General features: G+C 34.2%; 2 protein-coding genes across 2 annotated transcripts; one reads left to right on the top strand and one right to left on the bottom strand.

The window, feature by feature from the left end:
• Window positions 1-17753: 17753 nt before the first annotated feature.
• On the bottom strand, window positions 17754-55281 carry LOC127102269 (uncharacterized). The gene is made up of 3 exons (XM_051039662.1): window positions 54938-55281; window positions 54192-54739; window positions 17754-17893 (listed from the first exon to the last, which is right to left on the bottom strand). Exons 1-3 carry the CDS (start codon window positions 55279-55281, stop codon window positions 17754-17756), a joined length of 1032 nt encoding a protein of 343 aa, XP_050895619.1.
• A 1464-nt stretch (window positions 55282-56745) lies between these two features.
• Window positions 56746-61641, top strand: LOC127101566 (GATA transcription factor 26). The gene is made up of 4 exons (XM_051039016.1): window positions 56746-56850; window positions 58040-58083; window positions 61138-61323; window positions 61406-61641. Exons 2-4 carry the CDS (start codon window positions 58044-58046, stop codon window positions 61639-61641), a joined length of 462 nt encoding a protein of 153 aa, XP_050894973.1. The 5' UTR covers window positions 56746-56850; window positions 58040-58043.
• Window positions 61642-72089: the final 10448 nt, after the last annotated feature.

The following is a 72089-nucleotide window of genomic DNA, read 5'->3' as shown; positions in this document are numbered from 1 at the left end:
CATGCAAAAAAGCGAAAAGGGAAAACAATTGGAAAAACAAACATTTAACATGAATTTATTGAATGAAAATATCATTGTATTTATGTTGCCAACAATGTCATCACTCCTCCTTTTGGCATGGGAGAAGGGTTTTTAAACAAAGTGATCATTACGTTGACTCGTGGATAACTGTAGGAATATCCACAGCGACCCAATTGTTGCAGACCCCTTCAGGGATAATGAAATTGCCAGAATCCTCTGCATCCTCTTCCAAGACAGCAACAACTTCTTCATCCGGATTGGTGTGGATGAAACCTCCACTCTTGAATAGCCCTTTCTCGTTGAAGACCCCAGAAGAAAAGCCAATGCCATCCCGGGACTTATTATCTTCTAGCTCGATCACTTTTCCTAAACCAGCAGTTGCACCACACTCGATGGCCAACTTTGCATCTTTGTAGGAAGCAAATGAAGGAGTTCTCTTCTCAACAGGCTCAGCTATAGATAAAGCTTGGAAAGGAGTTCCAACTTCATCCTCAGCATCTATGTATGAGAAGGAAGACAAGTGGCTAACCAGGAGAACCTTTTCTCCCCCTACCACTACCAGTTTCTTATTCTTCACAAATTTCAGCTTCTGGTGTAGGGTGGATGTCACGGCGCCAGCCTCGTGAATCCATGGTCTGCCTAAGAGACAGCTGTACGATGGGTGAATGTCCATAACCTGGAAGGTAATCTGGAAATCACTTGGTCCAATTTTGATTGGGAGATCAACTTCCCCAATCACAGTTTTACGCGACCCATCGAAAGCCTTCACAACTACTCCACTCTGCCTCATGGGAGGCCCTTGATAAGACAGTTTTGAAAGAGTGGATTTCGGCAATACATTTAGTGATGACCCAGTGTCCACCAGCACATTGGACATGGCGTCGTCTCTGCAGTTCATAGAAATATGTAAAGCCAAGTTGTGGTCCCTTCCCTCCTCGGGGAGATCAGAGTCACAGAAACTCAAATTGTTACAAGCAGTAATGTTTGCAACAATACTATCGAATTGTTCTATTGTGACATCATGATCTACATATGCCACATCCAAAACTTTCTACAGAGCCTCTCTATGTGGTTCTGAATTCAGAAGCAAAGATAACACTGATATCTTGGATGGCGTTTGTAGAAGCTGGTCTACAACATTGTACTCACTCTTCTTGATGAGCCTCAGCATCTCATCATAGTCTTCTTTCTCATTGCCACTAGGGCCAACAGAAGTAGGAGTTTTTAGTACAGAGGAGGGTTTAACAGCAAGTGTCGGATTCGGAGAATTCACCGCATTCCCAATCGGGCGTTCAACAAAATCAACATTAGCTTGAGGTTTCGGTGGTGCTGAAAATACACGACCACTGCGGTTCAAACCACTTACATCAGCGATGTTCACCACAGATGAGGAAGGCAAAGGCACTTCTTTCTCTCCTTCTACAGCAACAACGTTGTAACGAAAGGGAATTACTTTTTCGGAAGAGTATGGCACGGGACCGGCAGACTTAATGATAAGAACAGGAGAAGCCTTCTGCTTGCTACCATCGTATTTGATAATAGCAGGCTCGGGTATCCGGAATACTGGGGAAATCACGTTGACCTCAGGTTCATCTTCGTCAACATTCCTATTCTGAAGGATCTCAATAACTCCTTCATCCAGCATTTCCTAAAGATCTTTACGCACCTGGCGACAACCCAATCGGTTAACAGAGCAGACTCGGCATCTATCATGGTCGTGCTCATAGTGACTGTAATCACATAGCAAACGATGCATCTCGACCAGGGACTGTCGGATGTGACTGACATATTTGACCTTATATTTGCCAGGGCAGTCCTGGACCATGTTGACAGATTTCCCATGCTCGGACAATGGGTTCTTCTTCACATTAGGACCTACGTCCTTGAAACACAGAATGCCACACCTCACAAGGTCTTGAACCTTGGTCTTCAAAGGATAGCAATTCTCCATGTCGTGGCCGGGAGCACCAGAATGATAAACACAATGCAATTCGGGCTTATACCACCATTGGGGGTTAGCATGTATAGCCGGTGGGTCTCTCGGAGTAATCAGCTTCCTCTCTATTAGAGAAGGGTATAACTCTGCGTACGTCATCGGAATAGGATCAAAAGTGACCCTTTTCTTCTCGTAACTCGTGCTGGTTTGATTACTGTTTCGAGGCTGGCAGGCCTGCTGTTGCGGACGGTGCTGTTGTTGCTGATATTGCTGAGGTGGTTGCTGATGGTTGTTATGTTGCTGATATTGTTGATTGTCTCTGAAAACAGGTGCTATATGAGCCACCTGGTGCTGATTACTGGCGGGACGCACAGTCTTCCTCCTCACAGAGGGTCTTCTAGGTTTCACATGAGAAGTCACAGCATGTGCCTCTCCATCTTTCTTCTTTGCAAACGCCCCATAACGTTTGGCAGAAGAGCCTTCTTCTCTGGTTAGACGCCTTTCTCTAACCCCTTCTTCTAGACACATCCCCATATTCACCATCTCAGTGAAGTCAGAAGGAGCGCTAGCAATCATCCGCTCATAATAGAATGAACTCAAGGTCTTCAGAAAGATCTTGGTCATTTCCTTCTCTTCTAGCGGAGGCAAGATCTGTGCTGGCACCTTTCGCCACCTCTGGGCATATTCTTTAAATGTTTCTTTGTCCTTCTGGGACATGGCCCTTAGCTGATCCCTATCGGGAGCCATATCCACGTTATACTTGTATTGCTTGACGAAGGCCTCGCCAAGGTCGTTGAAGGATCGGATGCTCGTGCTGTCTAAACCCATATACCATCTCAAGGCGGCACCGGACAAACTGTTCTGAAAGTAGTGGATGAGCAGCTGGTCGTTATCAGTCTGAGTAGACATCTTCCTGGCATACATGACCAGGTGGCTGAGAGGACAAGTGTTTCCTTTGTACTTTTCAAAGTCAGGGACCTTGAACTTCACAGGAATCTTCACGTCGGGAACTAAGCAGAGATCGGAAGCAGACTTGCCAAAAAGATCCTTTCCTCTAAGAGTCTTCAATTCCTTGCGAAGCTCAAGAAATTGATCGTTCATAGCGTCCATCTTCTCATAGACATCTGGGCCCTCAGATGGCTCAAAATGATAGATGGTGTCGTCTACCCTGGAAAGAGTATGCACAACAGGAGGAGGAATAGCAAGGACCGGGCTAGATGCCGGCATAGAAGCAAAAGTCGGAGCAGGACCCTCGGGCATGAAGTTGGGAGGCATTCCCCACGGAAACCCAGTTGGCATGGCTGTAGGAGCAAAGTGTGCACTAGCTGCAGACACAGTTGAAGAGACGATCTCTGAGATAACTGTCCTCTGGGGAGGAGTTGAAGGCGTCGGAGAAGACTGGCTCTGGGCAGCCAAGAATGATTCCATCAAAGCGCTCAATCTAGCCACTTCCTCCTTGAGTTCACGATTTTCTTGCTCTAGATGATCCATCAGTCTTGCAGAGTTGGCTCTAGTGTAGTACCGGTGAGTCAGCTTGTCTTCAAAATAAATGAAGAGCACAGAATTAGACCATAGGACAAGAGGGTTTTATGCACATGATGCATGCAATGCTTGTGCACATGATGCATGCAATGCTTGTGCACATGATTTGTTTTTATATTTCAAAGGAACTCTAGGGTTTTACTTGCAAATTTTGAATCATTTAACATTTATCGCATATAGAAATATCTTATAAAATAATATCAGGGAAAAGAAGTACAACATTGTTAATCATGTACAAGAGGAAAGGAAAATAATCATCCTATGGATCCCTAGAAACAATCATCTAATGCTCGGGACACAGGAAGATAAGATGCACGAAGCCTCTTTACTTCCTCCTCATAAGCTGCCTCCATATCCGCCTTCTCTTTGGCGAGTCGATCGTACTTCCTCTTCCAAAACCAGGAAGACTGAGGAAGTAGAGAAGTCCATGCATCATTAGGATCATCAATAACCTGATGCTCAAGGAACTCTATCAAACCGTCCTTCTCCTTAATCTGCTGAAGCAACTCTTCACGTTCACGGATCCAAGCGCGTGAACGGTCTTCGTCTCTCAACTCCTCTACTCCTTGATTAGGGAGGGTTGAAGGCCCAGCCAAAATCATAGGTGTAGGTCTCGGATACTCGTAAGGCATGAGATACTCAGACGCTCTCTTCCTTACCCAAGCAGTGTAAGGCTCCAAAGCGATGCAATTCTTAGGACCCAACTCCTTCCTTCATTTCTTATGAATCTTGCGCCAAGCGCGGACCATCCTAGCTTTCAAGCCTTGGGGATCTTTACCCTCTTGAAAGAACACACCCTCTAACAAAATGTTATTAGGTTTATCCTTTAGGGGGAACCCAAGCTGACGACGTGCCAAAACAGGGTTGTAGTTAATCCCACCACATGTACCAAGAAGAGGCACATTGGAGAATTCACCACAAGAGTCGATAATCTGCACACCATCATACACACGGTTGTACTAAGAGATATCATCATTAGTGAGAGACATGAGTCTCGTAGACCACCATAGACACCACCCTTTGCATTCCTCATATGCAAAGAGAAATAAGCATCACCCAACAGAGTCGGAACGGGATTAAGAGTAGAAAAGATCCTAATAACATTCACATCCACAAACTTGTCGATGTTGGGGAACAATACCAACCCATAGATGAGAAGTACAAATATGGCTTCAAAGGCGTCCTCACTCATGGCCTTCCCATAGACAGTAGCTTGAGCAATGAGGAACTCAGAAGGGAGACCTTGAATTCCACCTTTGGTAGTCATATGAGCACCAACCAGGGATTCATCTATGTGTAACATGTCAGCTATCTCTTGAGAAGTAGGAATACTCTCCAAGCCACTGAACGGCAACTGATCCAGGTATGTATACCCACAAGATAAGCATACTCCTCAAGGGTAGGCAAAAGCTGAAAGTCCGGAAAAGTGAAGCAACGGTACAAGGGGTCATAAAACTGCACCAATACACTCATCAACCCTTCGTCCACCTGAGTAGTCAGAAGAGGAAGAAGCTTCCCAAAACGAGCTTTGAAACCCAAGGGATCTAGTACATAGGATGTCAGATTCCTTAACTCTTTCAGATCTGGTTGCCTGAAGCTGTACTTCTTTGTATTCCTTCTTTGTCTTTCCATGTCTGAAAATTTTGCAAATAAACCCCTTAAGTTCCTTGAAAATTTTCTTCATTATTTGATGATATGCATGCAAATGGGTGCATGAATGCATGAATGCACAATCACACTCAAGGATCAAGCAAAGCACACCAAACAAAGGTCATGGGATGGATCATATCATCCTTAATATCAATCATCCATTTTGGTGGATTATGGTTTACACCTTATCAACACCCAAGTTCCATTGATATTAAAGATATATGAACGAATCAACCATGAATCAAGGGTTTATTGCAAGTCACGAGCATGGAGTCTCGGTTAAGAACCACCCAAAGGGAGTGTACTAGGGTTTAAACCTGCCAAACATGTTCTACAAGAGGTTCCCATAGTCATCATCCCATCTTTCGGATATTATCGGAGATACGAATATTCGTATTCCAAAAATATTCTCAAGAGAGACTCTTATGAGTGTAGTATCGCGTAACAATCGTATCAAATCTTACACTTTAACGACTTTCGCACTACATCCTAAGAATAGGCCAAGATGGGCTTGGTAAACTAAGGTCCTTGGCTTCTAAGGTCTATATTGGAAAGAGTAATGTCTAACCACAACTTACTTGTGTGACATTATTGATCCCAACATGACCTCTACCAAGTGAATAGACTTGTAAGCCAACTTGCTAAGGAATAACTCCACACAAGTCAACAAGACTATGTCATTCTCCTATCCTAAGTGCACTCGAGTTCGGGTATAGAACTCATCTCACAAAGATCACCAAGCATACAAGGAATTAATATCAAGCAAATCAATCATTACATACAATACAGTAATCCTAAATTGCAAAAAAATATGTCACCAAACAATACAATACAACAAGCATGAAAAGTTGGCAAAACCCACTAGGCAAATTCATTCCCCAGCAGAGTCGCCACTTTTCTGTAGCGGGGTATTCGTTACCATTAGAGATATTGACTAAATCCAAGGTAAATCATACAAGTCGAGTCGCCACCGCACTTCTATTTATCCAAAGGAACGGTTAGAAAGCGAACAAAAACCTAAAAGTTTTAACAAAAACTAGTAAAAGAAACAGAGATCTGGGTAAGGGGGTTGGTTATGTAATGGGAAGGTGTTAGGCACCCAAAACATCCTAGGTACTCCTAGGGAGCCCTTTTTATACTTGTTGCAAAGGTTGTTGTCTTGTGAAAAATTTATTTGTGCAAACATGATTGAAGAGATGAGAGGAGAATATACAAGTTATTTACATTTTGTGTTTGGATGGATGAACCCATTGCCTACGTACCATCTTATAAAAAGATTAGGATCAAAACCTCGTAGTTCGGGGTAAAAATCTCAAAATGACTTGGTGAATTGATTGGTCCAAAAGCCTTAAGGTCTTTCGTTATCAAAGGGAGAAAACTCAACCAAACCACAAATCCACCATGTGAGGATAGCTTCAACATGCTAGTGAGGGGTTAACCCTATAATAAGCATGGAAGACTCATTGTCCATCACTAAGGATATAGGTGAGTATTACATCTACCACAAGGATAACTCAAACCTAATAGCTAAAGGTTATGAAAGATTTGATTAAGAAGGTGGCCATTGGAACCACAAAAGCATATTTGAATGGGTTATATTTAACAATTAGAAGTATGTACAAAATGGTCAAAGTTGACTTAAGGATTCAATTCAAAATAAGTGTTGTAAAAGAAAGTTTGAAAATCAAAAGCATAAGGCTTAGGTTTCTAATGTTTGAAAATAGTAGTTAAATGTTTGCACAAAAAGTTTTGGCTTGGGTTAGAGTGGAGAGAAGAAGAAGAATGGCTAAATCCTAAGCAAAACAAAAAGAGAAGGGATAAGGAATGAAACCACACTAGGAGTTCCTCTCTTGAGATCATATTGATGATCCAAGTAGCTCCCATCCTTTGGAACAAAGCAACCACAAAGTATAAGCAATCAAACAAGTCTCACAAGAGATCCTCAATGTATCTTGTTTCTTCCACTTAGATGAACATGACAATGGTCCTCCAATTAAGCTCAAATGGAAATTCCTAGCACAAAAGCACACACATCAAAAGTTCCAATGAAGTAAAACAAGAATGGACAAGAGTGAGTTTAGAGATTTGGTTCTCCTAGTCCATCTTCACCATTAAGATCCTTTTGCTCCAGTTTTTGCATAAGGAAGGTCCTAGAAACTAAGTCCAATTCTCCATTTCTTTGCATGGGGAAAGTCCTAGAAACTAAGTCCATTTCTTTGCACTTGGTTCACCACAATCAAAACAAAACACAAGCAAAATAATATATACAGAATTATGTGCTCAAGTGAGCAAAAGGCAAATGGCATTAACATAAACATGTGCTCAAGTGAGCAAAGAGAAAAGCAAAATGAATAATATGTGCAAGAATAGTAAATTGCATTAAAGTAAATTGCATAAAGTAAATGTTAATTGTCAATAGTTAGTGTTAGTAGTTAGTGTGCCATAAGGCAAATTTAGCGCTATGTTAAGCAATCGTAATTGGACTTATGTAGAAGTCACAACTATCTGAGGCCGGTCAATAATAATGTAGGCAACAAACACAAGTTAGGAGTCTTGATTAGTGAACCAAGTCCCAACAACTTGCCATGCCAAAAAGAAAATGAGAATTGATCTTGTATTGGTTTAAGCCTTTTGCATGATTTAGAAGACAACCTATCCTTAATGCAAAGCCATTCACTTGATCAGTTGATCAAGATGAATTAGATTTGAACCAAGGAAGGTTAAATGTCCCTAATCAATGCTAACTTATTAACCTTCAACTCATTGATCAAAAAAGAAAAAGAAGAAGAAGAAAAAGGAGATGAATAAAAGAAATGGAAATGACAAAATTAAAGTGTGAGAAAATTCTTTACTTTGAATAAATTTTGAATGATAGCAAATTGTGTGATCATCATCCAAATGTTGGCTGTGCATTACCTTACATGATACATTTGTGTTTTTATTGTGTTTTTATTCCATTCTATTGTTGCGTGACTGTACATAAAGACCTACATTGATACATCTCTTAAAAGAACTCATAAAATCCATTTTGTGTCAGTATGCATCAACACATAATCCTATGCATCGATCCATACAGTATGTTGTAAATCACAAAATTCTTTTGTTCAGTATGCATCGATGCATACGAGTCATGTATCGATACATGGACAGGCAAAATGCTCTATGGATCGATCCATACGAGCCTTGCATCGATCCATGATTAGTTGAAATGTCCTATGTATCAATGCATGCGAATTATGCATCGATTCATGTTAGTGGAAATGTCATATGCATCAATACATACGAATTATGCATCGATCCATGCTCACTTAAATTCACCAAAAACTCATTTATCTTACAGTATGCATCGATGCATACCCTCATGTATCAATGCATAAGTCTGTTTTATGTTCTAACAACTTCTGTTTTTGCATATATAAGAAATGTTGTGACAGCAGGGGCTGAAACGAATTCTGAGAAGAAAAACAGTTGAACACAAGATCAAAAGAGTGTAGCAGCAATTGTTTTTAGAGCAATCAGAAACCTGAAAGAGACTTCATCTTCTTCATCTTCTCAATCACTTTTCTTCAAGAACATCAACACATAATCATTCTTGTTCTTTGGATTAAAGGATCAACGAGATAACGTTCAGTGGTACGATCAAGGATCTAGCTGAGTTTTTCAGTGGAACGATCGAGGATCTAGCTGAGTTGAAGATTGAAGGGGGTTTCGAGGAAAAAACCAATTGGTTTGTCCTTCAAGAACTGGAGTGTTCTTGAGGGTTTGTTAGTCACGTTTGCAGAACAGATTCAGCCGCAGCGTTGCGTTTGGAGATCGGGGGATTTCGCAAACAGGTCGTGGAACCGGTGAATTGTTTGCAATTTCGTGCAGGAAATTCTTGATCGTGCTCAGATCAAGTGGAGGTTTCATACAAGAAGAAGTTCTTGGAATTTAGAATTTTGTCTTTGTATCGTAACCTTGTATCTACGAATTCGGCATAATTGATAATCAAAGTTCTCAATTTCATTTGAAATTGAGAGGGAGACGTACCCACACGCGAGGACGACGTGGGGAACTTCCTTACCAAATCTCTGCGTATCGTATTCTTTCCTCACTTTTCTTTACGTTTTCATCAGTTTTGCAATATCAGTTTGTGTGTTGTGGCTGAACCCTTTGCGATACAATAGTGGCAAGAAAACTTTCAAACTAAAGTCCACCATTGTTCATCATTAAGCACATACACACCAACTGTTTGACAAAATTGTTAGCCAGGTTTTATTCATTGGAAATAGACTTCAATGATAAGTGCATTCAACTAGCTAAGATTCTGGTGTTAATAATTTCTGTCATTCTTATCCAAATCCAGCATTAAACTCGCGTGTCCGGTTTTCTAGTAGCGGTTCAGAATAGACGGAAGTCGATTCGGGACTGAAATCTTCCCCCAAGTTTAAAAACTCTGATAAAATTTTAAATCCGTTCAATTTTAAAAAGGTGATCTATTCACCCCCCCCCCCCCCCCCTCTCGATCACTAGCCACACCGTCTAACATAAAGTGCATTAAATGAAATACCATGTACCAATCCTCATATGTTGACCAATAACATTGAAAGTCAAGGTCAAGCAATCAAAAACAGAAGTGAGATGAAGATTGGAAGTCAAGAAATGAATAAACTATTTTTGGCATTTTTTAATATTTAAAATAAACTTGAATTAAAATATTAAAGAAAGGCCAAACTTCAAAATCACTTCAAATCAACCTTGAAAGGTCCAAGTGATTTATCCTAAGTTCAACAAGGTCAAACAAAGTTTGACAAAAAATTTAAGCATTTTTAAAAGTCAGAAACTATTTTTAATCAATTAAAAAGGAATAAAAATAACCTAATTGAACTAAAATCTCAAATAAATCTCAAATCAATTCAAAAATTGATGAGCATATTTTTCATAGATCCATCATCATTCAAATAGGTTAGGAAAATATTTTTGCATTTTTTGAATATCAAAAACTATTTAAAATGAATTAAAAATAACCAGAAAAGAGAAAATTCACAAAAAATATCAAATGTTGAAATAAAAAATATTAAAAATCAGAAATAGAAACTAGAATTTATTTGGAGACTAATGCAATTGGTCCCATAATTTTTGGATTAAAAATGAGAGAGATATTGATTTTTGAAAATAATTGGAATTAAACAAAAATAAAAAGAAATCCAGAAAATGAGAAAAATCATGGCACGTTGGATCAACCTCATTAAATGAGGTGGCATATCCAAGGACTCTTAGCGCGCGCTTACCATGGATCCAAGTCAATGCGTCCACATGAAAAAGAAATAAAAGTCATAACAATGGACGCCTGGGATCGAATCTGGAAACACCATCACACGGTCCAGATTCAAACTGGAGGTGATGAAGCCACCGGAGCCACCGTCTTCTCCGGTGAGCTTGCAGTTTCCGACCAAATTGCAGAAATTAAAACCTTAACCAAAATGTGCGATCTATACATCAATAGAAAGCTGGGATGATGTACATCATCCCTGTACCATCCATTTTCATTCTAGATCTCTAGGATTTAAGAAATCAGAAGTTGAAAAATCTGGTGTTCATCATGAACTTAATGAATTGCAAAAATTAAAAGCATAAACATGTTGCCTCTATTGAGAGGACTTCAGCCAACACAAAATCTAAGCCAATAGGTCAAAGGATTAGGAGAATCGAAGAAAATACCAGTTGGAATGTAAGCTTGAGTTCTGGTGATTTGAGCTTGAAACTTTGCTTGCTTTGCTAAAACAGAAGTTCAATGAGATGTATGGTGAAGGTCTAGAAGCATTAGATCTAAGAATACAACCAGATGAAGCTGAATTCTAGATCTGAAAAATTTCGAGAAAAATGCAATTGCTTCTTTAGTGATGGTTGAGGAATGAATTCTGCAGCATTTCAGGTTGAATTGGGTGTGTGAAATGAGTGAAATGAAGTCTCTATTTATAGAGAAAATGGCAAGGAGAGTGTGAGCAATCCGTGTGCATGGCATGTGAAGCTTCATTGCATGGGCTTGCATGATCATGCACAAGGCCCAAAACAATGCCAAATGAGTTCTGCACACCAGCCAGATGGAATTGGACGTGTGAAATGCAAAGGCAATTGCTCATGTAGCAAGATTTCAAGTGAATTCTCCAATTGTACCTAAACAATCATATTTTCGAAAGTACCATTTAGAAAATCCAAGCATAGGCATATGGGTAATGGTTGGAAAGGTCTTTGTATGAGGAACAAATGTTATGTTGGACAAAAACTCATTTGGAGTGTGGAAATTTATGAAATTTGAGTTTAAAGTGTGATGTGCAAAACATGTCAAGGCAAGGTTTCTAAAATTGGCCAACTTTCAAGCCCTTCTGTTTGGATGATGCAAGCTTCAAATGAAAAAACCTCCAACATCAAAGTTGTAGATCTTTTCAAGAAAATCAAAATGGGCTTACATTTTGAATCATTTGTATTTTTGATGAAAGAGTTATGGGCACTTGAAGTTGGACTTTTTTTACTTTTAATGCCTTTGACCCAAAAAGACCTATAATGTCTTGCATTATCACATGTATTTCCTTTGAGATTTTGAAACTTTGTTCAACATAACAATTGAATTAGACATTTGACTCTTTCCAATTCATTTGATCCCATCTCAAAATCATAAAAGATGAGTGAGTTATGTTCTTGGGAAGTTGACCCAAAATTAGGGTTTCAGTCAAAATGACCTATAATGTATTAGAATGGCAGATGGTTTTCCAAGCTTCAAATCAAATTTTGATGAACATGAAAGTTGTTCATATTGTCCTTAAGAACATGTTTTATTTTGGAACCATCTCCATTTGACCAACACATAAAAAGTTAGGTCTTAGTGCATTTCAAAATAGTCAGATGAATTGACTGATCAACTTCTCAAGTCCATGACTCATATCTAGATGAATTGATGATTGAGGACACTCAAATAAGTTCAAATATGCATGAAATTATGAATTAAAGAACTTCCCTTGATTGTATTTGATCATGGGCTGAGGTTGCTTCATGAGTAAGGCATTGTGGTGCACAGATGAATTAGGGTTTCCTTGAGAATCAAACCTCCAACCCTTTGACTTGCTTTGATCAAAATGATGAATTAAGATGCTAGGGAGGCATATTTGATGGATGAGAGCTTTGGTAACAATTACCATGCTTGATTTCACCTCCTCTTGACCATGTCTTTGTACCAATGACCTCCTAGAAGCTTTTGACCTTGTGATTGCTCAAGCTACAAACAAAAGATGTTAGTGACATATTTTTGTGCTTTTGGTTAGTAAATAAAAATGGGAAATGCAATGATATACACTTCAAGCATGCTTGGTGATCTCAAACCACTCACAAGGAGTCCCACCCAAAGGCAAGGGACCAAGATGCTCAATGATCCTTGAGGTTGTGCAATGCAATGTTATGATGCTATGAGGGATTTTAGGGGAAAAATTGGGGTCTTACAGTACCGGTCATAATTGAAAACCCTCTTTTTTATTTATTTTAAATTACATTAGTGTCACCTTGTTTAAATTTGTAATCCCTATGGAGACAAATTATTTTATTACTTCGACTGTATTAATACACTTGCTAATAAAATCTACATTGATCTAGGAGGTCATCAATCCGAGGCAGAGGATATTTATCTTGATAGTGACTTTGTTCAGTTGATGATAATCAATGCACAGACACATACCACCATATTTATTCCTCACTAATAAGACAAGAGCATTCCAATGAGATACAACTGGGTGAATGAAATTCTTTTCCAATAATTCTTATAATTGGATCTTTAATTCCATTAGTTCAACTGGGGACATATGATACAGAGCAATGGAAACTAGAGTAGTTCCTAGAACTAGATGGATGGAGAATTCCACTTCTTTTTCAGGAGATAGATAAGTGACATCCTCTATGAGTACTTCAGGAAACTCACATACTACTGGAATCATCAAGGTATCCTTTTTCTCATTTTAATCCATCGTGAGAATCAAGAGAAAGGATTTTTCTTACTCAAACAAACAATTAACCAAATTAAGTGTACCTTCCAGTAGGGTGGTCATTACATCATCTAGAGTATCTTCCTCTATAGAAATGAAAATAGTCTTATCCATACAACCAATGTACAAAGAATTGGCAGAGAGTCAATCCATTCCCAAAGCTACATCAAACTTATTTAATGGTAAACATACTAAATCAATTAGTAAGACACGACCATTCACGGATATTATGCAATTCTCAAAGATCCATTGGGTTTCTACATAGCTATATGTTGCAGTGGTGACCACCATCGGAGATAGTAGAGGAATTTCTTCTAATATAAGTCGTTGCACACACTTAGTTGAAATAAAGGAGTGTGTTACTCCATAATCAAACAGAACAAACAAATACTGATTATTCAAGTAACACGTACCAACTATGAGGTCGCTGCTACCATTGGCTTTCTTAGCATCTGATGTATAAACTTGACATACTCCTCTTCTTGAAGCTTCCTGAAATTGTTATTTGAGAAGTCTCTTGCAATATGATCCATTTTATTACAGTGATAAAACTTCCATGACCCACTTCTACACTCACTAATATGAAATTTCTTGCAGACTCAACAATGTGAGGGTTGCACTGATCTTGCACCCTAAACATGATTTCCTTTGGATGGAGAGCATTTAGGTTTCAATTGGTGACTAGCCCTTCCATGCTACTTTTGACCTTATCTTGCTTGATGTATCTCTACCCGAATATTTTTCAAACTATTCTCCGCGACATAACATTTCCCAATAGTTTGACATATGTATTAAACCGATGTTTTGCAACACTAATCTCAATTTCACCTCACAAACCAAACATAAACTGATTTATCTTCCATCTCTCATCATGTGCATACAAGGCCTAATTTGAGTAAGCATCCATATCTTCGAATTTTCTGTATATTCTGCTATAGACATAGCTCCTTGATGGAGTTGTTTAAACTCAAACTCTTTTTGGGCTCTTATGCTTTCAAGAAAATACTTGTCAAGAAACAACACTTTAAAATTCTCCCAAACTTTTAGAATTCCTTGAATGGTCATGCGGGATGAAGCACTAACCCACCACCTTGTCATCGGACCTCTTACCATGTGAGAAGCAGAAGTTACCTTATCCTCTTCACTATAAGGAACCACTTGGAACACTCTTTCCAAACCTATGAGGCAATCATGGGCCAAAATGGGATTCATACCACCTTTAAACTCAAGAGGATTCATCCTGTAGAATTCCTGGAAGCCCCAATTGCATACATTCTGCTGGACGGATTGAGGTTGGGGATGACCTCGCATTGCTCCATCATTTGCAACATAAACTCTTGTTTTTGTTGCTACATTTGTTGCATATACGAAGTCCATTTATTCCCTTCATTTCTAACCCCTTGCTCCGGTTCCATATTTTGAGTACGAGGGCCTTTGGGTCTTCCACATCCTCGTGGCCACTCAACCATGATCCTTCATGTCACACATATAGAAATTAAGTTGATCATGCATAATACTATATACTATGGAATTATTGATCATGTCAGAAAAACAAACATATGAGGCAGAAAATAATCTACTAATGATGTCTCATGGCTAGGTCGAGTATCGACCAGGCTCTATACCAACTATAAAACCCTAATTAAATACACGTCTATAATTGAATTAATAAAAGCGTTAATAAGTTGTGTTAAGTACATACAAAAATGTCTAGATGACACATCAAAGCACACACTTCACAAAAGTTACATAACATGGTACATGTACAATAATAGATGTCTAACAAAATACTACATAAGATATCACAACAACATAGATATTGTCGCATCTCGAAAAATACGATTCCTCGCGATGGTCGCGGAAAAAATTAGTGTTCGAACAGAGTCACCACCGAACTTTATTTATCCCAATAAAGGGATAGGAAAATATCGATAAAACCTTTTGGAAATGGAATAATGGTCGTCGCAACCATATTCGGGTTCGGGAATTGATTTACGCAAGGGGAAGGTATTAGCACCCCTCACGTCCGTTGTACTCAACGGGAACCTTTTAGTTCAATTTTGCAATTTGAGTGTTAACTTATGTATGTTTGTTTTATTCGAGTAATTAGAATATTGAAAAGAGATGGATGGAAACCTCAGAAAAGGGAAAAGGGAGGTTTTTTATTCTTGTGCTCGCGAAGATACAACAATCTCCTGCCCACGTATCCTTATGGTATAATAAGGAAATCAGAGCATTCGTAGTTCGGGGAACTACGGTTGGTTGGTGTTTTTTAATGAATAACTGTTTAGATCGCGTCCTAAAGGCTAAACCTTGGCTTGTCTACTCTCGGCGGAGGCTTAAGCACTGGTTTGTTATGCGCATTAGAAAGGATTAAATGGTGTTCTTTTTGAAAAGAGTTTAGGTCACACGGAAGTGACAAGTTGGATTAATATGTTGGATGTTTTGATTGGTTGAGATGTTTTTGGTTGGATGACGATCACTCGGATAGTTGAGTAAGACAACTCGTATCCTAACAGTCGGGAAAGGGAATAGAAGACTCTGGACCACTTTATTTTTCATCCTTAATTATAAAAAGGATTTGATAGTAATTAAGGTGTTTTGAAAGGATGACGAATACTCGGATAATCGAGTAAGACAACTTGTATCCTAATAACCGAGAAAGGGAATAGAAGACTCTAGACCGCTTTCTGTTTCATCTAAATATTTATGAAAATAAGGTTGTATATGGTTGACGTATTTTAGAATGAACGACAAGTACCTGAATGACTGAGTAAGACAACTCATATCCAAGCATTCGAGAAGAGGAGTTGAAAGCTCAAAACTGTCTCCTTTTTCGTATAGTTTATTAAGAAAATGACTTACTTAAGTTGTATGTTTGCAGAAAAATGACAACTGTTCGAATGATCGAGTAAGAGAACTCGTATTCGACCAATTGAGGAGTGAAATTGAAAACTCAAAGTCAACTCCCTTTTCATTTAGCTTTCTGTGAAAATATTTTGATTTAATCGGGGTTTGGAGATTTGTAGAGGAACGACAATTATTTGACTAACCGAGTAAGAGAACTTGTACTCAAATAGTCGAGGAGAAAAATTGAAGACTCAAAGTCATCTCCCTTTTTATTTCTTATTGTAAAAGAATTTGATTTATCGGTGCTTAGGTGGATTAGAAATGATGATTGTTCGACTAATCGAGTAAAAGAATTCGTGTTCAAATAATCGAGGAGAGGAGTTGAAAACTCAAAACCATCTCCTTTCTTATTTCTAAATGAAATAGTTTTTAATTGTGATTAAGTATTTTAATTTAATTTTAATAAAGAATACTCGATTTTGGATCGATGTTTAAAATTTATGTTTACAAATGGATTAAATTTTATTTAGTGAGTCAGTCATCTACTCGATAAATTAAAATCGAATAGGTCTTATTGTAAGAAAGCCCAAGAGTAAGCTATGTGAGGTTGATGGTGATACTTTTACAAATGATCGACTTACGAAAGGTGTTTTGAAAATGAGCTTGACTTTGAATCGAGAAATATGTGATTTATTTTTTTGAAATTGGTTCGAATGATTTAAATCGGTGAAAACGACATAATCTGGTCACAATTGTAACACACCATACATATGTATTCAAGACTTGGTATAAATAAATAAATACAAAATAATCATGCACATACACTCCACAAAAATAAACAATTATATAAATTATAAGTGATATTAATAATAATATAATTAATTAATTAAATAATTAATAGATTATTTGATTAAATAATAAGTAATTAAAAAATAATGATATAATCAAATAATTGAATTTACCATTAAGTATTAATAATAATAACAATATATAATTATATAATTTTGAAAGAAAGTAAATAACATAAATGAAATGAAAGTAAATAAAATATTTAAATATTGTAAAATAAATAAATAACTATCCCTAGGAATTAATAACTATCTAATATATATATATATATATATATATATATATATATATATATATATATATATATATATATATATATATATATATATATATATATATATATATATATATATATATATATATATATATATATATATATATATATATATATATATATATATATATATATATATATATATATATATATATATATATATATATATTTATAAGTGTACATGAAAAATATAACAAGAAAGAAGGAATAAGTCAAAAAAATAAAGAAAATGGGTTGCATCAAGTGAGGGCCCAAATCTGGCACTGCTGAATAATAAAAGGGGATTTAAATAGAAAAAAATGGTCTTTGGGCCCAACCTGAGTTGGCCCAACACGGAACCAGCAAAGCCCTAAAGGCCTGGTCAAACGTTGACCTCCTATGGAGGTGTCTGGGCCATTGGATCAGAAGACTTTGACACAGTCAACAAATCAGATGGAAAGCTTGAGCGGGTGCACCAACATATTGTGGGGGGATCCACACAAGATCCCCTGGTTGACTCAGAAGTCAACCACATGTGACGCCTCTTGGAGAGGCCACTTGGCGCCCATGCAGCGACTCTCATCACCATATAAAAACAAATATTGAGAGAGAGAGCCTCATTTGCTCCTCTTGTTCTCTCTCTTCACTTCTGAAAACAAAGTTGCTCTGCAACTTCATCTTCTTCTCCGTCACCACCCCCGGTCAAACCTGCCAGAGAAGACAGTGGCGGCCGGCCAACCGCGGCGGCGGCGCCTTCTTCTCCGGTGACCCCCAACCCTAAACCTAAAAAACCAAACACATATCCCACCTCATTTTTGCTTCTGAATCCAAATCCAACCTTGTTTCTTCCAAAATTCGCTTCAATCAACCGGATCGGCGGTAAGGAAATAAAAAAACTTAACCCTAATTTTGAGATTTAACCTTCAATAGTCACGATTTGAAGAAATTAATATAGGGGTTTTGATTGTTTTGCAGTGACGAACAAAAAGCAAATGGGTTTCAAACAAGGAAAGGAGGGAAAGGAATTACTTGGCTTGCGTCGTCGGCGATGACGAGTTCCTCCACCGTGCTTCAGATAAGTTTCTTTCTCTTTCTTAATGCTCTTCGTCTCCCTCTATTCTTTCTTCTTCTTTTTGGTTTTGAATGTTGTCGTTCTGTTTTTGCTCCTTTGGGGTGTTATGCGTTTACTATTAAAAAATTATTTTTTGATTTCTCCATGGATTCTCAAAAACGTGTTCCTGTTGTTTTGTTTTTTAGGGTTTGATGTTAACAGAAAGTATTTTGATTGTTTTCTCTTGGATTCTCCCAAAACGTCCTCTCTGTTAATCTTTGTTGTTGTTATATATATGGTGAATTTTGGTTTTGAGATAACTTGTTAGGTTATCTCTTTTCCAGATTTTATGGAATGATTATTCTGTGGATTTATAGTTGTTTGGATTAGTGTTTATTTTGATCTCTTGTGCAAAACATTAATCTGAGCAATTCATCAATTATTTTTCAGTTTTCCATAAGCGCTTATTTGATAACCCTTTTTAACCTCTAAGTTGATTTTGCAGGTTTGTAAAAAAGGTGAATAGATGTTGATTGAAAGGGAAGTTTTGCGCCTGCTTCGGCAAATGGATTTGGGGCGCTGCAATTTCAGTAGAAGTTTTGGAAAAGTCTTTGAAAAGTTCACTGCATCAGACTGCTGGGTTTACAGCTTATTTCAAGTTTTTTAATTTCTTCTGATGTGACATAGATCTCTTTGGATAATGCATTATGTAACTTTTGGACTATGTAAATTTGGATTAATCCTGTAAGCCTTTTTTTGGAATTATTTGTAAGATTTGTATAATTTTAATTTATGATCTTTTTTGGGTAATTATGTAGATGCTTTTGGATTATTTGGAATATCTTTAGACTTTAAAATTTATTTGTGCAATTAATCTCTTTTTTTTAAAACACTTAAACTTTGTCTTAATTATTTTACTTGTGTTAAACAAAAATGCTTAGACTTTAACTCAAACTGAAAATGGATTGGGCCATATTAATCAAATTGGACTTTTAACTTGGTCGACTTTAGCACATTAATATTAACCAAAATAAAATGTGACAAAAGGTCTTAAAATAAAACAAACCACAAATATTGCAATATCAACCTTAATCACAAAACCAACACATACACATACATATGATGACTTGATCTAAACCAAAACACGCATACTTAAAAAGATGCAAATTTAGTTTAAGGTTTTTATGAATGGTTTAGAGATTTGGCATATATATTTGAGATGTGCAAATGGGCTTAATGACAAATGATCATAAAAATAATCATGTCTCTTAATACTTACTAATAATCAAATGGATTTTGGATTAGTAATGTAAAAAGATTTGAACCACACTTTGCAATATTAATCATGGACATGTTTATGTGAACGGACCTTTTTAAAACCAAGAGATCTCATGGATAAGCCAAAATGGGTCTTGTTAACCAAAATGCACATGTTATCCCATGCTTCAGTAATGGCAATAAGAGACAAATGCAACAGATGTCTTCTTAAGGATCTCAACAGATGAAAATGTCACTGAAGATTTGATGTCCCCAATGGCTGAGAAACCCTAAGATAGAACTTATGTCTTGAGATAAAATTCATGCCTTATAACATCTGGTAGTGAATGTTGGTGAAAGATTTTTCTTACCCGGACAAAATTGGGGTATGACAGATATCACGGTCTTAGGATCTTTAGACCATATTGCCTTTACCTTTGTACTAATTCGATTTACCTGAAATGATTAAACATGGGGTAAGATACAACTATCTCAGTGGAGTCCTAACTAAACCTCAAGTCTGCTCAGCCAAGGGTTCTAGTATCTAACACACATCCTAATACTATTTTAACACATTAGGTAGCAAAACAAGAGAATGTAGCGCTTATAATTTCTCAAAGTACATAATATATCGATCACTTAGCCACACAGAAGTGTAGATATTCGGAGATGATTAGCCAGAACATTTGTAACAAACTACAAAGTCTATCCATTCGGTAAAGTTTAACGGTATAACCTACCCCATATAGTCCTGGATGTATGCCCACTATGGCGAGGTCTTCCGATTTACCTGCCTCCCTTTGCTTAGGTCTTATACTTTTAATATAACTACATCTCGACCAACCATAGGCGTTCTAATAATTACTATATACATATATTAGATTCCCCTTTCGAAATTATGCTATTGGTACATGCCAAAAACAAAGTTTCGTTACACTTCTACTCACCAATCTTTTCTAAGGAGTTCTTACTCGACTGATAGGGTTACTCACTTTCATACTTTTATATTACTAGTTGATTAAATAGTTACAAGCCACAAGGGTTTTATTCATTTCAATTTCCTTAAACTTGGAAATACTATGATATAAACCAAATTCTTAATCAACTTACATTCCATTTATGCTCACTACCAATTACTACAAGTGAATCATTAAGTGTTTCCATTCAAAATCACTATACTCTATCACTTATAATAAAGTAAGGAAAAGATACATCGCATGAACCAACTAGGGTTGCAAGATAAAACAAGGAAATGGAAGGTAATAGGTCCAACATGGTTCACCCATGTCAGCCAACACAGGCCGCATTAGGGCCAGGACGCCCATTCCATACAAAAAACTAGGAAGGGACACGACATTCCCGTGCTGGCCTACACGACCATGCAAGTCTCAAGCGTGCTCCCTTACATTTTTTTCCAGAGAGGAACATGATTCCCCCGTGTCAGGGAAACATGCGATGTCATTCCCGAAATTTGGGAAATCTCTCTTTTGTGTTTTCCATCTGCATTGCATCCAAGAATACCCATCCAACTCAACATACATATAATTATTCAAGAAAAATGCACTAAACACGAGGTAACAAAGCATGCATGATCATTACACAAAACTTCATGATCATTCAATCATGAATTCGTCGTATGAAGAACAAAAACAATCTTTGCGTTCTTTACAATACTAATCAAGGAGATTCATGTTATTGACTTAGATAACTACCAAAACGAAATCCAAATATCATGCAACATCAACACACAAGTTGTTCATGCTCAAACACAACCACCAAACATAGATTTACCAAGTTTGACATATTTCATCTAAGCTAATCTCATCTATCGTGCATATATGTAGATGGTTCTAAAATCATGCATGATCATCACACAAAATTTCATGATCATTCAATCATGAATTCATTGTATGAAGGACAACAACAATCTCTATATTCTCTACACTTGTAATCAAGGATATTCATGATATTGAATTAGATTAATTACCAAAATTAAATTTACGTATCATGCAACATCAACACACAAGTTTGTCATGCTCAAACACAACCACAAAATATTGATTCACCAAGATAGACATATTGCATCTAAGTTAATACCACCTATCATGCATCTACCTAGATGGTTCTAAAATCCCAATCAGTTGCTTATAGAACCATACCTCAATGGTAAAACCTGAATTGAAGGTGAAAATAGATGATGATGAACAAATTCCAAAAGCTTGATTCTTTATTCAAAGGCTAGCAAGATTTCCACATGCAATATGCTTCAATATGAATAAAAATCCTTTCTTCCTATTATTATTATTATTATTATTATTATTATTATTGTTATTATTATTGACGTCCAAATAGACACTCTTGTGCTCGCCTATCCACTTTTTAATTATGCACACACATAAAAGTATGAACATTGTTTTTTTTTAAATTTAGATTTAGATTTAAATTATTTACATAAAATATTTGGCATATGTTTTTATTTATTAAATATATAATAAATATGATATATAATTGATATGATCATCTAAAATAAACATCTATGAAATAGAATAACCAATGAAATAAATACGTAGTTATTTATTTGAAGAGTTTGAATTCAATATTAGATATGGTCAATGTACATTAACCGTGCAAATTTATATTTATACACTATACAAAAATAAATAGATACTCTTCACATACGCACGCGCACACCTTGACATACGCACGCACGCACATGCATGCAAAAAAAAATCAAATATTTTGGAAATAGGTGGAAGAAAGAACTCGCATAAATAAATCATATATAAATAGTGTCCCAATATTTTGACATCAACCTCTTTTTCTTTTAATCCAAAAAATATATATTTGGATTGTTGCTTTATTAGTCACAACCCAAAACATAAAAAGATATAACCACATATAATAAATACATTCAACTACATAAATATTTTAATGATTTATTTAAATGAATATTTAACACACAACAAATATACTATTATTTTCTTTTTTTATTGATTAAATTTTGATTACATAAAGATGTGTTAAAAAGATACATGACCGGATTAAAATAATGGAAAAATTGTGGCAGTTTATTTAGGTCGGTTATAAACACCGCCGTAATTTACTGAAAATTCTACCGGTTATTACAAATGACGTAATGTATTTCACTCTATGGCGGTTTCAATCGCCACTTTTAACATAATGTACATTCAGTTTTTCTTACGCAACCTATTTTTTCTCTAACTATATTAATCTATTTTCACTGTCACTTTTTTCTTACTGTCCCTATTTTTACTCTAATTATATTAACTTTTTTTTTTTATAATAATTTTCCTATTTTAGTGTGAACTTTTTTTCAGTATACGAGTCTTTAAATTAATATTTTTTTCTTTTAGAGACATGCAAGTTTTTACATTAATATTTATATTTAATATTACTTTTAAGATGACTAAATTGATATAATTTCTTTTGAAAAAACACAACACATTTCACTTTGAATCTCACCACTGCTTTGAACCTCATCATCGCAGTGAATCTCACTGTTTCAGTTTTCCTTCTGCCACACTTTATATATCATTCTCGATATCTATTAGTTAAGTAATGCTATATAAGATATAAAAAGTTCCTCTCTGATATAATTTCTTGATATCAGATCTATGATGTCTCTTTCTCTAATTTTTTCTAGGTTTTTTCGTTGTATTACTATTCCTTTTTCCATTATCATGGATTTTCTTAAACTATGTGCATTTTATAATCTACTCTTTGATTGGATTTAATTTAATTTTTAGGTCAAATTTGGATTCATATTAGTATTAGTTAAAATTTTAATCAACTCTTCTATTTTCTATTTGAACGTTTTAGAAGGTAGTAACCGTTTTCATGCTGAGGGAGCCTCTAGTTCAGCCAATATGGTCCACTAGTTGGCCATTTAAACATATTGTCTGTGTTACATTTAAGGTTTATGATCATCATCGTTTGGGATCACGAGTTTGACCAAGATTTGTTATGTACTCATTCTTTTACTTATAGAAATTATGTGAATTTCTTGCCTTTTTTTTACCACTTCAGTTGACGCGCCAACAAAAGTTGTTGCATAACTTTAAGCAAATTGTGCTTCTTTGAATGTGATCTAGAATCCAGATACTAGGGATGAAATGATAGTTGTTAGAAAAATTATTCATGAATATTGCGCAAGTAGTTGGTGCATAGAGTCTTTGTCTCTGCGTGTTATAGGTTTCAGCTTATTAAATTTGATTCTTAATCATGGAAAAATTAGATATTGAATTGTTATGTCCTTCAACTTTTTATATTTCTTTTTGGATTTAAGTTTTTCCTTTAAAGATATCATTTCTTTGGATTTGTAAAAAAAAATTAGAAATGAATCTTCAACAACACATGCCACTCAGATAATGAATTCTCATATTGTAAGTAATGGAGAAAAATTATTGTTATGGTAATTAAATGGCCTATACATGGTGAAATATTGTGTGTCAAGTCTTTTACTACGGTTGAAATCTAGAACCATTGTGAAATATATTGGAATCTTCAAAAATCGAGTCGATGGATATCGATCCCTGACCTCGACCTTTTACTACAATTGTGTTTATACAATTGTAGTGATAGGTTACGCATTACTGTGTTTTTACCACGATTTGTAGCTCCTGGTGGTAAAGATAACACATACAACCACACCCTTCTTTACCACAAGCCACCATCCGTGGTGGAATCATTCTGCCAACCGTTGTAAAATAAGTATTTCGTAATAGTGAAAATTATAAGTAATAAACAATAATTCAAACTCAAAATAAAACTCAAAATTAAAATAAATTGAGAAGAGTTTAAATGATTGAAATAAATTTAATGGTTTATAATTTAAACTTAAACCTAAAACTTCTAATGTTTCAGTCTCTCCATTTTCACTATTACTAAAAAAAAACCATAATATCCACCATTTTGAACACATCAAAAATTCCGCACTCACATCATTACTTTGTTAAAGACGGCAAAGACGTTGTAGGTTGATAAATCTATCTGAGCTCAATTTACCATGTCTTTTTTGGGGACTTCTTTACGCGCACCCTATATGTTTCTAGCGCACCACACGAATTTTCAAAAATTTCCTCTGCTTTCGGAGATGCACCTCTTACATACTCAATAAAGGTCATTCTGAGATGCGTCCTATAAGTTAGGTTATTTTTATTCCGGAGATGCATCTCCGGAACATTTTAAGGAATACCTTATGTATTTATCAATTCAGTAGAAATTTTGGAGATGCATCTCCGGAATTATGGGAAACACTTTGAAATTTTATGTCACCTTTGCATGTCAGATATTTCCGGAGATACATCTCCGAAAATATCTAATAAAAGAACCAATTGCATGATCACACAACCATTGTTGACATAGTTGGTTTTCAACCAAACCCTTCACCAAAAAGCCCTCTACTCACAATCCATTTTCACTCCAAATCTCAATTCTTTTGGTTCATCACATCATAGGGAGCAAAAGAAGATAGAATTTCATATAAAGATCCTTCATTTCCCTCTGCATTAGTCACATTAATCATGCTTTCTTCTGGAAAAAAAGAGAGCGTTGTGTCCGGAAATTTATCTCCTGAACAAGTATGAACTATTCCGGAGATCCATTTCTGGAAGTTGTCTGTATTTGATTTCTAGTTCTATTTTCAGCAGTAACGCTTATATATTGTTATGTTGTAATTGTTTTCATTAGATATGGTGCACCCCGATGTTTTCCCAAAAAAGGTTGTTTCTCCAAATGTCCAAGGTGTTGTCGTGAAGGCGGTAAATGTTGGCAACCAATTTAAAAACAAACAAGAATTGAGTCTTGTGATCAAATGCTTCAATGGATTCGTATGGAGACCTCTAAACTTGTGTTTGATGTGGTTATCGAAAGGTACGATAATGGTTCGGATATAAAATACGCTTTTGTGATAATGACGTGCGAAAGAAGCGGGAAATATATAACTCCTCTCTGGAATTTTAAAAGAGACGATACTGGGTCTAGAAAATGTGAGTGTCCTTTCAAGGTGCGTGGTTACATGTTGGCAAAAAAATTGAAGATTTAATGTGATATGTGGTTTGCATAACCATGATTTATGTGAGAAATTAGTCGGCCATCCTAGTGTGTGTCGGCTCATGCCGAAAGAGAAGGAATGTGTTGCTGACATGACCATGAATCTGGTTCAACCAAAAAATATACTTGCAACATTGAGACGAAAACAAACCAAAAATATCTCAAATATCAAGCAAGTGTATAATATTTGATACCTGATTAAAAAGACGATTATGGGGATAGAATTGAGATGCAACAACTCTTGAAACTGTTGGATGATAACAATTACATGTCTAGGTACCGAACGTGTGAGGATGAAGTCATTATTAGAGATATATTTTTGACTCATCCTGATTCCATAAATTTTTTCAACATGTTTCCTACGGTGCTTATACTTGATTCAACCTACAAGACCAACAAGTATAGACTTACGTTATTGGATATGGTTGGTGATACCTCAACTGAGAAGACATACTCTATTGGGTTTGCATTTCTTGAGAGTGAAAAAGAGGATAACTTTACTTGGGCGTTAGAGGTGTGTTGGACACTATTGAAGGATCAAGGTGAGATGCCTAAAGCGATTATTATCGACCGTGATACTGCATTGATGAATTCGGTTGCAAAGGTATTTCCTTCTTCTAATGCATTACTTTGTAGGTATCACATAACAAAGAATGTAAGAAGTTAAGTTAAACCCACGGTAGGTAGGAAACAGGTAGAGTCAGAAGATGGAAAATTGGTGAAGACGGTCTCCTTCATATTTTGAACATGTTGACAAAAATTTTCCCGACTCACCAACTCCAAAATTTCAAAAAAGTGTTGTCAAAGGATCTTGCATTAGCAAACCACCTATGATGCCGCCTCTTCCAAAGATTCCATTCATCGACAAGATGCTAGTTTTTATGCAAAAATATATCAAGCGGATCGTCAATGTTGAGGGGGGCGATAATTGCGGTTATTGAGCCGTTTCGACTTTACTCAGTAAAGGAGAAAATAGTCATACACTTGTTCGTCATCAACTTATCCAAGAGTTAAAGATGCATAAAAAATCATACACACGATTGTACGGAAAGAAAGAATAATTCGACAACGTTTAAGAGTATCTTGTTCCTTGTCTTAGCAGTCCGATACTGGAGGCAAAATAGATGCGCTTCTCTGACATGGGTCACCTAATGGCATGTGTGTATAATAGAATGTGTATCGATCTAACACAATATGATTTTTCGAAAACCTTTTTCCCACTGTGCACCTCCCTAACTCAAAATCCAAATGATCGTATTATGTGTATTGAGTGGCTTTCAAAATCAAGTCATTTTGTTCAAGTTTACTTGAAATCGGGATGTCCTATACCACTTACATCACCAGAGTGGACGTCTCATTCAACAATAAAAGTCGAGACTTGGTTGGATCATTTTATAGAAAGGATACAAGAGTTCAAGAAATTGAGAAACATTGAAAGAGAATCAAATGCACAAAAGTCCAAGGAGGTGCCCCCAATAGATTTAGCCGGCGACATATGTTTGGGTTCGTTTTAATTTCTTGTTTTATCAGACAAATAAGTGTATGTAATTATGTCTCAATATAAATGAAGTGTTATATATTCACCATTTGTTCATATTTTATCTTCCCCATAATAATATTTATGTTTTTTGTATATGAAAAAATAGGTTCTGTTATAGGTTTTGTCTTGAAACTGGTTCAAGAGATGCATCTTCGGAACAAGATAATAAGGACGATTCTGGAGATATATCTCTGGAATCAACATGTCAGTCATTGAGTGGTCTATATTGATATCTGCCTTCTATAAATTAAGGTGCTCTCATGTTATATTTCATGCAAAGTGAAAATGTCTCAAATGTCGCCACTAAATATTGACTGGTATGTCGCAAATGTTTCCTTCTCCAATGGAGCTCCCTGAGCACGTTCAATCTCAACGACTTCACCTCCCTCGATGATATCAAAGATGAAATCCATTATCTCCTACCTTGCAGATATAATCGAAAGATTAAAAAGCTCGAGTATCGTTCACCGTCGATTGACAACGGATGGAAATTGAGTTTAGCAAATTTGAGCTCAACACGCAATCAGGTGTAAGGGCTATATGAAATACATTTTTCCATTGCGAAACAAAAGTTCCGCTCGAGTTGGAAGCGACATTTGTTTTTTACGATAAGAGAGCCAAAGGTCTAGAAACAAAGGTGAATTTACCATATCTTTATCACTTTGCTTTTACTACTATTTCGTGTCTATATTTTTTATTTTTTTCTTTGTTTAATATGATTACGTGGAATGTGTGCATGAAAGCTAAAAGATTTTAAAATTGGTTATTTATTTACTAATAAGAAAAAGAATTTAATTGATATATACTGGCAGTGTAAAAGGATTTTACACCGTCAGTTAATCATAGACGTTGAATATTAAAACAAGTTTGACTTTTATTTTAAAAACCTATAAAGTAATACAAACAGATGATGATGATGAATCGACAGTGTAAAACTTTTTACACTGACAGTGTATAGTAATTAATCTCTAAGAAAAGAGCTCTTTATTCAGACGAGAAACTCTGATTTATTCATTTTTTCAGTTTCTTAAACACGTATCAATTTCTTTCAGTTTTGGGAATTGAGTTTGAATGAGAAACCAAAATCTTATTTTTTTAGTTTTAAATGATGAACAACAATATGAAAAACTCTAGCTTCTTTTGTTTTTTTAAATTAAATTTAAATTGTTAAAATTAAATTTGTTGATATGTACTTACACCTCATCACATTTTAAGAGAGTTTTATAAAAAAGAGTAGCATTTTGAATGTTGTATTATTTAAAGTGTTAACTTAATATAAAAACTTTAAAAATGTCAACTTATTACAAACATCTAAACCGCGAGATGTATTTGGCCTAAAATATTTTAAACATGTTTTCTCTCCTACATATTTTTTATTATTGGTAGGAGATAAACTTTGTCTTAGAAAATATTTTGGTCTTATCTTTTAAAATTGAAGATTGAAATGAATAAGAAAAATAATTTTTAGAATTTTACAATCTACTTCTCTTTTGTCTTTAATATTTCTATTTATAATTTGGGGATCTCTACATATGTGGATATCTTTTCAAAAATTTATTTTGGATTTTGTTTTGAGGTGTCCTCAACAAATGACACTATGTATACATATGATCAGTTTAGTGGAAATATTATTGGATTTACTTTTTTCATTTATCGTGAAGAAGAAGTACTAAGTGGTGTGATGTAATATTCCTTTTTTAGTACTTTTTTGAAAAATTATTATTGTGTATTCTATATAAATGGAAGATCAATCGTAAAAGAGAATATACAGTTTTTAGTGCTAATAATAGTTTACAACAAACTAAAAAATTATGAGGATATAAGAAAAGGATTGATGAGATTATAAAACTTTTATTACTAATAATAGTTTACAACAAACTAATAAATTATGAGAATATAAGAAAAGGATTGATGAGGTTATTGTTAGGGCATGCATTCATACTAACCTAATCGTAAATTATTGTATGTTAGGAAAATCTTTTGATAGTTTCAAACAACATGTGCTTTTAATTAATATCAACCTTAAAAAAAAGGTCAAAAGGGATGCCTTCACTATTTTTAGTAAGATAGTAGATTTTAGAAAATAGATAAATAAAAAGGGATAATAGTTTACTAAAAATAGGTGAGATCCACCTTTTGAGATTTAAATAGGTGAGATCCACCTTTTGAGATTTTTTTGGCCCACTTTAGAAGTGCATGCCAAACAACATGCCTAAAAAGTTTAAGGCTTCTTCTTATACATCTGTCTCTTATATATCCATTGAATATTAAGTTAAATAAAATAATTAAATATCAATAGTTTATATGGTGTTTGGAAAGAACTGATGTGAAAATGAAATGTTCAATAACATAAAAAAAAAAAATTAATGAATGAAAGACAGAATAATGACAATCAAAATAAATGAGTTTCAGTAAAAATATCTCTCTTTTAAATAAGACAACAATTTAACTTTGTAGAAGAAGATAAAAGACAATAAACACAATAATTTGTTTACCTAGTTCGGTCAAACGATCTATTTTAGTGGACATGATAACTCTTCAATTCACTATATTTTCAAGAGTTATTACAAAACATTACAAATGAATTACCAAAAGATAGTCATCCAAGTTCCCAAGAACAAAACTTATTTTATGCCCACGTGTTTCTCAATCTCTCCAACTTTGTATATATAAATTACACAAGACCAAAGTTTTTAGAAGTGTTTCGCAATCCCCCTTAGATATCTCCAATAATTTCCCTAATTCTAAGAACGCACTCTTAGAAATTTTCTCTTGCCTTTTTAAAATTACCACTAGGATTTCCAAACCATGTTCTCTTTCTTCAACTCTAAAGTTTTGAAGGTTGTGATAAAAAAAATGAAAGAGATACATGATTATAATAGATAAAATTCAAAGGATCCATAAGAAGTCCAAAACTCAACCAATTAATGAACGAATCCACAAACCAAAACAAAGAAGCCCAAAACACATGAACCGAGACAACTATACAAGATGACCGAAAAAACGAAACCTCTGTGGACCGCCCCAAAACATCATTCTTCCACCCACCAGAGTTCCTCCAACCTCGAGCCTTGACTATGAGACTTCCACCATGCGGCTCTGGCACCGCCGCCTAACACCTCAATGGTTGATGTCTGTTGTCGGAGCCACAACTACATAACCGTCTTCCACCTCTTAGAATGATCCTTCCGCCCTAGATTAAGTGTTGGAGTAAGGATTTGGATTTTTTAAGTTTCTAGCATAATTAATCACTTTAATGTGTCCTTCTGGTACACAGTTTCCATTTGTACGACCTTCAAAATAGAAATCGAATTGTAATACTTGGACTTGACCAGACTTTTCTTATGTAGATTTCTGATAGATAATTGCTTTGATAAAACTTCAATTTGTCCTAAGACAACAAGTTAAAATTAAGCTCCATCATACATTTCTTTCTTGGAGCTCTTTTACTTTATGTGTGGTCTTTTGAATCAAAAAGCAATATGCTAGATCCTTTAAATCCCATACACAATAAGAAAAATGCATCAATAACACTAAATAAATTAAGAATAACTAAAGAAGAAAAACTTCGAAGAAAACTAACATAAAAATAAAATAAATAAACATAAATATTAAAAAAATCCAAGTATAATTTAATTTCTTTGTTGAAATTAATCAACAATCCCCGACAACAATGTCAAAAATTTGATGGTTAATTTAGCATGTGTACCAAATCATCATCAAGTAATAAAATAAAAGTTCTTATCCATAAAGATTGTTCAATTCAACTAAACAATACTATTGTACTAAAAATATAAATTCGGGGGGATTTGCATAAGGTTTGGTTTAACAAAAAATAAAATAAAATTTAGTTAAGTTATCAATGATTAAAAATGATCAGGCCTTTTCGAATCATTTATTTCTCTCAATTTTTGTGAAACAGTCTACCCCCCCCCCCCCCCCCCCCCGACGATTGAGGTTATCAAGGTTCTGAATGAAGATTCTGAAGATTTTGAAAATACTGAAGATCTCAAGCCAGACTACTAACGTTGTCAAGGTTCTTATCGGAGTTTCTGAATCCAAATTTATGTTTCTTTATTTCATGCTTCACTAATTTTCATCAGAAGCCAATGAACTTGAAGATAAGATCAAATGGGAACATGATCAAATAGTACATAGTACAAATCAAATATCCTTTCCACTACATGATTTCGTGGGCAAAGGACAATATTATACATCACACATGTCACTGATTTTGTGGGCAAAGGATAATATGCAGTATCACTCCTTTCATCATCCAACAGTGGACAGACGCTCTATGAGCTTTCCCCATTTTCCCCTCCAACGGTCTTCTTCTTATGTTATATAAGTGAGACTTGGAGACTTGAAGAAAAGTCGCATGTGATACAATATTTTGACAAGTTTATTTCTTTGTGAAAAGTTGTCATTCTTTTGTACACAGTTTTTCTTTAAGTGTTTGTTTATCATTTGTGTAAAATCTTCTTGTATAGAAACATCTTGTAACACACAAAAACATTATTCAAATTGTTTGTTTGATTCCTTGAGGAGGTTGTCCTTGAGAAGACAAAGAAGATTATTCTTTGTGAGTCCTTAAGGAGACTAGGTTATAGTTGGATCCTTGATAAGACAAAGAATGACATTTTTTGTGATTATTGTAATTTATTGACTATAGTGGATTAAGTCCTTGTGTATAAGGCAAAATCACCTTGGCGGGTGGATTGGAGCATATAGTACATAGTACAAATCAAATATCCTTTCCACTACATGATTTCGTGGGCAAAGGACAATATTATACATCACACATGTCACTGATTTTGTGGGCAAAGGATAATATGCAGTATCACTCCTTTCATCATCCAACCGTGGACAGACGCTCTATGAGCTTTCCCCATTTTCCCCTCCAACGGTCTTCTTCTTATGTTATATAAGTGAGACTTGGAGACTTGAAGAAAAGTCGCATGTGATACAATATTTTGACAAGTTTATTTCTTTGTGAAAAGTTGTCATTCTTTTGTACACAGTTTTTCTTTAAGTGTTTGTTTATCATTTGTGTAAAATCTTGTATAGAAACATCTTGTAACACACAAAAACATTATTAAAATTGTTTGTTTGATTCCTTGAGGAGGTTGTCCTTGAGAAGACAAAGAAGATTATTCTTTGTGAGTCCTTAAGGAGACTAAGTTATAGTTGGATCCTTGATAAGACAAAGAATGACATTTTTTGTCATTATTGTAATTTATTGACTATAGTGGATTAAGTCCTTGTGTATAAGGCAAAATCACCTTGGCGGATGGATTGGAGTAGCTTTGAGTTTCAAGCGAACTAGGATAAAAATACTTGTGTTTTTATCTCTTTATTATTAACTTGTTAGTGGCGTGTTCTTGTTTTGGAAAAAGAAAGTTTCCAAGATGTAGGAATCAAACTACTACTTAAGAGGTTCATATGATTTCGAAATAATTACATCGATTTTTATCGAAGCTTAAAGTGTTATCTGTAAGAACAAAAATAGTTCTACAATAGATTCCATGATTTTGATGATAACAAAGGATGAAACCAAAAATGGCACCCTAACGAAAAGTTTCTAAGTGTGCAGGGTTCTAAAGAAAGAAGAAATAAATCTGATGATGTCATCAGATGCACAACAAGATCAGATACAAATTATCAAGTATCAGAAGCATCTGAACATGAAGTAAAGTCTAGAAGCTCTGACTCTGAACAAATGCCTTCTGTAAATTCTGAAGTTATCAGCGCCATCTGAACTTTCAAGAGATAACATCAGAAGCCAGTTTCTCCAGATACACAAAGACTCTAATCAGAATTGTTAATCATGATGAAGTAACGTTTAAGCCAAGTTAAAGTTCTGCAAATGGATTTCCTCAATTAGAAAGAGACGTTAATCTCCACTTCCAAGAGAGAAGATACTAATTGTGGTAAGTAGTCACTTCTAAGAGAAAAAGTCTACTGCGGAAGCTATTAATGGAATGGCGTAACTACATCTCAATATCCAACAGATTCAACGCTACTTCAACTCTACTTCAACTCCTATAAATAAGAGAAGAAATCAACATTCAGTAAGAACAAGAAATCACTAGCCAAAACTATACTGAAATTATATCACGCTCAAGAAAAACATCTTTGTTCTTCAAAGAATTTCACTAAGCTTTTGCTTATCAAGTGAAAAAATTTGTTCTTAAGTTTGTAATATTTGCTTTCTTAGAAGCACTCTAGATTACACATCTTGTATCTTATTTTTATTTGATTTCCTCAAGTGACTCTTTGTAGTCTGTAGACTTGAGAGGACTAAGAGATTTTCTTCTCTCTTAGGGGTTGTTTGTAATCTTTCAAGATTAGTGGATTAAGTCCTTGTTGAAGGCGAAATCACCTTGGCCGGGTGGACTGGAGTAGCTTTGTGTTATAAGCGAACCAGTATAAAATCATTGTGTGATTTCATTTTGCAAAAGCGCTTATTTTTCAAACAATTCAAACCCCCCTTTCTTGTTTTTCTCACCTTCAATTGGTATCAGAGCTCCGGCTCTGTTATTGATTTTCAAATCAAACACTTAACCGTGTAGAGAGATCCAGTGCGAGAAAAAACAAATGGCCCACTCAAATGAGAAAGATTCTTACAATGCCAAGCCTCCTGTTTTTGATGGAGAAAAGTTTGATTACTGGAAAGATAGAATCGAAAGTTTCTTTCTGGGTTATGATGTTGACCTCTGGGACATTGTCACAGATGGATACAAACCTCCAACCTTAAATGGAGCTGAAGTTCCCAGAAGCAAAATGTCAGAAGATCAGAAACGTGAGTTCAAAAATCATCACAAGGCCAGAACAATACTTCTAAATGCTATATCATACAACGAATACGAAAAGATCACCAACAGAGAGACGGCTAAAGATATACTTGACTCTCTGAAGATGACCCATGAAGGAAACTCCCAAGTCAAGGAGACGAAGGCTCTGGCGTTGATCCAGAAATATGAAGCCTTCAAGATGGAAGATGACGAAGCTATAGAAGCTATGTTTTCCAGATTCCAAACTCTTATTGCAGGTCTTAAAGTGCTAGACAAAGGATACACGACTGCAGATCATGTTAAGAAGATAGTCAGAAGTCTGCCAAAGAAATGGAGACCAATGGTTACTGCTCTGAAGTTATCAAAGGATCTGAACAATATCAGCCTTGAAGAACTTGTTAGTTCTCTCAGAAGCCATGAGATAGAACTAGAGGAGGATGAGCCTCAGAAAAGGAACAAGTCAGTGGCGCTGAAGTCCAGACCTGAAAGACGGAAGTCAGACAGAACCAAAGCTCTCCAGGCAGAAACTGCAGATACTGACGACTCTGAACCTGAAGACTCTGATGATGAAGAAGAACTGTCCTTACTAACCAGAAGAGTTAAGCAACTCTGGAAAAGAAGGAACAACAACAACTTCAGAAGATCAAGACCCAGAGGGGATAGGTCAGAGTCAACTTCAAAAGGTAAACCTAATAAAGATATTACCTGTTTTGAATGTAAAGAAACAGGTCATTATAGAAATGAATGCCCCAAGCTGAAGAAAGATAACTCTAAGAAAGAAAGCTTCAAGAAAAATGCCTTCAGAACAAAGAAGGGATTAATGGCCACCTGGGACGATAGTGAATCCGAATCATCAGAATCTGACTCTGATGAACAGGCCAACGTAGCTCTTATGGCTACCACATCCAGCAGCTCAGATGAAGAATCTGAAGAGGTATTTCTGAACTTTCTAGATCTGACTTAGAATCATGTTTATCAGAAACTCTTACCTCTCTTCAGAAATTAAAACAAAAAGTTAAAGACATTAAAGGCCTTCTTAAAGCAAAATCTGAAGTATGTAGTAGACTTGAGACAACAATTCTAGCACGAGATGATACTATCAGATCTCTAACGATAGAAAGAGATGGAGCCAAAACAAAAAGCTTAGAATTAGAAGAAACGTTGTCTCAAGCACCACAAACTTCAAATGAAATTATTTACAAATATGAAGAAGCCTTTCAACAATTTCTGAAGAATGGGATAGATAGGAGTATTATGGCATCCATGATTTATGGAGTAGGTCAGAATAATAAAAGGGGAATTGGGTATGATTCTGAGGAAAATAAAACCTCTACCAGTAACCAGCTTAAATCTCCGTTTTCATATCATTACACACACACACAAGAACAAAAATTTAAGAATGATAGAAGACCCAAAGTTATAAGAAACTCTGGGAAGACTAATCTAAAAGGACCCAAGAGATTCTGGGTACCGAAAGATAAGATTATCTATGTTGCAGATATCCTATGCAGCAAAGTTCAGACACCAGTCATGGTACCTGGACTCTGGATGCTCGCGACATATGACGGGAAGAAAGTCTATGTTCCAAAGCCTGGAACTTAAAGACGCTGGATTTGTAGGCTTCGGAGGAGATCAGAAAGGAAGGATCAGAGGCTCCGGAACTATTGGTAATGGTACTCTTCCCTCTATATCTGATGTTCTTTATGTAGAAGGATTAATGCATAACTTGTTATCCATAAGTCAATTAAGTGATAACGGTTATGATGTAATCTTTAATCAAAAAACGTGTAAAGCCATTAGTCAGAACGATGGCTCTGTCCTTTTCACAGGCAAGAGGAAAAACAACATTTATAAAATAAATCTTTCTGATTTAAAAGATCAAAATGTTAAATGTTTAATGTCAGTTCACAAAGAGCAATGGGTATGGCATAGACGCTTAGGCCACATTAGCATGAGAAAACTTTCTCAGCTAACTAAACTTGAGTTAGTCAGAGGCTTACCTAAACTGAAGTTTTCTTCAGATGCTCTGTGTGAAGCTTGTCAGAAAGGAAAGTTTTCAAAAACATCTTTTAAAAAGAAAAATGTTGTTTCTACCTCCAAGCCTCTGGAGCTTCTTCACATTGACTTATTTGGTCCTGTGAAAACAGCATCAGTCAATGGAAAGAAGTATGGACTTGTAATCGTTGATGATTACAGCCGCTGGACATGGGTAAAATTCCTAAAGCACAAGAGTGAGTCTCACTCTGTATTCACCAGTTTCTGTTCTAAAGTGCAAAAAGAATTTGACTCTAAAATTGTTAGAGTCAGAAGTGATCATGGTGGAGAATTTGAAAATAAAGATTTTGAAGAATTATTTGATTCTAATGGAATATCCCATGATTTCTCCTGCCCTAGAACTCCACAACAAAATGGAGTTGTAGAGAGGAAGAATAGGACACTCCAAGAAATGGCCAGAACCATGATCAATGAAACAAATGTAGCAAAGCACTTTTGGGCAGAAGCTGTAAATACAGCGTGTTACATTCAGAATAGAATTTCTATTAGACCTATTCTGGAAAAGACTCCCTATGAACTGTGTAAGGGAAGAAAACCCAACATTTCATATTTTCATCCTTTTGGATGCATTTGTTTTATATTAAATACTAAAGAACATCTAAACAAGTTTGATTCCAAAGCACAGAAAGGTATTATGTTAGGATACTCAGAACGCTCTAAAGGCTATAGAGTATACAACACAGAAACCAAAATTGTGGAGGAATCAATTCATGTTAGATTTGATGATAAGCTTGACCCTGAAAAGTCAAAGCTAGTTGAAAAGTTTGCAGATTTAGAGATCACTCTGGTAGAATCTGAGAAAACTCCAGAAGCAACTGTCACTCCAGACTCTGAAGAAATTAAATCTCCAGAAATTCCAAGGAAAGTCAAGAGTCGTAGCAACGTATCTGAAGATTTGATTTTGGGAAACAAAGATGAACCTGTTAGAACCAGATCTACCTTCAGAACTTCTGAAGATATTCCTCTGGGACTAGTGTCTCTGATTGAGCCTACGTCCTGTGATGAAGCTCTTCAAGATAATGATTGGGTGGCAGCTATGCAAGAAGAGTTAGATCAATTCTCCAAGAATGATGTCTGGGATCTCGTTCCTAAACCCAGAGGCACTCATGTCATTGGAACCATATGGGTTTTCAGAAACAAACTGAACGAGAAAGGAGAAGTTGTCAGAAACAAAGCACGACTGGTAGCTCAAGGTTATAGTCAACAAGAAGGTATTGATTATAATGAAACTTTTGCTCCAGTCGCAAGGTTAGAGTCTATTCGTCTTCTTGTATCATTTGCTATTAATCACTCTATAAAATTATACCAAATGGATGTCAAGAGTGCATTTCTTAATGGTTATATCTCAGAAGAAGTGTATGTCAATCAACCTCCTGGTTTTGAAAATTCAAACCTTCCAGAACATGTTTTCAAACTTAAGAAATCCTTGTATGGACTTAAACAAGCTCCCAGAGCTTGGTATGAACGCTTGAGCAATTTTCTTCTGGAACAAAATTTTATCAGAGGGAAAGTTGATTCTACACTCTTCTGTAAAAACCTTAATAATGATCTCATGATATGCCAAATTTATGTTGATGATATTATTTTTGGTTCTGCTAATATCTCTGTTTGCCAAGAATTTTCTAAGCTAATGCAGGCAGAATTTGAAATGAGTCTAATGCAAGAACTAAAGTTCTTTCTGGGAATTCAAATCAATCAAACTCCAGAAGTCACGTACATTCATCAAAGCAAGTACATTAAAGACGTTCTGAAGAAGTTTGATATGACTGAATGCAACTCTGCAAAAACTCCTATGCATCCAACTTGCATTCTGGAGAAGGAAGAGGTAAGCAACAAGGTTTGTCAGAAGCTCTATCGAGGTATGATAGGCTCTCTTCTCTATCTGACTGCTACTCGTCCTGATATTCTCTTTAGTGTCTGTCTTTGTGCCAGATTCCAATCAGATCCTAGAGAATCTCATTTAACAGCTGTTAAGAGAATTCTTAAGTATCTGAAAGGAACTCCTAACCTGGGCCTGATGTATGAGAAAACATCAGAGTATAGGCTTTCTGGTTATTGTGATGCAGATTATGCAGGAGATAGAATAGAACGAAAAAGCACATCTGGAAATTGCCAGCTTCTGGGAAACAATCTAATCTCCTGGGCTAGCAAAAGACAGTCAACTATCGCTCTATCAACTGCAGAAGCAGAATACATCTCAGCATCACTGTGCACAACTCAGATGCTCTAGATGAAGCATCAGCTAGAAGATCTTCAGATATTTGAGAGTAACATTCCTATCTTTTGTGATAATACTGCTGCTATTTGTTTAAGTAAGAATCCCATTCTACATTCCAGAGCCAAACACATAGAAATAAAACATCATTTTATTAGAGACTATGTTCAGAAAGGGATAGTAACGCTGAAGTTCATTGATACAGAACATCAATGGGCAGATATCTTTACTAAGCCTCTAGCTGAAGATAGATTTCTTTTTATCTTAGAAAATCTGAACATTAAAAATTGCCCTGAGTAAAATTTGGCTCTGAACATGTAAAATGAGACTCTGATAAAAACAAATACACTTCTGCCTCTGACTCTGATACTTCTACCAAGTTAAGAAGATATCTGAGTTAGAAATCTTCAGAAACCCTTTGGTATTCCTGAAGATCAGATACATCAACGCGTGGAACTCTGAAGCGTCAAACTTTAGAACTTCTAGACAGCTGTCAAGAAATTCAAAAGGCAGACGTTTGAGTTTTTCCTCGAGCAGTGTGCAAACTGTGGGATTAGACATTCATTTATGAGCTGTAATCATTTTTCCCCCCAAGCGTGCCTTTTTGAGTTTTGTGTCTAACGCTGGTATGTGTGTCGTTTTGCATGTGTTTGAACTTAGGTATATAAACACTTTTCTCACATTTCACACACTTATCACTCTCACTCACTCTTAAACCCTAAACCCTCTCTCGAAGTTTTCTCTGCAACTTTTCTCAGTTCTTCATCTTCTTCATCATTTTTCTTCATGAATCCTCAAGAGCAAGAAGTTTTTAACTTCTCCCAACAAATGGAAGCCGCTTCTAATCCCCAAACCTCAAACACTCAAACACCCATGGTTATAGACGTCACCACGACCCCAGTCTACAAAGAACCTCACATTCTTGAACGTGAACAACACATAAACCTTTCAACTCCCTTTGAAGGTTTAGATGTACTGTGTGAATCGCTGGTAGATTTTGAGAATTTAAGAAGAAATGGCGTTGATCTTACTGAAGATCTTCGCAAGCAAGGTTGGGAAACCTACTTCGACAGGCTTTATGGTCCAATCTATCCTCTTCTGGTGAAGGAGTTCTGGAGATGTGCAGATGCTGATGACCAGTTCATTGTCTCGTTTGTTCTGGGTGTGAAGATTGTCATCACTGAAGCATCAATTGCTTCCTTGCTAAACATGGAGAAAGCTGGAGGTAAAAGGATTTACAATATTCCTCCAAGGTCCAAGCGCATCACAGAAGTCATTAACCCTACAATCTTCAAACCTAATGTTGAAGGAAACCCCTCTAAGAACAAGGAGCTTCATCAGAACCTCCGAGTTTGGCTGAAGATTATTCTGGGAACAATCCATCATCGTCCAGCCTCCAACTCTTCAGATTACATAAATGCTGATCAGAAATGCATCCTTTACTGTATTCAGAAGGGTATCCCGATCAACCTCCCTGTTCTCCTCTTCAGATATCTGAGGGATTCAGTCAGAGAAACGAGGAATAATATGAAGCCCAGATCCTACATTCCTCTGGGTAGATTGCTCTCTGACATCTTCATTGAGCATGGGCTGGTAGATGCTCTGGAGAAGACCAGATGTATGGATGATCTGGCAATTGATGTTGGAAAGCCTCTGAATGCCAAAAACCTGAGGAGCATGGGAATCATCAAAGACATCAGAGTCAAGCCCACTATGGATGTGACCTGGGAAGCTCTGAAGGATCAGAGGAAGATGCCTCATGGCCTTGAAAGGTTCTTCAAGAATGAACCCAGAGATGCCATTGCTATCTACCTTCAGGATCGTCTGGATGAAGGCATTGATATTTCTGATTTCCGCCTTGAAGACTGTCTGGACTCTGTAGAAGATTTGGTCAGATACAAAAGAGGTCTTTCTGAGAAGAAGATAGCTGAGGAAGCAAGGAAGGCAAAGAAACCCAGACTTGGAGAATCTTCTGGAACCAAAGCTCCTCTGAAAATCTCTTCTTCTGGTAAGTCTATTCCTCCTGTTACTTCTGTAATACCTATGATGGCCTCTTCTACTCCTCTCCCAACACCTCCCACATTTACAACCTCTGAAATCCCTCCTTCAACCATCAGAACCTCTCAACCTCCACCTGTTCTAAAAATTGCTCGTAATTTCACAACAACCTCTGACCCTAATCAACTATATCACCACAGCTCTTCCTCATCCTCTGAATATGAATCACCCCCTTACCTTTCCCCTTCTTCTGACCAAGAGTTCTCTGAACAAGAGTCCTCTGACCAAGAACACTCTGACCCAAACTCCCCAACAATAGCTGAAATTTATGCTAAAAATTTCGCTCCACAACCCACACGACAATCTGAAGTAACCTCTCCCCTCCAAACTTCACTTCCACCACAACAAACAACAACCTTACCCTCTGAAACTCAACCATCTGATCCCTTCACCTCTAATATCACTCCACCATTTATTCCCGCTGTACCTGGACCAGACTCTGACCCATTAGACCTAAATCCACTATATGCTTCATCCCCCAGTCTTCAACCAGACGCAGATTCTGAACTTCAAGCAGAATCTGAACCTCAACAAACTGAACCTCAACCTCTAAATCTCAGCCCTCAAAACTCTCCACCTCATTCACCTGAACCTGAACTTACCATACCTACCCTTGAGGAGGCCATTATACAGGTTGCAGAAGCTTCAGTCCAGAAGATCAAGTCTCTGGCTAAAAACTCTGAAGTTAGTGATGATCCTAAATCTGTTAGGACACACTGGAACAGAGTCATTAGTTGGATGACCTCTGAGTCTTATAGGCTGAAGAGTATCTCTGAACAAGTCAGAAATGGCTACATCAGAGACTCTGAGGAAAGACTCCAAGAGAGACTGGCTAGAGAAGCTGAGGCCAAGAGATTAGAGGAAGAAAGATTGGCTAAGGAAGCTGAGGAAGAAGCAAAGAGGTTGGAAGAAGAACGACTGGCAAAGGAAGCAGAACTTCTAAGGATTCGGGAAGCTGAAGCCAAGGCTCAGGCAGATGCAGAAGCCCAAGCTGCTGCTGAAGCAGAAGCTCAGCAGGCTCTAATTCAGGGGGAGTCTTCCTCTGCGATCCCTCTGATTCTTAACACTCTGAAAGAGATAAAGCAAGATCAGCAAGAGATCAAGAAAGATCAGAATGAGCTTCGTGCCAGGATGGACAAGCAAGATGCTTTGAATGAAAACATCCAGAACATGTTTGCCATGTTGCTTCAGAGACTTCCTCAACCTCCAAACCCTTAGGCACTTAGGATTTTTATTTTGTTTGCTTGCCTGGTCTTTTTGCTTCTGTCTTCTTTTTAGCTCTGATATTCGTTTTTGAATCTGATGTTTTGACTGTTGTTTGCCTTTGTGCTTTTTAATGAATTGTTTTTCTCTTTATTACTCTTTTTATTTTTATGCCTTTTTGATTATGCCAAAAAGGGGGAGAAATTATTAAATAGCTCTGATGAAAATTATGTCTAAAACCTTAAGCATTCTGCAACAATTATAGAAATAGTTCTAATATAAATAGCTCTGATTAAATAATAGCTCTGATTAAATAACTCTAACATTAAAATTAAGAAATTGCAGAAAGCTTTCAGAAATCTTATTGCTTGGAAAGCTCTGGTAAGAACTTCTGAACTCCCTAGTACTAACTCAGGGGGAGCTTTTGTCTATCTGATCTAATATTTTTCATGTTTCATCTGATAATTTTATTTGTTTTGTCATCATCAAAAAGGGGGAGATTGTAAGAACAAAAATAGTTCTACAATAGATTCCATGATTTTGATGATAACAAAGGATGAAACCAAAAATGGCACCCTAACGAAAAGTTTCTAAGTGTGCAGGGTTCTAAAGAAAGAAGAAATAAATCTGATGATGTCATCAGATGCACAACAAGATCAGATACAAATTATCAAGTATCAGAAGCATCTGAACATGAAGTAAAGTCTAGAAGCTCTGACTCTGAACAAATGCCTTCTGTAAATTCTGAAGTTATCAGCGCCATCTGAACTTTCAAGAGATAACATCAGAAGCCAGTTTCTCCAGATACACAAAGACTCTAATCAGAATTGTTAATCATGATGAAGTAACGTTTAAGCCAAGTTAAAGTTCTGCAAATGGATTTCCTCAATTAGAAAGAGACGTTAATCTCCACTTCCAAGAGAGAAGATACTAATTGTGGTAAGTAGTCACTTCTAAGAGAAAAAGTCTACTGCGGAAGCTATTAATGGAATGGCGTAACTACATCTCAATATCCAACAGATTCAACGCTACTTCAACTCTACTTCAACTCCTATAAATAAGAGAAGAAATCAACATTCAGTAAGAACAAGAAATCACTAGCCAAAACTATACTGAAATTATATCACGCTCAAGAAAAACATCTTTGTTCTTCAAAGAATTTCACTAAGCTTTTGCTTATCAAGTGAAAAAATTTGTTCTTAAGTTTGTAATATTTGCTTTCTTAGAAGCACTCTAGATTACACATCTTGTATCTTATTTTTATTTGATTTCCTCAAGTGACTCTTTGTAGTCTGTAGACTTGAGAGGACTAAGAGATTTTCTTCTCTCTTAGGGGTTGTTTGTAATCTTTCAAGATTAGTGGATTAAGTCCTTGTTGAAGGCGAAATCACCTTGGCCGGGTGGACTGGAGTAGCTTTGTGTTATAAGCGAACCAGTATAAAATCATTGTGTGATTTCATTTTGCAAAAGCGCTTATTTTTCAAACAATTCAAACCCCCCTTTCTTGTTTTTCTCACCTTCATTATCACTTCCATACTTTCTCACCGTCAGATTCTTCATTAATCCTAAGGTTTACTCAATTACCAAATATTATTCATAAGGCAAGCATACACATACACCTCATTAGGGTTTTTACTTACACCTAACTAATCATTCTATTAGTCGTAACTCCATGCATTTCAGGTTATAAAGAATATCAAGAGTTTATGTGTCTTACAACCATACTTGATCTTTTATATTTCAACCATAGTACAAATATGTTCTTACAACCCACTAGGCTTTTGTAATCATTTGACCTCATTATTTTCCCTCATCTTAATTAATTTATCTTTTTTACTTAATCAAATCAACAATATCTTCTAAAAACAACTATGTGATTTTGAATTTAATAAGAAGAGAATATGATTGAACTTAACCTTTGTAGTAGGACTTGAACCTCGACGGGACTGTTTCCAAGTTCCACATTGATCGGATCATGGACCACCCCCATTTATATTCATGCACCAAGTCCAAAAGATTGTTGGGCATGATAATTGAGATGGTGTGAGGGAGTGTATTGGAAAGATTTCAAATTCTACATTTGTTAGACATAGAGTCTCTATAGAGTTTATATAGAGTGACAAGCTTCACCTTATAAGTCGATTTTATAAGAATGAGTTAGGTCAAACTCTAATAGTATTCTCCAACCTTCACATAGGAGCAAGATAAAACTCTTGTTAAGTATAATAATAAAAATTATTTTTTCCTTTCTTTTTAAAACACATTTTCACTAAAATAATAAATAAATAAATAACCAAAAATATTTTATTCTAAATAATATTTAATAAGAAGAAGAAAATAAATATTCAAAGTTAATCAATATTATGCATAATTAATTACAGATAACTATTTTTTAATAGATGTCGTGGGATGATAATAACTTCCTTAGGTATAATCTACTCATAAACCTAAAATTTGGTTTCAATAACCATTTTTCGTTTTTAAAAGGGTGTTTACTAACATTTTCTTTATTTTAAGAATTATTGATGGTGACTTCATTATTTTGGAGACACCCTCAAATTTTTAGGTTGGAACTAGACCCTCAAATTCCCAAATTCTTTAGTTTAGGCATTTTTTAAAATTTTTAAAATTTTCATATTCTAAAAAAAACTGAAAAAGTATGTATAATTTATGTTTGATTTTTAGAACTCTTTAATTCTATTTTTATAATTTTAGATTTTATTTTAATTATTTTTTATTTTCCACTTAGATTTGACATTATTGAAATTATCAAAATTGTAGTGATGCAAAACTAAGTCTAATTCCTCTTGTATGTATTCCCTTGATCGTGAAATATGTAGAACTTTTCATTTGGGTAATAGAATTAATAAAGCTAGTAGCCAATATTTTAAAAACCGAACTGAATTGATCGGTTCAATCGGTTAGATTGACAATCGCAGTTGAATCAGGTCTACTCAAGATTTTAAAATTGTTAGTGGGTTAAAATCAGAATAAAATCGAAAAAATCAGATTGAACCGTTCAAAAATATTCGAACCAAAAAATCGAAGTCGTTTTGTAAAACTGATTGGTTCAAAAAAATGCATCAAATTGACCCTTTTTATAAATATTTTTTCAAAAGTTTATATGTCAATATCAAAACTTAAAACATTTCTAATTCACAAAAAAAATTCATTGTTTTTTCTACAACCATACAAACTCTTTGTTGTATTAAGTTTTTAATGGATTTTTGAAATATTTATTTTATTAAGTTGTAAACATATGATTGTGTGTGACATATCTATGAAATTTAGTTTCATATTATTAATTTATTTAGTAAACGATTCGACCGTAAGTTTAATCGGTTGAACAAATTGAATTTTAACTTGAAAATTTCACCGATTTGACCTCTAGTCCAATATTTAAAACATTGCTAGTAGCAATCTACACCTAAGTGATAGTGACCTAAAAGTGATTATATTTCAATCATAATTTGTTTACTTATGATTATTAATTTATACATCATAAAATGTTTGAAGCTCAGCAAAATTTAAGAGAATTTATTGCACCTTATGTAGAATGTATTGTGCATTTAACATTGTGAAGTTGATGTACCATTTGAACTTAAATCTCATGTAATACATTAGATTTTTTAAATAGAAATTGAGTATTCTTTGCGTGTAATCGTAAAGACTAAAGTTTTCACTCATGTAATTTAACATTATTGTGTGTCCAAGATTGAATTTGATTTCAAGACCTCTGATCTAAGTGTTATTGGGTTAGATATGCATCATTCTATCATTAATTTTTTAATTAAAAAAAATCCCCATTTTTTCACCATTTCTTTCAACTATTGAATCAAGTGATCAAGTATCACGAAACTTTTAGATCTATGGAAAAAGTGAACATTATATAGCCCTATCTTAATGCATAATAAATTTATCAATTTATACTATTCATGTATTTTTTTTCAAAATCGGGTCAAGTCCAAAAGTTATATTAAAATGTAAGAAGGGCAAAAAAATAATGGGGACTAGACCAAAACCTCAAAAATTAGGAAACTCTAAAACTAGGCAACCATCGAAGGTTCCTTGTATAATCATTAATTACATTTAAGTGGAGATTATCCCACCAAGTAAAGTTCCTAGATGTTAGGCTTAAGCTAAATAAAATATATGCACAGTGATTGCCCTCCCGATAAATGTGGGTGGCCGAAAAAGAAATAGATCTAGTTGCCGGGAGACAATTGTACCAACGGTTTCTAATACTCCAAGGCACCAAATTCGGGTTAGATATAGAATGAATAACAAGCATGAAGTTCGTTTTCATCCAAAAACATTGCCAATGGGAAGCAATGACATGCTCAATAGATAGAATGAAACTCATGATCTTAGCAAAAGAGAGTCTCTCCCTGATCGAGAAAGCAAGAGAAGATACCCATATGAACTCATGAGTTATTACAAGAAAATACCACCAGCAACAACGAAATTATCGATGAAAGCTCCATCGGAGTTTCCTTTGATCCAATTAGGGAGAAGAGGACACCAAATCATCTCTTTAACAATCCTAGATTTATGAGGGGGAATCGGAAGCCTAAAATCTTTCATCAAAACAAAATCAGAAATTGAGATTTGAGATGTGGATTTGACATATTACCGACAAGGACCACTTGAGAGAAAATTTGGGAAGTGAAACTTTCCCATCTATCCAGGTTGCCATTAAATCTAGAGTTATTCCTGGCACGCCAAATGCCCGTTAAAATATTGCAGATACCAGTCGTGATGATTATCTTAGAGATCTTAGAAATTGAAGCATACAAAACCCTCTAGCAATCATTAATAGAATGAATTGTATTGGTATTATTAGTTTTGTTGAACCAAGCCCAAAGGTTACAGTAAAATCTGCACTTGAAAAACAAATGCGTAATAGTTTCGACCAAAGACTTGCACAAACTACACATGAAGGCCAACTTCTACCCTCTAAGAGTCAGCTGGTCATCGGTAGCAATCTTACGGTGCAAAATCCTCCATGAGAGAATGGAAACAGACTGGGGGATTCCACTATTCCAAATTGACTTCCCCAATGAACCGACGGAGGACTGTCGTCCAGATGCACATAGGCCCTTTTCAAGGTTAAATTGTTGTCGACTTTAGGACACCAAACAATTGTGTCCTTTCTATGATTTGCGACCATAATGCCCTGAATCCATATGTTAATCTCAGGAAACAAATTATGTAAAGAAGGGAAAAAACCAAAGAGTTATTTCTAATGATGCAACTGAACTTGGAATTTAACTTTTTGTAGGAGGGCTAAGGAACCTGAAGCAAATCAGCAAGACATTTGTTGAACCAATTATCAAGTCAAAGATTAATATCATCCCCGGACCCGACCAGTCAGGCAGTGTTTTCCTTGAAAACCTGCAACATAGAATTCAGACCAGACCATAAAGAGGAGGAAACATGGTGTTTGATGTGACCACCTTGCCTTTGCACTCTAGCTCTCAAAACAAGAGCCCAAGGATCTTGGGAGCTAGCAAGTTCCCAGCAAGAAATAAGGTTAGCTGCATTGTTAAGAGAGGTGATCCTTCTTAAGCCAAAACTTCCACTGTCCAAACTTTGGAAGCAATTTCTCCATGAAACCGTAACCATTTTCCTCTTAGCAATATCCCCCGACCAAATGAAATTCCTACACCATCTCTCTATATCTCTTAGCAGGGACAAAGGCTAAGAGTAAATAGTAAGAGCATGCATCAACATGTTGTGAATGAATGATTTAACTAATAGAATACAACCAGTAATAGAAAGAAAAAGAGCCTTCCAAAAAGAGAGCTCACATCGAACTTTGTCGGTAATAGGTTGAAAGTGAGCCACCTTATCTCTCCCCTTAAAAATAGGGACACCCAAGTAAATGAAAGAGAGTTGACCCATTACAAAATTCATTCGATAAAACCAAAGAAACATGTCTATGAGAGGACATAACACCTGCATAGATAATGGACTTGGAAAGGTTTATGCTTTGGCCCGAGCGGGAAGAATATCTAGCAAGTAAGTTTTTAATCGCATCCAGACTAGCATTGTTACCTTTGTAGAAAATTATAATGTCGTCCGTGTAAAAGTGTTACATGGAACATACATATATCTAGAGGCCGCAATGCATTTATAATGTTTGCTGAAACAAGCGCAGAGAGACCTATGCTGAAAACATCTTCGGCGAGGCAGAAAAGTAGAGGGGATAAAGGGTCGCCTTATTGCACCCCTTGCTTGCAAGAAAAGTAACCCCTAATATTACCATTGATAGATATGGAAATTCTAGAAAAATCCAAGGTGCACTTGATCCAATTGATGAAGGTAGAATGGAACCCAAACCTTTTAAGAACATATAACAAGAAGTCCCAATTCAAAGTGTCGCACGCCTAAGATATACTGATTCTCATAGAAACATTTCCCCCAAAATATTTCTTGTGAAGAAGATCGGCAACCTCCTAAGTTAGCCTGATAAAATCTCTGATAGACCTACCATGTATGAAAGCTTTATGCCCTTAAGAAACAATGTCGGGCATAAGCTTGGCTAATCTGACGGCAAAAATCTTAGAAATGATCTTGTACTTGAAATTGAAAGAGCAATGGGTCTGCAATTTTCAATCATGTCAGCATTAACAATATTGGGAATGAGAACCAAATTGTTTGAGTTGTAAGAGTTCATAATTCACCCTCTTTAAAGAATTGAATAGTGGCATGAAAAAACTCTTGCTTAATAATATTCCAATATGCCTAGAAGAAAACCGGACCAAAGTCGTCTGGCCCTGGAGCACTCTCCCTCTTGATACTAAAAACAACATTTCAGACCTCCTCCATAGAAGGAAGCATTATGAGCATATTGTTGGCCTAATCCGTAACTAGCTTAGGGATAACTTCATCCACCAGATATTTATCCTGCAAAATAGAAGAGTTGTTAAATAAACCTTGGAAATTATCTACCTCATGATTAGAAATTTCCTCAGGGTCAGTAGAAACATTGTCTCCAATATTCATAGAGTGTAATAAGCTGGTAGTGTTTCTTTTTTTTACAATCCTTTGGAAAAATTTAGTGTTCCTATCACCATCAGCGTGCCACTTAACATTACCCTTCTCCTTCCAAAAGATCTCTTCATTATTAAGAGCATCATCAAGATTGCATTGAGCCTATTTTTCCTGCACCCCAAGGTCATCGTTGTAACCATCATAATCAATTTTAGTTTGAATATTGTTTAATATATCTTCGACATATTTTACCATGACTTTAAAATTTCCGAAAGTAGATTTTTTCCACTCCTTGAACTTGGTTTTAAGCAACTGTAACTTTCTACTGAGGATAAACATGGGGCATCTGACAATAGAGGACTCCCACGTAGATTTAATGATCGTCTCGTAATCAGGGTGTTGCATCCACATTTCCATGAATCTGAAGCTAGACCTGTAAGAGACAAGTTGGCAGTCGAAGTCAATCATAAGAGGAAAATGGTCATAACGGGTCTTAGTCAGAGTAGAGTAACACATAGAGGAACAAGAGTCAATCCAAGGTTGGTCGCAAATGGATCTATCAAGTCTTCGTTGAATGTTATCATTCCCTTTTCTACCATTTGTCCAAGTTAGGAAAGAACCTGAAGTAGGGATATGGTGCAAATTGTGCTTGTCACTCCAGTTAGAAAAGTCGAGCATATGAGCCCTAGATGAAGCAAGCCTACCATGATGCTCATGAGCTCTTAAAATGGAGTTATAGTCGCTAATGAAGCACCAAGGGTTGTCCCCCTATATAAGAGAACACCTAGTTTATGCTAAATATTACACCTAGCAACATGATATGTAGAACCGTAGGCAGCCGCCAATCCCATAGTCTTATTCTAAATGCTAAAAGTAAAAGCAACATGCTGATCAGAGTTGTCAACAACATCAGGGGTAATGTTTTCATCACAGACACCACATGTTTGGAATAAGGTCTTTTCTCATGTTCACAGCAAAAAACTTGAGGTTTAATCTTCTCAACCAAGAGGAGGGTAAATCTGAAACATTCATCCAAGGTTCAGATATAAAACAAAATTGGGCTTGTATTTATTCATAAGTCTTTTGAGAGTCAAATTTGTTGGAGAGTTGGCTAAACTTTCACATTCCAAAAGATGCACTTTATGAAGAAGTTATATGTTTACCAGTGTAGCGGTAAAAATTTTGAGATTAAATTATTGATTAACTTAACTCACAAAGTAAGAGTCGCCACCGTGCTTTTATTATTTCCAAAGAAAAGGGAAAAAGAATGAACAAAAGTCGAAGAAGTTTTAAAGAAAAACTAATAAAAACAGAGATAAGGGTCTGAGGGTTAGTTATGTAAGGGGGAGGTATTAGCACCCTAAACATCTATATATTACTCTATAGAAACCTCTTTGAAAACTTGTACATGTTTGCTTAAAAATGATGTTGTTTGCAAAAGATTAGGGGGATGAGAAGAGAAATGTTTTTATAATTTTTGTATTTGCCAAGACTTTCTGAGTCTCATGCCTACGTACCAAAAAAGTGCAATGGAGGATAAAAACCTCGTAGTTCATGGTAAAATAACAAAGATGTTTGTTTTGATTCACTTTTAATGAAAAAACGTTTTGTCATTTTAAGGAGAATACTCAACTAGTCACCGATGGTTATGAGAACTTTGCATCACCATAGAGAAAGGCTCCAACTTGGATAAAGATCAACAAGTATGCCACTAATTATCTTAGATGGAAAATAATTATCATCAGTACTGTGGGGATAGTAGAATTATATCTCAACTATGAAAATAACTCATGTCCAAACTTTGAAAAAGAGTTTTAAAAGAAAAAGTGCACAAAGGGGACAAAATGTTTTGAATGAGTTATGCATTTTTTAAGTCTTTTGAAATTGGTTTTAAATATTCTTAAAATATGTTAGCATTTATTAAGAAAAAAAGGTATTGAAAATCACTTGACAAATGTCAAGGTTTATTGAGAAAGTGGTTCAAGTTTGAAAACAAGAAGGTTTGAAAACAAAGACAGAAGATTTTGAAAATTAAAGAAGGGGAGGAGAAGAAGATACTATCCTAGAACATAAAGTAAAAGGTAGGGAGGAAAGATCTAACCAAGAGATAACAAACCTTATGACATAAGTCAAGCAAGAATTCCATCATTTGGATTAAGCCTCAAGCAAGCCATATAAGAAAAGAATAGTTCATGTATCAGATGAAACCAAAGTAACCAATCAAGTCTTCAAAAGGAACCCAAAGTCAAAAGTATTAGATGACTCTCAAGTTCTTAAATCACAAGTTCCCAAAGCAAAGGTCAAGATCCTAGTTCTAAGTCCATAACTCCACAACAATGATAAGGATAATAACCACAAGCCCATGAATCAGGAGAACCAAGTTTCTTTTAGGGGTTTTTCCCTTTATTAATGTCTTTTACGAGGAAATGAAAGTCCAAATGGAAAAAGAACAAATAACATAAGCACAAATAATATGAGATGAGATGATAAAAATAAAGCATAAAGTAAATGAAAAAAGAATAAAGAGCATAAGATAAATGACATTAAAGTAAAATTAATACAATAATATGTTAGTAAGTGTTAGTGATCAAAAATGAAAGATGATTTGGTCGTTTTTTGGAGAACAGTCAACTATTCACCCACAAGTATGAAAACATGGACCTTTACATCACCATGAGAAGGACTCCAACTTGGATAAAATCAACAAGTATGCCACTAGCTCTCATAGGTCAAAATGAAATAATATTTTTCACACAATGCCATGATGAATAGGAGACTTACAATCTCACTTATGAAAATGACTTACTTTCAGGATGAATTTAGTGTTATGTTAAGCAATCGTAGTTGAACTTATGTAGAAGTCACAACTATTTGGGGTCGGCCAATAACAATGTTTGTGTTAATACATGTTAGAGAAATGATATGTAAATCATTCTCCTAAAGCTATGTCACACAAAAAAGAAAAGAGAGTGGATCAAACACAAAGGCTAGGATAATGGTCTATTACATCAATTAATACTTCATGGTACTTAGGAAAAACTTATACATCAATCCAAAGTACCTTAAATGATCCATGATCAATTAGGAGGTAGATTTGAAATGATTAAAGTTCATCAAGCACCAATGCACACATCATGAACAAGATGGACACACACCATCCAATTGGTCAAGAGGAAAAGAAAGAGATGAAGAAGAATGGGACAAGAGAAATCAAACCCAAATTGGATCAAAGACTTTATCAAGTCATCATCAAAATCAATCATCCATTTTGGTGGATTAGGGTTTTCACCCCATCAACACCCAAGATCCATTGAGTTTGAGTAGACCTATGATCAAAACAAACATGATCAAAGGCCAACAGAAGTCAACAAAGGTCAAACAAATATAAAATACAAAAAGATAAAATAAAATGCACCAAAAATATTTTTAAAATGAATTTTTAAAGGGAAATAAAAGAGAAAATCCATAAAACCCTTCAAAACACCAAATAAATGAACACGAAATTATGGAAGGTTAGAAATAAAATAAGAGACATAACATACATTTTTTAGAATTTAAAAATACAAAAAAGTATTTTCAAACCAATTAAAACAAAGGAGAAAAGAGAAATTCCATGAAAAATAGAAAATTAATAAAATAAAATGTGAAAAAATAAAAATCAGATGAAAAAGAATAAAAGAGAATTTTAGAAATTATTTTGGGATTTTTTTGGATGTAAAATGAATTTTCTATGAATTTTAAAAGAAAATGCAATTAAAAATAAAAATAGAAAAAGAAATAAAAAAACACGGAACGTTGGATCTGGACTCATTAATTGACGTGACAGCTCCAACAATCATCAAAATAGGGCGCGCGATGAAATTTAGCAAAAATGAAACACGTGATCTAATTCAAATTGGACCAATCAAAATATTTCTAATGTCCAATGTGTCCAGCCAAACTCAGATGACCTGAGATACTACAGTCATCTTCTTCAATGGTCCCTCATCGGAGTTTCATCATTTGGTAAATTCAGAACACGAGACCACCATCAATGCGATCATCTCCTTATCACGAATTCAACTTCATGCTCCAAATTCTTTTATCTAAACTGAGCATGGATAATTTCAAAGAAGTTTCAGAAGCAAGCAAACCATGAAAAATAAAATTAAATGATGAACACTATCAATCAACTCCAAATAAGTTAGGGGAAAGCATCAGATAGTGAAAGACTACATTACGCTAACGTGTTTGAGTTAAAATGATGCTCATAACTACCTTGTCCAAATGGTGATTAGAAGTTAATGAAGCTCGATCTGGTCAGGTCACTTCAGAAGGCCTCAGAGCTTGAGAATTGTTGCAAAAGCTTCAGAGAAGGTCGGAGGTGCTAATGGAATTAAGAAATTAGAATGAAACTAGCTAGAATTCAAAACACGATAGCTCAATTTTATGGAAAATTTTCAAAGTGCAACATGGGTTTCTTGGCTCTCAAAAGCTTGGAAATGAATGCAGTAGCTTCCTCTATTTATATGGGATATGTATGGATCCAAATATGTGTGAAATCAAGCTTAATTAATGCAAAACGAATTTGATCATGATGTGAGATAAGTGTGACTTACAATCCCCCAAAACTCAGCCAAATCATGCATTTTAAGAGTCAATTAACTTCTGGAGACTTGGTTAAACATGTTTAGGTCCAAAATGCGTGGTAATTTGGATTGCAATTGAGGATTAGTGAAGTTCAAATTCGGATCATGGTGATTTCTCAGTTCCAAGTCACCATGTTCAACTCAATGGGGCATCTCGCTCAGAAGGCTTTTTTATCCATTTCTTCTTGCAATGTGTTGACATCATATAAAAGATCACAATGTGCCAAGAAAGGTTACATTTGGATGCTTGAGCATAAATTTATGACATGTTGAAGTTGGCACGAAAAACTGGTCATGTAACTTAGAAAATTCTAAGTCTCAAATGGCTGAAAATGATCTGTAATGTCCCAAATAATTTCATGGCCTTCCAAGCATAATTTTACTTTGATCCTTGAAAAAAACTTGTAGGGTGCACCACAAATGATATTGTGCAAAACGAATCAGCCTCAAATGTTGAAAATTGAAGAAGTTATGATCCTTGAAAGTTGAGAAAAAGTCACTTGAAAGTAGGTCAAATTTCACTAAGTCCACAAATGACCTATAATGTCTTCAAACTTTTGATGATCCTCCAAGAATAATTGGCTCTTGTAATGTAAAGATAAGATGTATAGGATATTGGGAAGAGTCATATGCAAAAAGAAGCATTCAAAAATGTTGAGGATTGAAGGAGTTGTGATCCTTTGAACTTTGACTTCAAATGTTGACTTTTTGGTCAAACCTCTTGAAATAAACTTGTGTACTTGGATTTTTCTTGCATTTCAAGGTACATGGATGATCATATGAACTTAAAATAAGGTTTACTTGAATGTATTTTGATTAAATTTCTCAAATTTGAGGTAACTTGTTGAAGAAGGCTTGGAAATAAACACATGAACCTTTTGATTAAATTTCTCAAAGTTTGAGGTAACTTGTTGATTTGAGGAATAAAAAAAACCCTAGCTGAGGGACCATGCTTGATACTCTTGATGAAAATCCCTACCTTGCACAATAAACTTAAAGAAAACTCTACATATTTTTGCTATTTTGATTAGTGGTTAGATAAGCAATGAACATATAAACACAAAGGTAAAACACCAATAAAGAGGTGCTTGATGATCCCTACAAAAGGCAAACCCAAAGATGAGAGGGAGAGCACGAAGATATGACCTTGTTTGTATGTAAGGATGCAAATGATATGTGGGATCTTAGGGTTAAAAATTAGGGTATGACAACCAGTCTTTGAACTGGTTAGATGTGTTTTCTTCTTTTGAACTTTCCTTTTGCTCTTGGAAATGACAAGTTGAAAAGGAGCCTCTTGGTCACATTGGTTAGTAGGATCCACCTCCTGATCCATCACATTTGCCCAAGTATTATTGAGAAATTGTATATCCTTCTGCAAAGTGGATTCTAAGCTAGGAATCATCTTAAAAGAACCATGTGTGTTACTCACGTGTTCAGACTCATAATGATTGATGTTAGGCATAATCAATTGTGTTTCCGGGACAACTTCGAGAACTTCCTCCACGTCTGACCTTGGGTTGTGCTCTATGAAATCTTCAACTGGGATATCCCGTGGTATGTCTTTTGTAGCTGGTTTTCCCGCAGAATTATGAGGAAGTGGAAATCCAACAGTAGCAGAAGGAATATTGATAGTGATATTTCTAGCAAGACTAGTCTCACCAACATCAACTGGAACTTTGTCAGAGACATATAAGTCTTTACCAATTAAGTCAGTAGCATGGTTAACCTCATCATTGACTTCAACATTCACATTCTCAGACCTTGAAACATTGGAAACCTGTTTTTAAACCTTTTTAGTTTTTAGGCTCACCGTGTCTTGATCCACTCCAACTTTATTTTTCCTGCACTTGTCAAGATTGTGACCAATGCAACAACAAACAGAACAAAAATTTGGGAGGTTTTCGTATTCTATTTCAACAAAAAAGGCATAGCCTTTTCTCTCAACAAGGATCTTATACCTTAACTCATTGTAAAGGTCAAGATCCACTAAGACCCGAACGTAGTGACCAAACGGTCGATCAAAACAACTTTTGATAATAGCAAAATCAGTGCAAAAAGGAGTTCTGATGCTACTAGCAATGGCAAAATTGATTTTGGGCCTCCAATATTCTTGGGACAAGCCGTGTATGTGGATCCAAACTTGGGCGAATGTTTGTTTCAAACTAGAAGAATTGAAATCCTTAGTCCATGTAAAAAGCTTTAAATAACCTGGGTTCAAGCTCCATGAGTTAACAGATCTCACCCTCCTGGAATCTTCCAAACTAGAGAATGAGAAATCAAAATATCCCTTACCAAGAGACATGATTCCCCACTTACCAATCAATTGTCACATCGAATGCACCTTTGTCTTCAGGGTAGCAACTGATATAGGCGAGGAACCTTTGGGCCAAATGACTCTTCCATGAAGATTATGCTTACAAGCATCAACTCCAAGAAGGTATTCATCTTCGGGAATGACAACAACTAACCAGTCTCCTTTGATGCATGGCTTTGGGAGCTAGTTAAGGGGAATGTCGCATACATTGTTAACTGTTTTGGCAAAAGTTTTTTGTTGCTGGGGTGTTTTATTAACATCGATCGATTTGCTTGATTCAATTGATTTTCTTAGAGGTGTATCGAGATTGAGAAAGTCCCATAGCACAATTAGTTTATCCATGAGACAGGGAAAAACAGAAGCACTAGTTGGACATGGGGATGGATAAATATCAGTTATTCATGTATTTTATCTTGAGTTAAAGAAAAGTATTATATCTTCTAAAAAATAATAAATAAAAAATAAGTTCATGGAAAAAAAATCATAAACCACCTACTCGGATCCTGTTTATTTTATTAATTTTGAATGAGAAAAAAGTATTATTCATTAGTAAATTTACTTATCAAATAAAAATTAGTGAGAGTATTTATGTTACTAATGTTTTATGAGATGTTAGTTCAATTTTTTTTTAATATTAATAAAGTTTACATTTCTTTGGAAATAATTATAAAATGACTATTAATATCCACTTAATTAATATACAGAATGATAAATATACTATTAAAATTAACAAAAGTTAAATGGTGCAAATAATTATCCCTAACAAATTGTCCTGGTGTTGATTTGATTGCAAATACATTTTATTTAGAGTTTGTGGTTTGAATAAGAATTATCACATTTTATTTTTTTTGGATTAAATATATTTTATTTATGTGATATAAATGACTTTTGGTTTATCATCCCCTAAAATATATTTTTGGATTTTTCTTATAATATAAATATTCTATTTTTATTTCCTTAGATGGCAATTTGACAGTAAATCTTCACTTCTGCTGACTTAGTCCATCTATGTGGCTTTTTTAAATTATTTATTTATTTTTTAAAATTCAAGTGATTTTTTTTTAATTACCGGAAGGGGTTAAATCAAGACTCACTAATATTGATTTACCCTCTTCAATTTGAACGAATTTTGACTTATCCCTCTTTTTTGTAATTAAAAAATAAAAGATAAAAAAAAAATCATGTAAATTTTAAAAAATAAATGAATAAATAAAACTACCTAGCCCTAAAGGGGCAAAGTTGTCAGCAAACATAAAAGTTTCTTACAGTTACCTAAAAGGATAAGGCAACATAATCTTTACATCTATTTTTTTATAAGTTAATATTTATTTGAAAATAAATATTCATTTCAATATACATTGAACGAAAACTCTTTAATTAATGACTCATATAGAGACATTTATAGGGTTTATATATACTAAATACATATAATAGAGGCTACACTACTAATAGAAAAAAACTCGTAAAAATAAAAAATATAAGTTAGAGAAAGAGAGAGACTCGGAAGAAGTTGAGTGATAAATTGCCCAAGACTCGCAAGAAAAACACAAGCTGAAGGTATGAAAATCATGGCTTTTTTTTACTAAGAAATTGAAATGAAGAAAATATTTATCAAATAAAATGATATTTCTTTAGGGAAAAAATGACGATCATTCAGATTGATTTGGGAATGGTATTTTTAAGAGCGAAGGTTTAAGTCTTTAGATTCTTTTTGGGTAGACTTTTAAAATTATATATTTTAAATTGTTTATCGTCTCTAATTTTCTGGAGGGGATTATAGAGAAGTTGGGTCAATTGGTCGGTGGGACAATTATTTCAAATTTTAGGTGGATGAGACATTTCTTTGAGCATGAGCAATTTATGATTGACAGTTTCTTTTCTATCCTACAAAATGTGACTCTAAATTAGGAGAGAGATAAGTGGAGTTGAATATATGTCAGAGATGGTATTTTTTGGGCTGCTTCGGCTTATCAATCTCTGGTACACCTTGTTAATTATTCGTCTACTGTTCTTCAAATTGAGAATCTGACTTTACCTCTTATCTAGGTTAATTGGACATTCTTTAAGGTGGTAGTATTTTCTTGACACCTTTTGCAAGATAGGTTAACATGTTTAAACCGAGGATGATTGGTTTAAACATGTTTTCTTGACACCTTTTACAAGATAGGTTCTCCTCTAGATGTAGTTTATTGTCCTATGCGTGGAGGTTTGGTTGAATTGGTTTCTCATTTATTTGTCACCAGTGATTTAGTTTTAGTTGTGTGATATAGGATTTTTAAATGGTTAAGTTGAAAGGTGGTTCTCCCTAATTATCTTGGGCATTTTTTGGGGTTTATTTTCTTTTTAAGCGGTAGGATTAGGAGTACCGGTGATTATACTATGATTTGACATGCAATTGTTTAGTTTATCTAGATTCCTCTTACTGTCTTGGTTTGTCAACAAACGTGAAAGAAAAAGAAGTGTAGGAATAAAGTATTTTTTTAAATGGTTTCTTGACAGATATGTGGTGATAATATTGCATTTAAAAAATTCATTGAGTCAAAATTGATATAATCGTCTCCAATAGAATTAGAAATCAATCTCTTAATGTTACATTTGTTAACAGTTTCTGTGTATAATTGTAACTTGAATTCTAAATTATTTGCAATTTGAATTCTAAAATATAAGTTGTTTTTGTATGTATTGTAGTTGTAAATTTCATATTTGATGATTTTAGGGAACTGATTATTTAACATTTAATTTACAGAATTATGGGGAGAAATGGTCCATGCTTCCATTGCGGTATAAATTGTAAGTTTTCTTCTCTTGTAAGAATTTAAACTAGTTCATTATTAGTTGTGTTTATATTTATTTTTAAGACAACTGTAAAAAAATTATTAGTGGTATTTTAATAAATCAAACAATTATTTTGCAACATTTTTTTAATGACTATATCAATTTTGACTCAATGAATTTTTTAAATAGTTTTTGAAAAGAAAAAACTTGATATAAAATAACTTTACTAAGTTGACTTAAATTTAATTTCACTTAAAAATAATTGCATTCATTGGACGACAACAAATTCTTTGAATAATTTCAATGACACATTAATTCAAAAACAAATTTCCTTGAATCTTTAATATAAAAAGACAAGTTTTATTTTGAATGGCAAGCAAATATTTATAAATTATTATTATTCCTGTCCAATATATATATATATATATATATATATATATATATATATATATATATATATATATATATATATATATATATATATATATATATATATATATATATATATATATATATATATATATATATATATATATATATATATATATATATATATATATATATATATATATATACACTTTAGGATTGACTTTATTTTAATAAAATATTTTATTTCTTAGGAAAGATAGTCTTATTATCTTTAGTCATAAAAAGTTTCATCAATTTTAGTTTTTTTTAATAAATTTTTTTTCTGTTTTATTTTCAATTTTTATTTTTATACTTCTAGATTTTTGTCTTCCCTAGATGTAATATAGCAATAACTAACCACTATATTGAGGATCCTTCTCTTCTAAGCTACAAGAGATAACTATTGGAAATTACATTTTTTTAACAAAATATTTGAAGAAGTTAAAATAAAATGAAGAAGTTAGAAATACTTTGATGATATATTAAAAAATATTAGTTGTTTATTGAATAAATAATAATAAAATTATATTAGTGGAATTAATTAAATTAACTGTAAAATTTAAATAAAAAAGAATACAATATAATATATATATATATTTAAAATATATTTAAAATATATTTAACTATGTCCTTATCTTTTTAATTTGGTTTGTATGTAATATTAATTTCTCAAATTCTCAATATTTTTTTTTAAAATATTTTACAAACTAATTTAAAAGTTTTAAATCTTGTTAAAAAATTAGAAAACTGAAGAATTTAGAAGGATATGGTGTTCGAAGAAATAATATTTTTTTCAATATTTTAATAATTTTGCAAACTTGTTTTGATTATTAAATTTTGACTAAATGCTTAAAATTAAAGGAGGTCAAGGTTATGCATTGTCACTATAATTAGTTTTATATTAAGATATACAATTTTTTATTTGCATTTCAAAATTAATTATGAAATAGGAAAATGGAGGACTCCTAGAAGTGATGGCCTGGTATTTTTCGATCTTTTGTGTCATTGTTGGGAAGTCATATATCTTGCATGTTTTATGCTAAACACAACGAGTTTTTGCGAATATCAACTTTAGCTAAATCTCCACATCTCTTCGCCTTGAATTTAAAATTGATTATGATATCAATTTAACCATCAATCCTTTTTTTCTAAATATTGAATCATTATTCAATAAACTTGATCATATCAACTCAATTCTTAAACCTTGATTTAGGCACTTGCTTCCACTTGCACCCAACCACTCTTTTTTAGATAATCTAGCAAGCCCGCGAGTCTGATTCTTCATCAGCGAGTTACTTTTACCATTCACTTCCTTCAACATTTTTTACTTTTTTTCTTTGAATTCCTCCGTGAAGCTTTGATTCTATATTTTGAAACCCCTCAACCACATTCAAAGCATAATAAACAAAGTCATCAAAATTGAATCCCTAATATGGTACAGTTTCTCTCCTTACTATATCACAAATTAAATGATAATTCAGAGCTACTAAAAATTTCCCCTCATTAGAACTATAATCAAGAGGCTTAACTTCCTTCTCATCTCTAGTCTCTCTAATAATAACCTCCACCTCAAAATGGGTCTTCTTCACCTTTAGATCTTTACTCTTTCTTCCCTTACGGATCTCACTAAAAGTAACATACTGGCCTATGATGAATTTCGAATCTCTAGATTCCATTTCACATAACTAGTAACCCTTCGCAATTTACGAATAACGAATGAAGACAAATTTCACAACCTAGTATCAAACTAACCTAGCTTGACATGCACAAATAGCAAAACTATGATGACTTTTAAATTAGAGTAGTCTATTGAGTTCCTACTCTAAACCTCTATAGGTGTCTTGGAGTTTATTCTTGTAAATGGACATATGTCGATAAGGTGATATGTTTTACCACTAACCTTACCCTAGAAACTCCTCGGTAACTTGGATCTTAGATAGAAACATGCCAACAACAATTTTATGCCTATTTATACCCCTGTTTCAACAAAAATCAATAAAATATTATAAAATGTTTCTCCCATTACTTATCAAAACATATGTACTTTAGATTCCTTATACTCTAACTCTCTCATCTTGAGACAATCAATCCTTCACCATTACTCTTAACCTTAAAGTATTCATCATTGAAAGCTTCTTGAATGTCATATCCACTTGGACTTCATCCAAGGTGATAGTACCTTCATTACCATAATGAAACGGATTTTTAAAATTATCAAAAGACATGAATAATGAACTTAACATTAGTAGAGTATTTTCCTCATCATACGATACTATATCAATGATTTCACGTATTTCTTCTCTATCATTTATAATGAGTACAGTTATTTTTTCACACGCAATGTGTGAGCCAAAGATTTGGTGATACACCTTGTATCATTATATATATATATATATATATATATATATATATATATATATATATATATATATATATATATATATATATATATATATATATATATATATATATATATATATATATATATATATATATATATATATATATATATATTGTAACTCTTTCATTTTCTACTAGTCATAACACAGATCATGAAAATTAAGGTAGTAATTCGCACTCAAATATTTTGTTAACTAATTTTTCCAATGTTTTTTCTTCTTAATTAATTTAAATTGGTGACTAACATTGTTTCATCACTAGCTACTCCACTATGGCGCCAAGGACCAACAAACAAGCCAGTGTTGTGCAATGCATGTGGGACAAGATATCGACTTAGGGGAGACCTTGACAACTATTTTCCAAAGTATTGTCTTCCAAAAGAACTCAGCTGTAGAAACAATGATTTCAATGAAAATTCACCAAGCAAAGTTTTAAATTTAGATGATGGTACGTATATATATTATTAGATTTTATTATTTTTTTTAGAAAATTGATTAAATTGTTAATTTTAATATTCTTTTTTTCTTAGATGAAAAGCATTTAAACCCACTCAAGTCTAGAACTCCTTCAAAGAAACATAGTTTGAGAATTGTCAACAAGAGGAAGACACCTATGGAGAAATTTCATAAACAACTTCTCAAAGAGTTGAAATATGAGAACATCCCAAATGAGTCATCTCCCGAAGAAGCTTTGTTATTTGAAAATGTCAACAATTTCATACCTTCAAATGAAATTGGAGTTGGAGTTGTTCTTCTTAAACCATAAAATATCTCAAAGAAATATATATATATATATATATATATATATATATATATATATATATATATATATATATATATATATATATATATCATTAGTAAACTATAGACATGTCTTGTGATTTTTTATGTTTGTCTAAGCGTGGCTTAAAATGTGTTTGTTAGAATTATTTTGGACATCTCTTGAATTTCAAACCTTATTTATAACAGACTTTGTTAAAAGATATTTATGTCTCATTTAATATGTGATTATGTTTTACGATGATTTAACAAATTTTCATATACCATGATTAGTTTGTCTTGAAATGAGAATTGTTTAAATTTATCTTCTTTTTTTTAAAACGTGCTTAATATATCTCAATTGTTCTTTGATTCAGATGTCTACTATGATGTTGTTAGAACAGAAACGCAAATACAAATCAGAATAAAGAGAAACACACAAAAGTTTTGTTCACACAGTCTGGCCAAATTGCCTACGTATGCGACTATAGTGTAGCAATAGTTACTTTTATTTGTGTCTTGTGAATTTCAACTAGATTATAGTGTTATAAGACATATATAATAATACGAGATTTTAGTTTATCTAAAATCTTAATCCCTAGTTTCTCTCAACAAACAATTATATTTACCCATAATTATCTTAACAATATGAGTTATTCTCTCAATCACCTATAGTTATCTCAACAACCCATAATTATCTCAACAATATGAGTTATACTTTCAACAATCCATAGTTATCTCAACAACCCATAATTATCTCAACAATATGAGTCATATTCAACAATCTCCACCTTGACGAATACCAAACCCCTATGAAGACTTATTGCATAATGATCCGTCCTAGAAACTAAGAAGGTACACCTCATACTTAACACTGAGAAATATGTAATAAGTTCAAACATTATTTGAACTTGTCGTTGGTGACTGTAATTTATTATCTCCTTAGTCCCTGTGAATTTCCATCCCAATAATCTTCTTTACAGCATCCAGATCATTCATATCAAACTCCTTACCCAACTTGGTATTTAACTCATTTACATCGTGCTCCGATTCTCCTTTATGTTGGTGTGAAGTGTACCTGCATGGTTAATACTCTAACACCCAAGTCAGTTCAAGATTCAAGATGACTAAAATAAAATTGAAGATCATAGACTGTGTACCTTCTCATAATGTGTGAATTGTTCTTATATTTTGGGTCTAGTAGAATGGACTTGAGATGGATTGGGTCTCTTCCAGTTGAGCCTTTTGGCCGGTCCAAAACAATATCTAATGTCGATTGTTTCTTTCACTAACCCATCTTTGAATATATAACCTATTAAATTGATTTTGAAAATAATAATATGAAAATTTATGTTGTATTTGAAAAACATCTTATAATAATCAATGCTTTTTTAGCATATGTTGTATTTCCCGTTGGTGGAACTCCAATCGAGAGGTAAATTATTGCATTTTTAATGACGCTCTTCGTTACCTCACATACGAAACTGAGGTAACACCTCATATCCAACTAAGGTCAAAGGTGTTTTTCGTAGTAGTGATAAAAGAAAATCCACTACTGAATATATCTTTATAAATGGAGAAACACCAATCTCTTGGTGTTCTAAGAAGGAAACAATTATGACGCTCTCTTCTTGCGAATCCGAGTACATTGCAACATCTATGTGTGTGTATCAAGTTATATGGTTGATGAATTTGATGAAGGAGTTATGCAGCGAAAAATATGAAGTTGTCACCTTGATGATAAACAACATTTCTGCTATAAACCTTGTTGAGAATTCCATTGTACGTGGGAGAAGCAAACATATAGATATGAAATTTCACTACTTGGGAGAGCTTGTGAGTGAAGGAAAATTGAAGTTGGGGTATTGCAAAAGTGAAGATCAAATGACCGATTTGCTAATTAAAGGAGTAACTATTGATGTGTTTAAAAGATTGAAGCAACTCATGAGTACGGAGACTTAGAGGACTTGAATTAATGTGGTGTGTTAAAAAATGATATAATTCAAGTTAGTGTAACTAGTTACAGCAGGAGTGTAACCGGTTACACCCCCTTCAGCAACGCTAAGAATCAGAGATAAATTTAGTGTAATCGATTAGACCAAATGTGTAATCGGTCACACCCTTCCAGTTCTCGTATTTTTTGAGAAAGTGATTTAGCATAACCGATTACACAAAATGTGTAATCGGTTACAGGTATTTGAAGTTTATTTTTCTCATTAGGTTGTTAGCTATATTATTTTGTATAATTGTTTAAATACTAATGTTGGGCCATTAACAAAGTAACACCATATTTTCACCATAATCTTTTTTTAATTTTCTCATTCTCTTCGTCTCACCATTTAGGGATGCTCATGGACGGTTAATTTTCATATAACAATCCATAATCATAAATAATTCATGTTATAATCGGTTATTAAAATCAATTGTCATAACCAAATTTAATTTTGTAAAATAGTTATAAACCAGTTATTAATAGATAATATCCATAATCAATTTTATAATTAATTTTGATTTAAACTTTTTTTAAACCATTTTTTGCAAGAATTTTTTTTTCTAATTTTAAAAACAAATCACTTTTTTTTATTTCTAAAAAAAATTTAAAATTTGTTTAACTTTCTTCAAGAAAAGTATTGTTTTTTCAAAAAGAAAAAAAAATTTAAATTTTTTTAGTTAAAATAATAGATTAATTTTATTTTATTTTAGATATAAATGTCTAAAATATGAATTTGGTTAAAACCATATTAATTACATATTCAAATTTGGATATGGTTAAAACCATACTACTACTAATTAATCGATTTTATAGATAATTTAAATAACCAATTAATTTGAGCACCCTTATCTCCGTTATACACCATTGTGATTGATGTTTTTACCTTGACACATATTAAACTAATGAATTATTATATGTCAAGAAGTTCTTTTATAGTTTAACTTCATTGAAATATTTTAACTTCATAACTTTAATTACACCTAGGGCTGGAAATGAACCAAACCAACTCGAAAATAGTTCGAGACTCGATTCGATAATTAATTCGTTGGACTTGGTTCATGAACCAAATGAGTCGAACTTGAGCTCAAAACTAAATTCGTAAAATAAATGAGTTGAACTTGAGCTATGTATAGTTCGACTCGTTAGGTTCATGAGTCAACTCGGTTATATATATATATATATATATATATATATATATATATATATATATATATATATATATATATATATATATATATATATATATATATATTTAAATCATATATCTCAATAGTATCATTTAAAAAAATATTATATAGATTTTAACCTTTTAACTTATCAAATTAAATATTTTAAAAAATACTTGTGACATTTTTTTATACAAAGTAAAATACTTCTAACTAAAAAAAACATAATGCACCGTGACTTTTAATTTTAAAGTGCCATTTTAAACTACTTCTAAATTTGTTTTTTAAACTACCACCAATTTAAAACTAAATTCTTCTTTTTATTAATAGGTGGAGCTGTTAGAAAATTCGGTAAAACTAAATGGATCCAGGACTGAATCGTGATTGAGAATCACTTTCCTTAAAAGTATTTCAAGCACTCTTTTATTATGTCTTAGAGTTGGAAAATGCAAGAACACTCAGGATAATATCAGCCTTAATTTCGAGTCTGCACAAGACAAGTGAAGAACCCGAAATGCAAGGAAGATTTTTCTGGAATTTAGAAGAGAAATACGTTTTTAGTTCTTGTGTTATTTTTCTGAATAGAATCATATATTTATAGGAGATATGGATGTTGTTTCAAAAGTTTGCAACCTTTGATGAAACAACACCATTTCACCATAAAACACAATGTTTCATATATGACACTATTTCATGAAAAGATATGAAAATTGAATTCAAAATTCAAACAAAACAATAACTAAAAAATTGAATTCAAATCATTAAATGCTATTTAACTCTTTTGTCATTTTGGAACTAATATTGCAAAACAATTTCCAACAATCCCCCACTAGTTCTAATAATGACAAAAATCATTCCAGATAGTGAAATATAAAAAGTGTTAATACAGTTAGGTATCTTTCGATTTTAAACTTAACCTTAGTGAGGATAACGCAGAGTTTAATCGGAATGTTTGGTAGCAAAGCTTTTAAACCATTAATCCATGGGATCAGACCGGCGTTACCTTACACACACTCTTTAAAGGTTCTTCCTTTACATATCTCGCTTAGCACTTATTTATGGCCATATGCTATCCTTTTCATGAATTTTTCATGAGAGAAACTCCAACTCTCACTTTGAGACGGCACCATCTCAAAATTCACATAGGTGAGGTTCATATAGCATCCTTTCCAATAGATACTCTTCTTCGTTAATGAACTTCATTAAGAGGTTTTGGAAACCTCAACCCTCAATTCAACACAGTCAACCTTATTTCCCAAATTCTTGACTTACATCCAATTCAACGACTTGTTGTTACCCATTGAATCTTGAAGTTAATGTTTTGTTAACATAAGATTGGGTTGCTGCCGCTGTCGGAACCTTTATTTAAGGAGTTTCAACCCCATTCCTCTCGAGGTTGTTCGTACTAAGTCTCTGGCCAGTGGCTTAGTAAACGGATCTGCTAAGTTATAGCATGTTCGTATGTAGGTGAGTGAAATGATTCCATCCTTAATCAATTTTCTTACGAACGAATGTCTAAGTCCTATATGTCTAGACTTTCCATTATACACTTCGCTGAATGCTCTTGCTAATGTGGCTTGGCTATCGCAATGTATCATCACTTTTGAGACATTGTCTTTAGCCAATGGAACTTCCAACAGAAGATCCCTCAACCATTCCGCTTCTTGACCGGCGGAAGCGAGAGCCACAAACTCTGATTCCATGGTCGAAAGTGTAATGCATGTTTGTTTCTTGCTCTTCCAAGAAATTGCTCCACCAGCAAGTGTAAATATCCATCCAGTTGTAGATTTATGGTCTCCAATATTAGATATCCAACTCGCATCAGTGTATCCTTCTAATATGGCAGGGAACCTTCCATAGTGAAGACCAAGGTCCTTGGTTTTCAGTAGATAGCCAAAAATCCTTGTAATTGCCTTCCAATGTTCATTACTTGGATTACTAGTAAATCGACTCATTTTACTGACTGCAAATGATATGTCGGGTCTGGTACATTGCATTAAGTACATTAGACACCCTATTGCACTTGCATATTCCAATTGAGCCACTGATCTTCCATTATTCTTTTGAAGTTTGTTGGCATGATTAAATGGAGTGGTTACTTCCTTAAAGTTTAGATGTTTAAACTTATCAAGCATTTTCTCAATATAGTGGGTTTGACTAAGTTCATAACCCCCACTATTTCGCTTAACCTTGATCCCTAAAATTGTGTCAACAAGTCCAAGATCTTTCATCTTGAAAGTGGATGTTAGAAACTTCTTTGTTTCTAAGATTCCTTTTAAATCATTACTAATGATCAACATATCGTCGACATAGAGACAAAGGAATATTACAGTGGTTTTGCACGTCTTTGTGTATAAACACTTGTCACAAGAATTAGGAATAAATCCATTTGAGAGTATTACAGAGTCAAATTTTTGATGCCACTGTTTTGGTGCTTGTTTTAGTCCGTATAAGGATTTGACAAGTTTACACACCTTTTGTTCATTTCCAGGAAGCAGGTAGCCTTCTGGTTGTTCCATGTAGATTTCCTCATCGAGATCTCCATTTAGGAACGCTGTTTTAACATCCATCTGATGGATTATAAGATCATTCAAAGATGCTAAGGCAAACAACAATCTAATAGTAGTTGTTCTTGCTACTGGTGCGTATGTGTCGAAGTAATCTATGCCTTCTTTCTGTCTAAATCCTTTTGCCACTAATCTGGATTTATAAGTGTTTAGAGTACCATCGCTATGGTATTTCTTCTTAAACACCCACTTGCATCCAATGGGCCTTGATCCCTTAGGTAAGTCAACAAGTTCCCAAGTGTGGTTTGATACAATTGAATCCATTTCATCTTGGATAGCATCTTTCCAAAAGGTGGAGTCCCTTGAAGTTATTGCTTCCTTATAAGTTTTTGGATCATCTTCCACTTGAAGAATAATCGGAATGCGTTGAACAAAGTTCTTACAATTTCCCTCAACAAGATAAAAGGAAATAGATTGAGAATCAATCTCATCTGGTCCTAGATTCTTTGTTTTCCGAATTCTCTTGCTTATCCTAGGCTCGGGTTGTGGTTCAATGATTATAGGAGTGCCTTCAGTTTGTATTTCTACAATCCGAGAAGAGTTATCTTCATGAGATTCTTTATTAGTGGCCGACTCCGATCCTTTATCCTTTGTGATAAGGTTTTCAAAGAATTCTACATCCCGGGATTCAACAATTACATTAGATTCTAGATTTAAGAGTCTATATGCTTTACTGTGTTGTGCATATCCTACAAAAGCACATCTTATTCCTCGAGGACCCAACTTGGTTCTTTTAGAGTCCATGTTTTTGTAGTATGCCACACACCCCCACACTTTAAAGTAACCGATATTTGGCGCTCTGCCTATCCATGACTCATATGGAGATATACCAGTTTTCTTTAACGGAATTCTATTGATTATATGACAGGCGGACAATAATGCCTCACCCCACAAGTTAAGGGGTAATTTAGAATGCATCAACATGGCATTCATCATCTCTTGATATGTTCGATTCTTTCTTTCTGCCATGCCATTTTGTTGCGGTGTTCGTGGTGCCGAACATTCATGTATTATACCGTGCTCTTCACAGAATGCATCAAATTCAATTGAAAAGTATTCGCCGCCCCTATCACTTCTAAGGACCTTTATACTTTTATTTAATTGATTTTCGACTTCTGCTTTATAAGTCTTAAAGGCATTAAATGCATCATCTTTATGCTTTAAGAGATATACATGAGTGTATCTAGAGGAATCGTCTATGAATGTAATAAAGTATCTATTCCCTCCACGTGTCAACATGCCATTAAATTCGCACAAATCTGAGTGCACAAGATCAAGTAATTTCGTTTTCCTTTCAACACTTTTGAGAGGCTTCTTAATCATTTTTGATTCAACACATAATTCACATTTTTTGAAATCATTTATATTACATGAATTAGTCCAGATTTAATTAGTCTCTTCATAGAACTAATACCACAATGTGCTAATCTATTATGCTATAAAGAAACGGAATCAAGCATGTAAGCGGAATTAGAAATTTCATTAATAATATCATCATTAGTACATAGTTTGATCATTCCCTCTGCGGAATATCCTTTTCCAATGAATACACCATTACGGGTCAAAATAAGTTTGCCTGATTCATATACAGATTTAATACCCGGTTTTCCCAATAAATCCCCACTAACAAGATTCCTATTCATGTCTGGAACATGAAGCACATTTACAAGTGTAACTTTCTTTCCAGAAGTGAAGTTAAGTTCGACCGAACCGGTTCCAACAACTTTAGAGCGAACTTCATTTCCCATTTGTACCTCTTGTCCATCAATTGCTTCAGAATAGGTTTTGAATGCAGCCTTGTCATAAGTAACATGCACCGTAGCACAAGTGTCATACCACCAACCTTGAACTTTTCCTTTGATTGCCATAATTTCGCTCACTGTAGCAATTATGTCATCATCTGATCGAATTGCATTGATCTCATTTTTTGCTTTATTTTGTCTGCAATCTCGAGCATAGTGTCCAGGTTTACCGCATACGAAACATCCTTTCTTTGGACCTTTATGACCGCCAGAGTTCTTGAACTTGTTATGTTCTTTCTTTGGTCCAAGATGACTCTTCATGCCATCATGTCTCTTCTTTCCCTTGTTGGTCACAGCGTTTGTTTTGAAATGAGTAGGGGGTTCTGATTTCTCCCTCTCCTTCGATTCCTCCTCGATTCGAAGATGTTTCTGAATTTTCTCCAAGGAGAAGTCCTCGGAACTGTGCAACAGTTTCTTTCGGTAGCCTTTCCATGAAGGTGGTAATTTTGCAATAATTGCACCGACTTGGAAGGTCTCAGGGATGTCTATTTTTACTGCCTTTATTTTATTGACCAGAACTTGCAATTCATGCACTTGGGGAAGAATGGGCTTAGAATCTAAGAATTTAAAATCGAAATATTTAGATATTAAGAACTTCTTCGTACCTTCCTCTTCAGCCTTGAACTTGAATTCTAGTGCCTTCCATATTTCTGTTGCCGATGGATTGTCTGTGTAGAGGTCGTAGAGACGATCAGATAAAGTATTCAGAATGTGTCCACGGCAAAGCAGTTCGTCCTCCTTGCGTTTCTTGCGCTCCTTCTTGAGTTTCTTGCACTCCTTCTTGAGTTCTTCCGAATCATTTTCTGTTGGTTCAGGTATTGGTTGTAGGTCGGGATCAAGAACATAGTGAACCTTCAGGGCAGTCAATAGGAATGTCATCTTGTCTTGCCATCTTGTGTAATTTGTTCCATCAAATCGATCTAACTTGACAAGATCCTGGTTCATCACTTTGATGCTTGAAACAGCAGCGTCTGAAGCCATTATGTTACTAATACTTTTAAGATTGTTAGAAAATTCGGTAAAACTAAATGGATCCAGGACTGAATCGTGATTGAGAATCACTTTCCTTAAAAGTATTTCAAGCACTCTTTTATTATGTCTTAGAGTTGGAAAATGCAAGAACACTCAGGATAATATCAGCCTTAATTTCGAGTCTGCACAAGACAAGTGAAGAACCCGAAATGCAAGGAAGATTTTTCTGGAATTTGGAAGAGAAATACGTTTTTAGTTCTTGTGTTATTTTTCTGAATAGAATCATATATTTATAGGAGATATGGATGTTGTTTCAAAAGTTTGCAACCTTTGATGAAACAACACCATTTCACCATAAAACACAATGTTTCATATATGACACTATTTCATGAAAAGATATGAAAATTGAATTCAAAATTCAAACAAAACAATAACTAAAAAATTGAATTCAAATCATTAAATGCTATTTAACTCTTTTGTCATTTTGGAACTAATATTGCAAAACAATTTCCAACAGGAGCAAGTGCAAACATAAATTACGTTACTCCCTTGATGATAAATAGAGAGTTATCAATGCAGGTGAGTGAGATTGTTGTATAATTAACTGTGTATTTAGTCTTTATTACTTGTTAGTTGTTAGCATCTCATACAATTAATAGGGTGTTTAAACCATACCAGTGTTGTAACATAAATCTAGAAATTTCATGAATTTAAAAAGAATTAATCATTTAAAGTACTGCTATTTGTTATATATATATATATGAGGAATTAGTATTGTGTTAATTGTGATATATTTAAAAGGTAACTGCAATGTATATTAATTTGTGAGCTTTAATATGGTGTTCAAACCATACCAATGTTGTAACATAAATCTAGAAATTTCATGAATTTAAAAAGAATTGATTTAAGGTACTGCTATTTGTGATATATGAAGTATTGACATTTGTGATATATTTAAAAGGTACCGCTATTTGTGATATATTTAAAATGAATTTATTTATAGAAGTAATTGATTTAGCATAGCATACCATGATCATGTTGTGTTGGTATTCTGATATATGAATTTAATTGGCTTAAAAATTATCTTCTTCCATCTTGCAGGTTATCCTTTCCTTACTAGCTATGACAGTTGACAGTTGGTGTAATGAAGATTGAAGTTGAATAATCATTTTGTGATGGGAGTGTATCAATTTCTAATAGTTTTTGTTGTACTATTTTATTATATTTGTAATAGTTTTTGAGACAAACTTAAACTCAAAAAGAATAGTTTTTGAATTAGACTTTTAAATTTATCTCTTGAAAGCTTTATTTTGTTTTAATATTTTCCCTTTAAAAAAAATAATTTAAAATGTCAAATATAATAAAAAAATTTAAACTTTAAAAAATGACTTTTTAGTCCGTGAAGTAAACAAACTGAACCTAACGAGTTGAACCGAGTTGTTCAAGAACTTAAAACGAGTCGAGTTCGAGCTTAAAAAAAGTTCGTGTTGAACTCGAGTCGAGTTTCAAGGTAAACCAATTCTTATTGAGTCGAGTCGAGCTGACGACGGGTTCGACTCGACTCGACTCATTTCCAGCCCTAATTACACCGTTCATATTTTTTTAGAGTTAAATACATTTAATCTCACTATATCGTGAATGAATTATGCTTTATTTCATGTAACAATTTTTTTTATTCTTCATTTAGATTATATTTTTTATCCTCTTTATTGATTAATCAATTAGAATCTTCATATTTACTAATTTGGTAGTCCACATGATTTTTTTTTGAATTTTTTGAATTTTGTTTTGAATATTTTAAACTTTGAATTATTATTTAAAAATAAAATTAAAAAAAAACAAACATATAAAGAAGGTAGAAAAAAGGTTAAAAATTTAGAGAAAAAAAAATAAAAATCAAATATAAAAAAGTAGAAAAAAAATTATATATAAATAAATAAATAAAATCAGATAAA

The sequence above is a fragment of the Lathyrus oleraceus genome, chromosome 7 (genome assembly GCF_024323335.1).
Source record: "Lathyrus oleraceus cultivar Zhongwan6 chromosome 7, CAAS_Psat_ZW6_1.0, whole genome shotgun sequence".
In the NCBI taxonomy this organism is placed as follows: domain Eukaryota; kingdom Viridiplantae; phylum Streptophyta; class Magnoliopsida; order Fabales; family Fabaceae; genus Lathyrus; species Lathyrus oleraceus.
The sequence above is the reverse complement of the archived record's forward strand: the minus strand, read 5'-3'. Positions and strand labels throughout refer to the sequence as shown.

Excerpts from the sequence above, each read along its gene's own strand:
- LOC127102269 (XM_051039662.1), bottom strand. The coding sequence starts at position 55,281 with ATGTCTCTTGGTAAGGGATATTTTGATTTCTCATTCTCTAGTTTGGAA. Across the intron at positions 54,740-54,937 it reads GACCTTTACAATGAGTTAAG|GTCTGAGAATGTGAATGTTG; the intron begins GTATAAGATCCT and ends CAATGTTTCAAG. Across the intron at positions 17,894-54,191 it reads TCTAACCAGTTCAAAGACTG|GTTTAGGGTTGGGGGTCACC; the intron begins GTTGTCATACCC and ends TTGGTTTTTTAG.
- LOC127101566 (XM_051039016.1), top strand. The coding sequence starts at position 58,044 with ATGGGGAGAAATGGTCCATGCTTCCATTGCGGTATAAATT. Across the intron at positions 58,084-61,137 it reads CTTCCATTGCGGTATAAATT|CTACTCCACTATGGCGCCAA; the intron begins GTAAGTTTTCTT and ends TTTCATCACTAG. Across the intron at positions 61,324-61,405 it reads AGTTTTAAATTTAGATGATG|ATGAAAAGCATTTAAACCCA; the intron begins GTACGTATATAT and ends TTTTTTTCTTAG.